Source organism: Lygodium microphyllum, chromosome 10, assembly GCF_053477565.2.
Source record: "Lygodium microphyllum isolate KBCC chromosome 10, Lygodium_microphyllum_v1.1.10, whole genome shotgun sequence".
NCBI lineage: Eukaryota > Viridiplantae > Streptophyta > Polypodiopsida > Schizaeales > Lygodiaceae > Lygodium > Lygodium microphyllum.
In genome coordinates, this window is record NC_141144.1 from 59,264,303 (window position 1) to 59,336,391 (window position 72,089).

Here is a 72,089-nt window from a genome sequence, read left to right on the forward strand (position 1 = left end):
CCAACCACTTGCAAGTTGCTTAAGAGCATTGCAACCACCTCAAACTTCACATACTTTCTGTAGTAAACAATATACATTTAGCAGCCTTCTCAAACTTACCAACAGAAAAACATTAAGATTAGTGAATTACTGGTCTTAAAAGCTTACCACTATATTTGGCTAGACGCAATTCAAAATCGCACTACCTACGAAAATGTATAACATCCACAAGACATATTTAAAAAACCAATAAGATGAAAGGGATGTGAACCAACAGAATGCATGCAGAAAGAACTAAAGGTTGGTGTCAAATTCAATTGTAAGAAGAGATCTACAAACCAAGTTAGAATTTTAAGTGCTAATGACCAAACTATCGGAATTTTTAGGACCACAAAATTCTCTTACTAGTGAAAAAGTATGACCTTCACTTGAAGTTTACTGTTGATGTATCAACCAGGTGAAAAGCTTCATGAAGCAGCTTGCAAGTGTAAAAGCATCAAAGAACCTGCTTTTACATTCTTGAAAGTATGCTCAATAATGTGTTTGCCAAACCAACTCTTACGGTCACTTTAATCTCAACACTTGAGGTCATGGAAGCACCCCCTATTAAGCAAAACATTTACATGAAAGCACTCTCATCCTCACAAACAAAGAATCACATGCATGATGCCATTACGGTTCAATGAACAAGCAGAAGTGCACCCAATTTGGCTACAATTGGGTAGCTTCAATGGGATAGAAAAGGAAAGCACAGAAATCATTTTCACAGAGGAGGAGAGCACAGAAACCATTTCGAGGGAAAAAGACTCCAGCTCAGGGGGTGCAATCACATTATCAGCTGCCTATACTGTCAACCAACTAAGTGGAAAAGGTAGGGATACAGGTGTAATCTTTTGTTAATACCTGTGGAGTTGATTGATCACACCTTCCCTGTATGTATTGTCTGAAATTCTTGTCATTGACATCTTTCAAAATTTTCAACGAGAATGCAATTGCTTTTCACCATAGCTTGATACACATATGGATTTTTCACAGTTCCATGATTTAGTCACCTCTGATAGGAGAGGGAATACACGGGATCATATACACAAGGACACTGCGGCAGAGTGTCAATGCAAGTCTTTGGAATTGCTAACATGGGAAAGCTGATAAAGTAAGATGTATTGATGGATGGCAATTTTTCTTTGTCTTTGAGTTCTTTGGTAACTTTCCAACATGGGCCAGATTCTCATGTTCTCAGAGGGACTGCAGACTCAACAAAGTATGGTTGATGCTAGCCTCACTTGTGAATCATCTTGCGTTTGGACCAAAATTTTACGTGTATTCTATGAGCTTTAGTACCCTCTCCTTGAATACAAACGCATACCTAACTGGATGGAACTTTATGTAAGAATTGAATTAAGTCCCCCTTTGCCATCACTTCACATGATTGGTTGATGACCACTAATAGCCAAGCAACAACAGCCCATAGCAATCATATCAATAAGAAGCGTAGCCCAAGACCTCAAATGTATGGTTTTGCCCTAGCTAATCACTTTCATAGTAATGCCCTATCATTTTTGCTCACATCTAGTAGCATTCAGCGACATACACACCACTACTGAAAACAAAGGTAATGATAGATCAAACCTGTCATTAATAGTGCACTTGAATTTCTTTGATTTCAATATGACAAGGAAAACCATCAAACAGAATCAGGAGCTCCCTGTAACTCAGAGTGCAAAGGGAACAACCTGCTTTAAAGGAATAATAGCTGGGGACCACTAATGAGTATACAATTGACAACAGCCTGTGACATCTGCCCGCTACGAGATCCATAAATTATTGAGCACAAGGAATGGCCCTCCACCACTGTTAACTGGAGGCTGTTACTCAGTTGTATAACATGAAGAAGCAGACAGACATACAGCCCAGCCAAAGCAATGGTAGTATCTGGATTAAGGTTTCCAGAATGTGAACAAAGACTGCAACATCATTACAGCAGTTTGCAAGACTGCAGCCCAACTTTCTTACTAGTAGGCTTTGTGTACATAAACATCTTCCGCCCTATACCTGTACAGAACCACTCTACTCAGGATCATAAAGTGGCATCTGAAGTACAGACTCTGTGTCTCCATAATCATCAAATGAGCAATACATGTTTTTAATGACAGCACAGAACCATCATCGGCCATGCATCAAAATTTGCATTTGATATATTAACAGAATCAATGGTGAGCATGAAACAACAAGCTGAACAAATTCAATCATTCACAGATTTACAGAGGAATTGCATGCTGAAGTAATCAACCACAACCCAACCAATTTCTTAAGCACCATCTCATGGGCATTTAGTCTAAATGAACACTTCGGGAACGCCTAATTCATACCTAAGAATAGTTCATACTTGCATCTACATAATTACTTGGATAGTTAGTTACTGAAGTACACAGTTTTTTGTTCAAGAACACAAAATACATCAAACGTAAGTCTTGATTGGGAGCTTTCAAGACAAGATGTCATGCTTGTTCATTTCATTGGGATGTAATACCTTTGTACATGCACCCGAGGCTCAAAGGGGCCAAGTCAAAGTGTCATGTCTTCAATGGATACAACCAGCATACACGAGGATATCAACAAGCGACAGTTAGAAGAGATATTCTCTTCACAAAGGACTTCATCCCCAAGACTTCTTGATGATGATTCATCGACATCATCTTCACAGAGGACCCTTGGTATGCGATCATGACCCGAAGTGCTGCTAGCTCCCATGCTCGGGGGAGAACCTGTTTGGCCCTATGCCTAGGAGGTGAGTCCTTTTCATCATGAGTTTGGCTTGTGCAAAGTCTCGTGTGCAAGTTTGATCCTAGGGGGGGCGTAGCTGAGAGGTGAGTCTAACATCCAATCCCTTTTATTGTGAGTTTCGTTTGCATCGAGCCTCAAGTGCAAGTTGGATCCTAGGGGAACGTTTCAATGCTGGTGATTTGTACATACTACAAGCTTTAACAATATTCTTTCCGAGTGCCACAGTGGTTCAAGACTCTCCCAAGGGAGTTGGGGTTTCACTCTTTCTAGAGCCTCAAAAGTATGGTCTTTGGATGTCTCCAACATCACAAGGAGAGCAATATGTTGATTCACTTAGTGTGAAGAATGCCCATTGATGCATACCCCCTTGGTGGTATATGTAGCAATGTTCAGCTTCAAAAAGTTAGGTCAATATTAATCGTCCTTTATTAGCCAATTTGTTGGACTCTTGTACAGTCCTACAAAGAAATTTCAATTAAGTTCAAATTAGAAACTAAAACTCAAGAAGTTTTAGTAGGACAATTAACTCAAAAAGTTCTATAAAAGAGGACCAAAGGTGTATCCACTTTTTGTCCTACGAAAGCAAACATTCATTTGAGATTGCCAAATTATTACCATCATCTCCCATCACCATCAAGCCCTCATCTACCATCATGCCAAAACTCTATGGCACCCTTGTTGCTGCTACGCCTTCTCCATGTTGGGTGGCAGAGCTCACAAAGTCAACCAGCATTTAAGACAAATAGGCCTCCCTTTTTGTTTTTCTTTCCTTTTTGTGGTTTTGGATTTTTTCTTGTTTTTTTACATGTACACAAAAACTAATACTGAATGAAATGATCAATTGATTGATCAATGAAGGTATAACGGTAGGGCTTTATTATATAGGCCTAAGGATTCACCCCAAACCCTAGCCTTAAAACTTTTCACACTAAGGTGTGTCACACATGGAAGTGGTAGATAACTAACAAACCCCCATTCAAGTCATGGGTGACTAAACCTGTGGCACAAATCATAAGGAAAAAAAGAATGGAACTTGGAATATCATACCTCAAAAGAAGTAGTGTCTAATCCCATATAAAAGATTCTAATTGTTAGAATTTTCCAATTCTATGGACAGTGCCCAATGTTTTAGTTTTTACTTCTTTTTCAGTTCTTAGTGTGAACACAACTGAAGTTATAAGTTGTGTCACCACTCTTCAAGTAGAGTCAGTGTTAGTTAACTCTAGTTGAGTTAGAGCTAGGTCTATCTTAAACCTATCTTGTACCTTTCATTCTGGTTCTTTCAGTTTAGCAAGTGCACTCTACTCTTTTGCTTCAACGCACTCTCATTGTCTCTCTTTTCTCTCCTTCATAACTGGCTGTCATTTTCCAATATTTGGTATTAGAGCAAGGTTCTTCGTACGGATTTAGTTCAGCCACCATCAGCCAGTGCTGCCCCGCCTAAGGTCTAGTTGCTGTCAGCCAGCTCTCTGCCTGAGGAAGAGAATGACAAGCTACTGTTGTTTTCAACCCTACACACAGTCCCATACGCAGCCCAAGGAGCTACTATTTTGGACGAGCTGCTGCTGAGCCCTAAAAGGTATAGAAACCCTAATTTTCAAATTTGGGGATTTTTGAAATTTTTGCAATTTCCCATCCATTTTGGCCATCTCTTTCCGAATCTCAGCTTGTGCTGCCCAAAATTTGGGGCTTTGATCAATTTTCACTATCGGAGTTCAAATTGACAACCAATCCAAAGAAATTTCACAATTTCTCTGATATTCTTGTCAAAAATTTTGGGGCTTTTGCCCGAATGGCATTCCCACATGCAAATCTTCATTGGAAGTGCCAACATCGACATTTGTGCAAGAAATTTGGGGCTTTTTGTCCTAGAGGCTCCGACATGCATCACAAGGCAGATTCCAACACCTATTTGCTATCGACATGCACCCAGAGGTGACGTTAGTGCACATGTTCAAGCTGTAAGGTACAAATTTCTTCAATTTCTTTGAAACTTAAGAAAGAAATTTGAGGCTTTTGCCCGACACGCGTTCCAAGGCAACAAACAAGCGGCAAAACAACATTTAATTGCTGCTACAATCAGATTGAGCAAAAACTTTTGGAAAAATTCAGTGAATTTTGGTAAGAATCGGCATTAAGTTGCTGTAATTTGTACTTTTAAGCACATTACGAGGTAGGTGTGGTACAGCAGTGCGTTGTTGTTACTTCTTGGCTAAGTGCTAATTTGGGTCAAATTGGACACACTTTGACATTTGTGTGACAATTTGGTACTTGTTGCATAATCCTGAGGGGATTTTTGGTACTCTAAGGAGTACAATCTATACTTCAACGGAGAAGTATTTGGCTGCAGATTTTTGTCCATTATTGATAGCATGGCACATCAAGGGACTAATGATCATAGCAACATCCTTGGTGCCCTCACTCAGGAGAACAAACTTGATGGATCAAACTACCCACTGTGGAGTTGTATGGTCCACAACCTTCTTGTAGTGAAGGACTTGTGGGACTATGTTACAGGTGATTTGCAACAACCAAGAGGTCTTGCACCTCAAACACCTCAACGTAACACTAGAAGACAGGCTGTTGGTGCTGCTGCCCTTCCTACCGAGGATCAGAGGAGATGGGGCTCAAAAGATGCAAGTGTAGTTTCTTTGATTACCTTGTTAGTAAAAAGATCGATCATTCCACAATCCAGTCTTGTAAGACCTCAAAATCAGCATGGGATATACTTGAGCGTATGTTTGCAGCACATAACGAGGCTAGAATATCTTATCTTCATAGAGAGTTGGCCGATGTGAACATGGATGAGAGTGATAGCATGACAAATCACCTTACTCACAAACAGGATTTGCGCAAGCAACTGCTCGATGTGCAATGAAATCATTCAAGATGCTGAATTGGTAAACATCACATGAACTCTCTTCTATAGTCATATCTTGGTTTCCACACCTCTTTGATGTTGTCTTTGAGGGGAAGGGGGCAACAGCCCCTTACATTTGTGGAGTTGAAAGGCGTCTTGTTGCAAGAGGAACAAACTTGGAAGAATGTTACATTGTGTTTAGGAGATATGGCTATGCTTTCCATGTTCAAAAGCAAAGGAAAAGTCAAGCAAAATGCAAAAAATCAGCAAAAGGATGATGTTAAATAGCCATCAAATAAGGCTGTCCAAGACATAGAGAAGTCTAAAAAGAAGAGGACATGTCATTATTGCAAGAAGCCAGGTCACTATATTGATGAATGCCGAAGACATTAGCCAAGAGAAAAAAAAGGACTCTAGTTTGGTTGTTCAAGAGATATCAGCCCCACCAAATCTATTGATGGTGATGCTTCAGTCAACTTCGTGGAGGAGGACTATGCATTTCTAACTTGCAGTTATGATTCTTCAATAGCTGATTCAGCATATAATGCTCCTGAAACACAGCAAACATAGTATTTTGACAGTGGAGCTTCAAAGCACATCACTTCTCGGAAGACTTTGTTTTTCTCTTTACATTCAACCCTTGTTGGGAAGCGTGTTACATGTGTGAACAACAACAATTATGATGTCTGAGGCATTGGGACAATCACTATTACTGTTGCAGATGGTTCTGACTTCATGCTTCTAGATGTCTTGTTTGTGCCTAGCTTTACAAAGAACTTGTTGTTTATCTCTACTTTTAACAAGCATGGCTTTCACGTCATCTTTGTGGATGACAAATGCATTGTTAGAGACAGGGAGATGGATTATGCACTTAGACTGTCTGAGACCTTGTGTAAGAGTTTGTTTGTTTTTATTGAATATCTATGACGCACAGTCTCATGATGCTCTAGCAGCCACTACTCTATCGCCGCCTGCTATGTAGAATACAGAGCTATGGCATGCCCGCTATGAACATATGAGTTTTGGGAGTTTGATGACCCTTCACATATGTCATATGGTAGATGCATTGCCTCCACTGGAGACTCCACCTCCTTATGCATGTGAGGGATGTATTTTGGGCAAGATGCACAGATTTGCCTTCAAAAAGGATGGTGTAGTGTGTATTGTCCAAAAATTGCAGCTTAGTCACTCTGACTTGTGGTGCCATGAGGACATGTATTTTTGAAACCTCACTTAACATGTGGATTAATTTTTAATCACATGATTAAGTAAATGTTGCACATGTGAGGTGCACCTGGGATTAAAGTAAATTTACGAGCTCGGGACCCGAAGAAATCACGAAATGTCAAAGGCAAAAGTTGCTATAAGTTATGCCGCACAGGTACTTGGTGGTATCTGGTGCCAGTTGTTGGCCTAGGTCATTCATTTGGCCATAAGTGTCAGTTGGTGACACTAGAGAAATGACGTTTAATGGTACCTAACGCCAATCTGATGGTCAAAAATGGAGCAGAGACACTCGAGATTTAAGTGGATATAGAGTATGTTGCAGAAGTTGTGGACAGCTATGGTAGCTTAATATCACTTTTCATTTTAGATATAAATTTTGCAAATGATATCAGATTGAATCTATAGCTAAAAACAAAGAGTGTGATGAGAGCTCTAGATTTAACTACTCATAAAGTTGATTCTATGTAGCGTTCAATTCTCTATTTTACATAGAACACAACAGTTGTGGTTTGGATAGTAAGCATTTGATTGGTTTATGCTCTATTGATGCTTATAGGAAATGTTTGCAATGCCTAGATGATGGATTGATACTTCGAAAAGGCTTTTAGACTTATTAGAGCTTGATTAGCTTAGTCATTGAAGTGTTTATTGCTATAATAATAGTTGGCCAATCGAATTATTTTTTAGGGCACCGAAATAATTATTAGATTAATTTTCAGTATTTAAAGACTGAAAATTAATTAAAAGTGCTGGAAAACCATTTGGAAAGGCTGCCACTTGTCAAAAATGCCCATGCAAGATTGAAAAACGTCTTTAGAGGCTGGAGAAATGCATTTTTATAAATTCAGCTTGCAAGAGAGAGAGAAGGAGAGATTGTTGGTCTGATTTGCAGCCATGGGAAAATCCCATTGTAAATCAACTTCTTTTTCTAGGTAAAGCTAAAGAAATACCGAAAGGGGCACCAATTTTGGGGCCAATCGAGTGTGCATTTCCAAGATCAGTAGGTAAATTTGTACTTTCAGATTTGCATTAATTGTTTGCTGCTGTAATTAAGTTGTAATCTCGGATTTACCACCCATCCACGGAAGGAAGACTGATTACAACATGTGCACTTGGAGATCATATTTACTTTGTTACATTTATTGATGACTACTCTCGGTATACATGGGTGTATGGGCTGAAAGCTATATCTGATGTGTTTATGCATTTTAAACATCTTGTTGCAAAGCTTGAGGCTAAAACTGGCTTGAGAGTATAGACACTTCACACGCATAGAGGGGGGGGAGTACATGTCTCGTGCTTTTGAGACATATTTACTTGATTATGGCAATGCGCATCAAGCCACTATTAGAATGGCTCCTCAACAAAATGGTGTTGCTGAAAGGAAGAATTGCGCTCTTATGGATATGACTTGTTGTATACTCAAAAGCAAGGGGTTGCCTCATAAATTTTGGTCAGAAGGCCTTCAGTGTACAAATCATGTGTTGAATTGTGCACCTACTAAGGCACTAAAGACAATCACCCCGTTTGAAGCTTAGCATGGCAAGAAACCTAAAGTTGACTACTTTTGAGTGTTTTGTTGCATAGCCTATGCACATGTTCTGAAAGAGCTTCGTAGGAAGCTAGATGGACAAGGCTATAAAATGCATATTTACTAGCTATAGTTCGGAAAGTAAGAACTATCGTCTGTATGACCCACGCACAAAGAAAGTTTTGGTTAGTAGGGATGTCATATTTCCTAAAAATGTTGTATTTTCACATGATCAGTTTCAAATGCCAACCACACATGACATTGGTGATGTCTTTGAGGGTCTCTTGCCACTTTCTTTGGAGTCCGTACCTGTTGTAAATGGCCAGACAGACATAATACAACAAGCTGGCTGCACCATATGCGCCTGAACAACAGGGTTTTGACGATGGTTTACCACATGTAGTGGAAGATGCAGTACAACATGAAAGGTCTGTTGTAAATACAGTAAAAATAGTCTTGAGATGCCTGTTACAAACTCTCTAAGAGAGTATTGAAACCAGCCTTCCTTTCGTGGATGGGTGGTAAATCCCTGATTACAACTTAATTACATCAACAAACAATAAATGCAAATCTGAAAATACAAATTTACCTACGGATCTTGGACAATGCGCACCCGATTGGCCCCAAAATTGGTGCCCCTTTCAGTATCTCTTTAGCTTTATTGAAGAAGTTGATTTACAATGGGATTCTCCCAATCCCCTTCGTAATCCAAACTCCCCTTACTGTCCAAAGTGAGCAGCAAGTCTTCAATCTGATTTGCCCCTTGATTCGGGCACTTAATTGGCCTTCACCCACTTCATAGACGATGGAAATTCCCCGAATTCCATGACTGGCTAGTCCTCCACCTGAATTTAGCTGAATTTCACCTTCAAACCTAAAAAATCCAAGTTTTGGAGCTTCCAATTTTTGGCACGCTTCTCGAGGCTGCTGCTAAACCCTAATTTTTGCTGTAAATTAGGGTTTATAGCAGAGAAGTTTGCAATTTCTCGGCCTCCAAGGATCCAAATGCTGAGATCTTCGGAGCAAGGCTATGAAATGGCTGGAGATGAGAGAGAAAGCTGTAAAGAGAGAGAATTCAAAGTTTTGTTGCGAAGAATGACTGAAAATCAGTCAAATGCAGCCGCTGCCCTACCACAACAGCATTAAATATTGTCACCTACAGCTGAGACATCCAAATCAGCTGTCACCTTATACCTAGATGCAATCGCCTCCTCAAAACTCACTCGTGGCGGACTGCAATCACTGAATATAGGCTGGCCATGGCTGGTCATAGCTCTCCCACATTCGCTACAACAAGAATGATCTTGTTTTTCCTCTTCTTCAATCTTTTACCAGCTTGTATGGGCAAGTTTGCCAAGTGACAGCCTTCCCAAATGGTTTTTCCAACATTATCCATCCTTAAATATTAATTTGCATCCTTTAATTACTAAAAATTAATCTAATAATTACTTTAGTGCCTAAAAATATATATGACTGGCCAATAATTAAATCGGCAAGGCATCTTCCACTCCCGAGTTTCTCTGTGCCATCTTAGATCGACGTTAGGTACCATTAAAAGCCACATCTCTAGTGTCACCCACCTCACATGTGCAACATTTACTTAATCTTGATAGTAAAAATTAATCCATTGTGATGAGCATGCATTTATGAGCTCATTGTTGGATGCTGATAAGCCTACTCCCTTGGATGAAGCTCAGCAAGATATACATTGGATACAAGCCATGCAGGATGAGTTAGACTCTATTGCCACTAACTCTACATGGGATCTTGTGGATTTACTACTTGGCAAGAAGACCATTGGCACAAAACGGGTTTTTAAACTCAAATGCAAGACTGATGGTACCATTCACAGGTACAAAGCGTGGTTGGTAGCAAAAGGCTATCCACAAAAGAAGGGCATAGATTATGAAGAGACTTTTGCTCCTACATCCCGTATGAGTACGGTGAGATATGTGCTTGCTATGGCTGCAAATTATGGTTGGAAGGTACATTAGTTGGACATTAAGACAACATTCTTGAATGGGAATTTTCATGAGGTTGTTTATGTGTCACAACCTCCAAGGTTTGTGGTTAAGAATAAAGAGCACATGATATGCAAGCTAAACAAAGCTCTTTATAGTCTCAAACAGGCTCGTCGTGCAATAGTACTCTAAAATTGATGTATATTTGGCCAGCAAAGGGTTCAAAGACAGTCCAACTACTCCCACTCTATAGATTAAGAATGAAGGGGGGGACTTGCTATTAAAAGTAGATGAAGTGATGGAAGCATGGAAAACTGCTATAATAAACTGCTAAATATAAGAGAGAAAGGAAAGAGAAAAGGAAACACTACAAAAGAAAAGAACTCGGAAGCAAAGAGATACTCATGAAATGGAATCCATATATCAAGATATGAGACAATAGAGAACCAATATGAGTCACTCGCTATGAAGACACTCGCACCTGCTCCTCTCCCTCCACTAGAACCAGGTAGGTGATGACTGATCATAATAATGAATGTGGGAAAGAAGCTTGAACAAATAGGGAAAAATAATGCCAAAAATCATGTCAGGTTGGCCAGCAGTAAAATCCTAAAATGACCATCACAAAATGCCAAGAAAATTACCTAAATAATAGGATAATATCCTCATGCCCCAGCCCATTGACATGCACTAACTCGATTGTGAACAAATATATCTGCTAACATCCTCTCTCAAATCATGGGTGATCTAATACAATACAATATACAATGATAATGTGACATGTCCATCATAGTACATACAACAAGGATACCAGAGTAGAACCATGGATACCAAGGTACAGGATGCACAAGCCATCACCAAGGTGCCTCGAAGAGAACCTAATGTCAATGTCGATCATACTAGCACCTTAAAAGAGAGAAGAATCATAGCAGCTCTCAATATCTATCAATAATGTCTCGCAGTAGCATACAAGACCATCCTGTCAAAATGCCTCTAAACATATGTAACCATGGATTTCCCGCCTTTGGCCAAACCGCCACCAAAGTGTCTCCTCATGTGAGCTCAAACTAGGAGCCAAGACTGCTCACTCTCAAAGAAGCAACTCATCATGAACTTGGATGTCAATCCCAACTCTAGGATTTAAACCTACCAAACTTCGATCAGTGCATCAAGGAAACCCCTCTCTAAAACCTATGCACTTATATACCTATATAGGAGTGACCTAAGGGATATGTGACGACAATTCATAAGCAAAGGATGGATATCCGTGCATCTGAAAGGTTGTGTGTGTGAGTGAAGAGGGGAGGGGGGAGGGGGGTTTTGTGGTGTTTGGGGGTAGTGAGGAGAATGCCCATCACAGCCCTCCCAAAGTGTAAGGACGTGGTAAAGTGGAGCCATGTGGAAGGTACAATGTTAAAGGGTGGCATTCCCCCTAACAATGCACCAAGAGGTGGTGTAAATGGAGGATAGGTAGATGGTGGGATGGGAAATGAGAAAGTGCTAGGAGCTGAGATGGAAGATCCTACCCCTAGTGCGGTTTGAGCACAAGTCAAGTGTAGTCCCAGGTTTTGGAATGAAGATGTGAGTAGATCAAAATGTGGAGAAGATAGTGCTGGGATGGGAGGGAGTTGAGAAGTGTGATTTACTTGCTCAAATGAAACAGATGGTAGAGATATACCTGATGAAGGATATCCAATTCAAGAGCCTCCTCTAAAAAGTTAACATGCTGAAAATCATCTGGATCCTACACAACAAAAGAAGAAACTAGAGAGAGTTTTGACTCATACGACTCAAAAGGGTTATACAAATCTAACATGAGGCCTGGCTGAGGTGAAGGAGATGGATCACCACACATGCCGAATGTCATGGTCCCTTCAAGATTAGAGAGATGGCCAATCTCACCAATCAGTCCAGGAGGAGTAGCAACACTCATTGGAGGAGTGTAAATCGAACTATATGTAATGTGTAAGTACTCTTCAAACTCTTCCTCTGTTAGATGACCAAAACGTGAAGAAGAAGATGTTAAAGGTGAAGGTGTGTCTATCGCTGAATTCCACTCTCACTTATAGTATTTTCCCCTCACAACTAAGCATTGGATTCATCTCATTGACCACTATGTGAATCGAGATCACACTCAAAGTATTAATTATGACTTTATGCTTCAAGAGTTTTCCATTAAGGAATGGATGATCTGAAAGTCAAGTTGGTCGAACATCAACGGTTACATGCTGAATGTGCCACTATTGGCTCCCTAAAGTCAAATCACGATCAAGTCACATTCTTCTTAGACAAGTTGCCCTACAAATACTTCCATTTTATCCACCATATTATCTCCGTATCTAGATTACCAACCTTCTACGAGTTTGAGTGTCACTTCTTGCATTACACGAGGCTACACGATCGAGTCCACAAGAAGTCCTCCATACATATCCATTCAAAGAGGCAAGGATTGGTTGCCTCTTCTTTGGAACGGAAAACCACCAGTGGCAAGAACTCACAAGATGCAAAGGCAAGCCAAAACAAGGATAACACTTATTTCTCCGATGGAACCAAAGAAACACAACCCCTTTTGTAGCAAATTCCTAAGAAAAATAGGTTTTATATGCACTGCCAGAGATTGTGCCATGTGAATGATGAGTGCTGTACCAAGGCCTAGGCTCTTCCACCTAGAAATCCATAGCAAACTACTACAACTGCATCCACTTTAGTTGGTCAATCCGGTGGGGCTATGCCTCCCGCTGCTGCACCATCCGTCCCAATGGCTATTGGACATGTAGCACATGAATAGTCTCAACAACCTATATCCTTCACTACTACTGAAGACTTAGCTGATTGGTCTACTAGTGACTCACCTATTGCACTTCATGCATTCATTCCTAAGGCATTCATTACATCTTCTAGGACCACTTTCCCACCTTGACGTATACAATGGTGGCCACACACAACCTTTTCCTTTCTAGACTTCCGCTACATACTTCCATACTCATTGCATTGAGCTTGGCTTTGTTTTTCTATATTTTCAGTTTTGCTTTTGGAAGCATCTCACTACTCACCTCTGTGCTTGCAGATTTTGATCTCTTTTACAAGGTTTTGTATTTCAATGTAGAGCTAACGTGCATGTTTGCACCAATCCTTTCTAAGTTGGAGACAAGAGTCGCGCGCCATTCCTTTCATGATTCCATCTACTTGGAGTTTGGCTCTTCTACCAGCATGGCGGCTTTTCCTCCGGTGGTGGATTGTGCAATATCTCTCTTGATCCTGTCATGGCGGTGTCTTCTATCCTTGCTCTTCCAAGAGGGATACTCCATTATCTTCATACACTTGGTTCTTGACACCACATGAAGACCAACATCATCATACTCCTCATTCAGCATTGACATCTAGGTTGAGAGAGGGTTTCTACCCTTCTCAATATTTTGCATGTTTCAACATTTATCTTCAATATCAATCCTCCCTCCCTATTGATGAAGCTTGACTGAGCTAAGAGTGAATGCGACGGATAACACGCACAAAGAGTAGAGAGCAGTTGAAAAGAGAGTGAGCACAACACCTTTGATATTCAGTACAATGACTAGTGTATCTCTTTAGGTTTTAGATAGATATATATGAAAGTACAAATGTCCTAAGGGTGTGTTCACACCCATGCACATATAAAAGACACGATGGCCAACACACTTTTGTAGCCTGGAGATCCAAGAGACTGCTCCTCTTGTGAAGGTAAACACATATCCACAAGTGGACTTTCTGTAGTCCGCATTACCAGCGTAGTCTGCATCCGTAAAGCCAACAATAGATGCCTTCTGCTTTCCAAAGCAAATGCACAAATCCTTTGTGCCTTTGAGGTATCTCATAACCTTTCACTACTTCCCAATGCTTTTTACCAGTGTTTTTCATGTATCTGCTAACCACTTCCATTGCAAAGGCAATGTTAGGACGTGTAGTAACCATAGCATACATCAAACTGCCAACAGCTGAAGCATATAGTATCTTGGCCATTTCAGCCTTCTCATCATCAGATGTAGGGCTGCCCTCTGCACTGAGTTTCACATATGGAGGCAATGGAACCCCAATTGTTTTCCCTCCCTCCATATTGAAACGTTGCAAAACCTTGGAGATATACTCCTACTAAGATAGATAGAGTAATCCTTTTGACCTATCTCTGAGTATTCGCATGCCAAGAATGTGATTTGCATCGCCAAGATCCTTCATGTGACATGTCAAAGCTGCCATGAAGACTTTGCTTCAGTGAGTCCAAGACATGAGTATCCTTGCCAGCAATCAGCATGTCATCAACATACAGAACCAAGATAATCAAGCTACCATCTCTAGACTTCTTGGTGTATAAGCAGTGATCCACTTGACTTCTATGAAAACCTTGAGACTGCATAAATGTATCAAACTTATGATACCATTCTCTTGGTGCTTCTTCCAGCCCATACAAACTCCTTTTGAGTTTACATACCATCTTCTCTTTCCCTTTTGCCACAAACTCTTCAGGCTGCTACACATATATGTCTTCAAGCAAATCACCATGTAAAAATGCAGTCTTTACATCCATCTATATGAGATCCATATCTTCAGCTGCAACCAAGCCCAAAATGGTTCTCAATGTAGTCATCTTGACTACAAGAGAGAAGATCTCATCAAAGTCAACTCCATGTTCTTGCTTGTACTCCTTTGCAACCAATCGTGCTTTGCACTTTGGCGAGGAACCAAAAGTGACCATCTTGTAAATCCATTTGCATGGAAGGGTTTTCTGCCCTTTAGACAACTGCACCAAGTCCCAAGTGTCATTTTTCTCAAGAGAGTCCATCTTTGACAACATTGCTTTATACCATTTCTTGTTGTCCTGTCTGTCCATTGCTTCCTTGAAGCAAGACGGTTCACCACAGTCTGTCAACATGATATAATCAGCCACATTGATTGCACCAGAAACGAATATATCCACTTTTCTGGTAGCCCTAGACGATCTCCTAACCCAATGATCATTGTTTGCTAGTTGTTGAGCCTGCAAATTTCCATTTTCAGCTTGCTGTCCTGGCATTTCAGCCTGCAAATCAGTATTAACAGCTTGTTGTCCTAGCTGTTCCTGCACATCCAGTGGCTCATCATTATGAACAATGTCTAGCTGATCATTTCCAGCATTATTTTCTGCATTTGCAGGTTCATTTACAACAAGTATTTGCTGCTGTACAGTGGGCACATTTTGCTGTCCAAAAGGTATTTCTTCCCGGAATACAACCCTACGAACTTCCTCTGTTCTTTCAAGTTGTTTGTGCATGTGATCTTCCCGAAAGATAACATCATTGCTGCGTACTACTTTTCTTTTCTCAGGATCCCATAATCTATACCCCATTTCACCTTCATCACCATATCCTAGAAAAATACATTTACAAGACTTTGGCTCAAGTTTGCTGCGTTCTTCCTTACGTATGTGCACAAATGCTTCGTACCCAAACACTTTCAAGTGTGCATACGAAGGTGGCTTGCCCGACCACGCTTCTTGGGGAACTCCCCCGCCCCCCCTCCCCCCAAAAGACCTGTTTGGTGACCGATCAAGTGTACGGCTGTCATAACAGCCTCTGCCCAAATACCATGAGATACAGCAGCATGTGACAGCATTGTACACACCTTATCCTGTATGATCCAATTCATACGCTCTGCAACTCCATTTTGGGGTGGATTACGAGGAGCAATGCGCTCCCTCTTTATCCCTTTGCTGTCACAAAATGCCTAAAAGGCCTTGGACACATATTCCCCACCATTGTCAGAGCGAAGACACTTAAGTGTCTTATCAATTCGATTCTCAACCAATGCCAAGAATTTTTTAAACTTGTCAAGCACTTCATCCTTGCTATGAATAGGATAAACCTATACCTTCCGTATAGCATCATCGACAAAGGTGACAAAGTATTTAATCCCCCCCCTAAGGATAACCCTGGCATCTGACATACATCAGAATATTAAATCTAGAGAAGAATTCGGCGAAAGAGACTTCTTATGAGACGTCTGTGCATATTTACCATAAACACAATAATCACAATGCTCAAAATCAGCATAATGAAGACAAGGCAAGTAAACCCAAACGAGAAAGCACTTTCATTCCACTTTGACGCATGTGTCCCAACTGGCCATGCCACAAAGAAACACTTGGCTACTCAATCACGGCAACAACATGGTCACGCACACTAGATACATGGAGAGGATACAAGGTATCACTTTTACAACCTCTGGCAATCACTCTAGATCCCTCACAGATCTTCCATTTTCTATCACCAAAGGTGGTATGAAATCCATCGTCATCTAGCTACCCTGTGCTAATCAAGCTCTTCTTGAGCTGAGATACATGCCGTACATGCTGAAACTGCAACTGCACACTGTCAATACCTGCAATGTCACATGCATAGTTATCCCCAAGATGGACAACACCATGTCAACCCCCTTATAGTCAGAAAACCACTCACGATGAGGGGTGACATGAAAGGAAACACCTGAATCTAGAATCCAAGTGTGTATGTCATCATCCGTATCTACAAGTAAAGCATGTGTACTAAAGTGTGAAGAGACAAAGAGTACATCATTCCCACTGTCACTGTCATGAGTGACTACATTAACCTCTTCAATTTTGACACTACTCTTCTTAGGTCGACTCTCTTTCTTCTCTTCCTTGCTATCATCTGTCTTCTTGCCCTTTCCTTTCTCTTTCTTCCATTTGTAGCAGTCCCGTTTAAAGTGACCCGTCTTGCCACAATGATGACATTCAACATCCTTACCACGTGATTTATTGCGTCCCTTACTATCAGATTTGCCTTTCTGCTATGATTTGCCTCTAGTATGCAAAGCACTGGAAGACTTACTAGATGCATTGTTCTATCGATTCATTTCTTCCATGAGTAGCACACTCTCTACATCAGCATACAAAAGTATTGCATTAGAATTGCTCATAGCAGTCCTGAATGTATCCCAACTCTCTAGCAAAGTGTAAAGCAAGAACGTAGCCTTAAATTCTTCATCAATCATGAACTTCAAGACAACCAACTAGCTGAAAATTGAGTTAAACTCACTCAAGTGAGTAGACATTGTTGTACCCTCTTTCATATGCAAATCCATAAGCTTTTTCAGCTAGTAAACTTTACTTGTGGCACTCTTTTGGGCATACAGTTCTTCCAGTCGAGTCCAAATAGCATAGGCAGAATCCAAACCTTCAATGTTAAATAGCAAGGCATCAAAAATCGATAGCTCGATGGTTGAGCGTGCAAGCTCATTTAACTCATTCCAGTCTTCCTATTTCATATCTGCGGGCTTTGCCCCTTTGGTCTTAATCGGCCTTGCCTGCTCCTTCTGCAACAGAATATCATGGCACTGTTTTTGCCAGACTGCAAAGTTATGTGCTCCTTCAAGCTTATTAATGTGCATAAGATGACTACTGTCACTGCTGCCAGCCATGATTTTCAGCCCAAATGTGACCAAAAATTTCAGCAAATGCAGGCCCAAACTATCACACAAGTGACCAAGGTACAAACAAGTACCAACCAGCAATAAATAACCACAATGCAGAAATTTCAGATCTGCAAATAAATTTTCAGAAGCACTAAACCTTGTGCTACAGCACTCCACAACTGATTACAGCTGTTCCAAGGACAAATACATCACATCACATGACAAGTCCTAAATTTTAGCTGCAATTTCTGTTGTTCATATACCCATGGGCACAAAATTTGACATGCACAATCAAAAGCCCCAAAATTTTCGTGCTCAAAGCATCAACCATACATCTGCACTATCTCTGACATGCAGAGAATAGGCCAATTTTGCCAAAATAGAGCAATTTCAGCAAAACCCCCACATTTTTCCGAGTGCTAGATGTCCAAATTGCATGGAATTAAACCTGTATGTACATAAAATGACCAAATGGTGCACAAATTTCGCCCAAATAGCAAAAGCCCCAAATTGCACGGGGTCCAATGTGCATCAATGTCGAGAAATTGGGTAAATTTCAGCCCAATTCTTGCATGTACATGAAAAGCCCCAAATGTCCAAGGCAAAATGTCACAAATTCCTGCAACTTCTGAGACAAATATCACTATTGTGTTGACCAAAGACAATCCCATCAAGTTTCCAACTCGAGTCTATGCAACTAGTGCTGGAAAATCCATGTCTTACTTTGTTTTTGTTATTTGTAACAAAATTGGGTAGGATTTAAATATTTATTTTTGGGATAGTAATATGAAGATTGCACAAGGTACGGATCCAAGAACCCAAGTCATGCACTATCCAACACACCCCTGCTCTCAATGTCCACAGAGCATGCCCTTGCCCAATCCATGACAATCTCGATCAATCTTTGCTTGGTCTCATGCACCAATGAAACTCCAATCCATGCTCATCAAACCTCTCACTACCTTCTCACATTCGCAATCTCAACCAATGACTCGCCAACAAGATCTTACCAAGAGAAGAGAAGACTCGATGTTGACAATACTCATTCCTCAATAGATGACCAAGAGTTAGTTTAAACTGCCCAAACACTGGAAATCAATTACAAAGTACGCCAAACTCTTAAAATAATAACAAATCGGCCTAATCATTGAATCGTGCTTTTTGACAATCAAGACGATCGTGTAGGTACATTTTAAACTTTAGAGCTATGACCAATTATGTATTTATGGTCTTGGAATATTTTTGACAAAATTTGAACATTTTGTTGTCCAAAACTGTCTATCTTGCCAAGGAAATGCTGCCATGTCACAAGTGCACTACAATCATGATGAGAAAATTGTGAGAAAATGAACTCTAAGACTCTCTACTCACACCCCATGAGTGAGAACCTTGGGACTAATGAAACAACACAACTAACAAAAGAATGCTCAAAGAACGCAATAAAATGAGTATGAGCCAAATGAATGTATGAATGATGCAATGCTCAATCAACTAGAATGAAGCTAGAACTAGAGCAAAGAATTGAAGCAAAGACCATAGAAATCGCACAAGCCTCTATGACTCAAGGTCAAAGGATATTGGGTGCTGAAGGAGTTATCCATGATGCCAAATTAAGGGCAAATTAGAATACATCTAGTCAAGTGTAAATGAGCCAAAAAAGTGGCATGGCAACTGTGAAAAGTCACTAGGACAGTACAGGATGCACAGCGGCGGCAGATAACAACATTTTGGACCTGGGCAACTCGTGGCAGCAGGCACTCATTGAAGGCTGATGATGGCAATAGGTTGGCTAATCCCTCAAGGTACAAGAGGTTTGTTAGGTCACTGAAAGACGGATCTGGAGATCCACTACCAGTTATGCTTTACCTTGGAGAAGGTGCCATGTCACAGGTGCAACAACAACAGCCTTGTGTTGCTCTTTCTTATTCAGAAGCAAACTATAGGCTGTATCTACAGCAGCCAACAAAGCTATATGTTGAAGAGATTACTTGTTCTTCGGCCTGACAATCAAAGCTGCTTGGCTATGGCCAAGAATTAAGTGTTCCAACATGCATGAAGTAGTCAAGAACCAAGTGTTCCAACATGCATGAAGCCCATTGATGTCCAATACTGTTTTATTCAAGAGAGGGTCTGGGATTGGGATCTAGAGCTTCTACATTTTCCTATGTGGGACGATATGGCTGATATCTCAAAGGCTCTTCCATTGCATTCTTCCTCATTTGCAATTTGATCATATGCATACACATCCAAGAACTAAGAAGGGCTATTCCTGGCCATATACACTAGTTTAGGTCACTGATTTGTGTATCTGCTCTATCAAGTTTATCTGCAGATTCTTGAAACATAACCCGTGCCACATGGGCAACAATTTAAAGTTGGATCAGAGCCAGCTTTCAGTGTTACACCCCTGTCCTCAATATTTCCCGACCTCCCAGATCTGTGGAAGCAGGCCAGAGAGGGCAGTGCCTGTAATGCAGCAGTTACTGCCTGTGTTTCAGTCCAAAAGGGTGCAAATTTTGCAGTCTCGACTCTGGCCAACGACTCTGGCCAAACCCAGTGGCATAACTGCAATCAGCCAGCCCCACATTTTAGTTCAGGTCAACCACAAAATTGCCCAAAGCAGACTTGCTTCGCTGCATTCTTGTTCCAACCCAGCAGTTGGCTTCAACAAATCCATACAGAATTTTGTCCAGAGTCCAACTGGTATAGACCTTTGTTTTGAACAGTCTCTACTCACAAAGGAGCCTCTTGTTGCTTCTGTGGAGACTTCCACCCATTGCATCCAGTGAGCTCCTCAAAATGTCAGACAATTTGTCATACTGAATCACTGTATGTCAAGAAGGAGAAAGCATTCACACAAAGAAAATGCTGTGCCGTCGAATAGGAAAATTTGGATGCCAGTTATGACTATTTACACTTCCTCCAGTCATGCATAACATGACTTGACATTTGACTGGGACAACTGTCCAGCCTGACTCATATCACGATAATGTCTCATTGGGCCATTCCACATGAAAGATAATTACAAATTTAACACTTTCTACTGTATTCTGGTTAGCAAACTGAGCAGAAAGACACAAACTTAACACAAATCCCAAGAACAGGATGTAACAGGACTTAATACTGCACACCGTGTTCAAAGGCTAATGTTAGGATAGTTCTTTAAATGTAAAACTGCTGTTCTGCAGGCACTACCACAAATTTCTTTTAAACATCACAACCTGACCACACAAACCACCCGCATAAAGCCACAAAAAATGGCACCATTTAAGCATCTGATTCTTCTCTTCTGGTAAATCATGCTACAAGGACAAATGATCTAACTGATCATCTAAATGTCTCTTCTAATGACTCATGCTAAAAAGCCAGATTACTCCAATGATTCTAAGTGATCTGAATTCCAAATACAGAGATTCAGGTGACTCATGCTACAAGCCAAATTACTCCAATGATTTAGATGATCTGAAAGTTTCAAGTGGTCGTTACATTCGGATTTGGTTTACATAAGAGGCTTTGACAGAAAAAGAAAAACACCAAGCTAGATAATTTTTGAAATCTATTTTTTGGAAGCCTTGGATGCCTTTCTGGAGGCAGTATGGGGCTTTGCCTGAGGTACCTCGGAGGCAGAGATGGCGCTCGGGTCAAGGAATTTCAAGGGATGACGGTTGAAGAAGCCCCAGTTAGGCACGACGCAAAGAAGGATGGCGAGCACAAAGACGCCGTAGATCACGAGCATGAGCTTGATGGAGCTCATAAGGAAACCTGCAAGGAGGGATACGATCATGGCCGCGAGGAATCCGAACTCCATGATCTGTTCTGCGAGCTTCTGCCCCTGCCAATCCATGGCGGCTCTTGCTGCTGCTGCGACGATGGGTAAGCTGCTCTCGGACTCGCACTTACAGAGGACTTTGAACAGACTAACGAGGCAGGCTAACTAATAATAACAATAACCATAATATCAATCAATAAATCCGCTTTATGTAAGTAGTAGCAAAACGCAATCTGCCGGCCACTTATCCCTAACCTCCCTCTCTTGTCAATCCTGCCCAAAAGTTTTTTTCCTTTTTCATTATTCATTTTAACATAATAGTATACCCAATCAGCAATTATCAATCATAAATTCCCAGCTCAAGAAATTCCCCACGTAATAATACCATAAACAATAATCGGAAGACACCATCCTAAAAGTGGCTAATACTCTCTTGCCTATAGAGTCCAACCTCCCCATCACCCCTTCTTGACCCAATTGTTGTTAAGATGAATGCTTACACGGTCGATTGCTGTGTAAGTAATCAATAGCATTAGTTTGCTTATCAAGGTCTCCTATACTGAATGCTTTTCATTAGCATTTGCTAGAGAAGTCTCATGCTTTTGAGTAAAGTTGATTTTTCCGTATTTGCTTGGGGAGAGAAAAAGTAGCCCTTACTCTTCAGGATTGAAATAGTCTTTGTTTCAGGGGAGCCAAGAAAAACGATAGGGCAATGCCCTAATGCCTCGAAAATTGAGAGAACTTAACAAGGTCAAGCCCATTTGGGTTGAATAGTTCGAGCATCTCTGGCTGGGGGTTCATGCCCTCGACTCAAGATGTAAAGAAGAAGTAAGCTAGCAATCAATAGCTCCTCGGATAAAGACACCTGCACTAGAAGAGGATGCGATGGCCACGAACCAATTGCCACCCCCCAAAAGAAAAATCAAGTTAAAAAGAGGAAGCTATGGAGGCATTAGGACCAAGTAAGGCAATGCAAAACAACAATATGGCAAAGAAGACAAAGATGGCATGCCTAGTTAGGAACACATAAGGAAAGATTGAGCCTATAAAGGGAAAGGAAAATGTTGAACCCAAACAAGGCATAGAGAGAGTAGAAGGGAGAAAGGGAAGGCCAAGATGTCCATTAAGTACATGGCAAGTATTTTTTTGGCGATTTGGAATTTTTGCACCTCCCTTGATGGAGTTGATGATTCATTCGAGGATGATGATGCATGACACTAGCACCCCAATGGGAATCTATGAAAGTAACTCTAGACTTTGGATTTGAGAAAAGGAAGGGTGTTTGCTACAAGCCCATCAAGAAATGCAAGCCAAATATATTGGCGTTGTAAGAAGTGAAGTTAGATGAGGTTGAAGCTAAGGCTGCTTTAGACCCATCTAGATGGGTTTGATGCCTCCTTATAAATTAGCCGCTAAGTTTTCAGACTTAAGTGGACAATATTTAAAATGCAATTAAACACCTCTACAAATGTTGAATACTTATTGGCATCTTGGAAAGAAGCTTGCTTACTATTTGTTAGGTCATTGGTTCAAAATTCATCCTAATGCAAATTGGAAATGGACAAGCTTTGAGCATTGGAGCCACACTTGTCAAGATTTTGCATGGTGGACATTTCTCTTGTTTTCCTACATCTGACACATGATATGATGCTTTTGTGACCCCAAAGCAGCATCGAATGCATTTGAAATGGGCCTAAGAAAGTCTCCATCCCATGTTATAAGGTGCACCATGATACATGTAGGTGACGCAAAGGGGGATCACTCCTCGTGATCAAGGAAACCATGAAAGCAATCCTTCTAAGTAAGATGGGGGATAGTGGTGGGGTAGCTACCAATATCAAGCTAGGAGAGGCTAAGGTTGTCGTAACCTCAATCTAAATGGTTTGAGCAATGGTTAAGTTGAACGAGAAAATTGACCCTCATAGTACGCTTGTATTTCACCACTAGAACATGACTGCCGTTCTAGAGTGTGACAAGTCACATGGGGGTGGGTCCATGTTAGTGGATGAGAGCTATACATGGGACAATGAGGTTTGTGCCCATTCCTTGCATGATTTAGCACTCACCAGAGCATATGGAATTGATATCTTTTACACATGGCATAACAAAGCACTTGGGAAACTTGGAAGGCATTCTAGCTTGATGCTCATGCAATTATTGAATTTGGTGGCTTAGTGGTAGATTCAAGATTAGAGTCATGCAAGAGATGATTTGATTGGATCATATATTGATTGTGTGTATGTTTAGGGTTTTGTTAAATGGGGTTTCATGCAATGGCCCCCTCTATTACTTTTTAAGATCTCCTTTCTTTGTGATGAATGATTTATAGAAAGTCTACGGATTACCTTTGAGTACCACTAGTTGAGATGCTCTAAGAGCATCACTACTCATGCAAATTCTCATGGCAAGTATCTATCTGTCTTTCAAGAGACAAATAAATATAATGATAATATTATTATATGCAAAAGTTATTTGCTTTTTATTGTTTTTCTTTGTCCTCATGATCTCACCTTCACAAGCTATTATAGGAAGTTGAAGCTTACATTCAAGTTTAAGATAATATGTGAGTTCAAGCTATAAAATCCAACTGATTATTTTTCAATGCCCTCAAAGTAAAACTCTAAAGAGAAAAAATTACAACTATAGAGAGTGAAGCGGGTGTGTTGGTCAAAGAGGATGCTAAAATTCTTGATATCTTTAAGGGACATCTCACTTTTCTAGATGGCTCTGAGCACCTTGAGGTTTTGTACTATGAGAAGAAACTTGCCTTATTTTTGAGAATGTGGCCTCTACTCTATATTATTAAGTGGCTACCTCTTTGCAGAGACTATTCACTAAGGAAGAAGTAAAGTACACCTTAGAGCACATGAAACAAGGGAAGTCCTTAGGGCTGGATGGATTACCAATGACCTTGTGGCTTGGACATGCTTAGTTACAATAGGAAGAATAGTTTCATGCTTGAGGAGTTCCAACAAAGGGCTTATTAAGTTAGTCCACAAAGCTCTTAAAAGCAACAAACATGTTTGTTGGAGACCACTTTCAAAGTTGCTTCTCTCCTACAAGATTATGAAAAAAGCCTTGGCACTTAGGGTGAAGCAAGTATTTGTAAGCCTCATCCAATGCCATCAATATGGCTTTGTCTATGGGTGGTGCATCCAAGATGCAATCATGAACAATATCCTTTCTATGGACTTTGTTGTAAGCTAGCAAGTTGATTTTATGTTAATTTTGGACTTTGAAAAGGCCTATGGTAGTGTAAGTTAGTGTAACTTAGGCCTTCATCATAGTCAAACTCAAAGCTCTTAGCTTTGGACCCATATTCATCAAAATGGCTTTTACACTCTTTTAGCAATCTTATTACATGTTTGGTGGCCAATGGAATCGTTTCTAAACCCTTTCCTCTTAGGAGGTCCATGTAGCAAGGGCACCCCTTTGTCCCTCTCATGTTTGTGCTAATCATTGGAGTCCTTCTCAAGAAGATTGATATGTGGATGTGGGATGGTGTTATCACAAGTCTTAAATTCCCTAGCAGTTAGTCCTTTATGATGCACTTCTTTGCACATGAGAATTCTAGAATGGTATTGGTTGAGAAGGAATCAGTGCACTTTGTTCTTCAAGTTTATCAAGATATTGTTGAACTTTTTGACTTGTTAACTATTAGCCATCCCAAAATTGAGCTTGTTCCAATGAGCTAGAGGGACCCCGAGTGACAGATTTTTTAGTATGGCTTTAAAGTGCTAAAGCATGTAGAAATCTTCAAGTATCTTGGATGTCCTCCTATGCGTGGGATAATGTCTCACAAACTAGTGTAGTTTCAGGATAGAATTACATTTAATCTTGGGAAGTGGTGGCAACTCCCACTAACCTTTGATGTCAATAAGTTTGTGGTTCTTAAAACAATTCTCACCTCTATGGGCATGATCATGTGCTTTGATCAAGCTAGATGGGAAAAGCAAGGGGGGGGGGGGGGGGGGGGGGGGGGTTGCAATGCACTTGTATTGAAAGCTTGTGGGGAACCCCATGTTGCTTTATTGCTCCTTATTCAAAATATCAATAGAAGGACAACCATGGGCCACTATCCTCCAATTCTGGATCGTTCCTATCCCCATGGGCCACTATCCTCCAATTCTGGATCGTTCCTATCCCCATGGGCCACAATTCTCCAATTCTAGATTGTTACTACCCCCCAGGGGAAGTGGCTCAAATTGTGATGGGAAGATTTGATTGGTTATGGGCACACTTGTGTCAAGATCTCCTATTCTAAGGTGGCACAATCTTTGCTTAAGATGTGTGGTTCCACCATTAGAGAAATAAAGTGGGACGGTGATTGAACTTATAAGGGGGATCCTCCTTACTATTGAGCATATGGATAGCCCCCCTTGCTTTCAATCCATCCTATGTCTTGATAAACATTAATAGCATGTTGTCTTATTCCATGCATATCAAAGGGTTGAATGCCTAATAGGATGTCTTGCCCTAGGCTCAAGGTCTTTATGATACCCAATGACATTGTGTGTAGGCAAGGCCTCAATTAATAGGCGTTAAAGTGGCTTGGGGGAGTTCTAAACTTGAATAGGCCACATCTTTGAGTGTGGATAATACCAAAGTACCTTCATGCTTCTACGTGCAAGTCTCCTTGGTCATGTAAGAAAATGAAGGACTTCTTGTTGCCTTCAAGCAAACACTTCTTGTCGACTTGGATTTCATGGAAATTGATATTCCCACACTCTAAGATGATATCACAAAAGAGGAGGATAAAAGGAGTCTAAATAGTAGCCAAGTCTACTAGGCTAAATGTGTTCACGTGGAAATTCCTGAGATGAGGATGCTATTGACTAAGGATTGGGTCTCCAAGAGGATATATATCTCACGTCTACATGTGCTATAAATAAGGCATGAAGAAATGCTCGTACATCTATTCTAGACTCAAGCCAATGTGGTGGACTATTTGCAATTGGTTAAAGGGCTTTGGATTTAAAAGTGATCTCTCCCTCAAGATTATATTGTTGGGAGTTAGGAGCCCTCTTCATGAAGAAACCATGAAGACTATGAAACTTTTGAGAGTGGTAGTAGTCAAACTTATTTAGAACTTTAGGATCAATTCCTTTTTGGTAGAACTAAGAGTAGAGCATTGATAAATGGTAAATGCCTATAAGGGGACCAAACGGAATACTTGTGCTTTCAGAGTCTTATATAGGAAGTTTAGATTTTTGGACATTAGGCCTTGATACACTTGAGTGCATGCAAGAACCGAGCTTTTTTTGGCAACCTCAAGTTTTATTCCACATAGTCCACTTGGTCCTCTTTTTCTTTTGGTCATATATCAAGCACCACCACCACCATGACATCTTAGTCTCCTCCATTGCCACCACCACCACTAGCACCACAACCACCATGACATCTTAGTCTCCCTCTCCTCATTAGAACCACAACCCATTCTCCTCTCTCTCTCTCTCTCTCTCATATGTTGGGGACCAACCAGTGACATCTCATTCCCCTCAATAACATTACCATCACTAGCACCACCACTACATCACTACATCTTACTCTCCTCCTCACTAGAACCACAAATTGATTATCCTCACACACACACACACACACAAAAATCTTGGAGACCCACAGCACGCATCTCCCTCTCCTCCTCCCCCTCAATAACCCTCTCTATCTCTCTCTCTCTCTCTCAACACATTAATAGTTTTCTCTCCTTAATTGCTTTACATCACTACATTAAGCTTATGTGATTATTTTTTATAATATTATCACAATGTTTGTGGTTGAATTACACATACACAAGAGATATCACACTCTGTATACATTCATATTCCCCTCTCTCAAATATTTACATATATGTTATAATTACATTATAATATATTAGTACTTTAATTGTGTACACTTGAGCACAACCAGATACACTTACACTTACACATTCCTCTCTCTCTCTCTCTCTCTCTCTCTCTCTCTCTCATATGTTTGGGATCCATGACATGCATCTCCCTCTCTTCCTTTTGAATAACAACCTCTTTCTCTCTCTCTCTCTCTCTCTCTCACACACACACACACACACACACACACACACACACACACACACACACAAATTGGATTGCTAGTTCTCTCTCCTTAACTTATTTACATAACTAGATTAAGCTTATGTGCTCATCTTTGATAATATTATCACAATGTTAATGGTTCAATTCTGCATACATATGAGATATCACACTACATATACATTCGCATCCTCCCCCCTCTCTCATCTTTATATGTATTTTATAATTACATCCTGATGTGTTAGTACTTTAATTATGCACACACTAGTAAACTATAGACACATCCACTTATACTTGCATACTGCTCTCTCTCTTCCTCATTTGATTAGCCTTACATATGGATTGAAGTTATGCATTCATTTACAATAGACTCTTGCAAGCAATTGCTTTACAATCTCTGTAAAATATAGCTCCACATTGCTGCATTACTTGTAGCTGTTATTCCTTTCAAGAAATTTTCATTTTAAACTCCAAACTTCAATAATTAAATATTTTAATATACTAATATATTTTGCATTGTATTGCATGAACTTACTACAAAAACTACAAAAAAATACTAAATCCACAAATGCATTTGCAAGTTAGTGAACTATTATGTGCAAATTAAAAGAACATATTTATTACAAACATTAAATATTGATCCAGCTATCCATTGCTGGAGGGTGAAATGGGTATTCTTTAACAAACTCCTAAACTTCCCTGTGAAAACTTGCTAGCTCAGTCAAACATGGAAGCATATATTCCAAGAGGATAGTATTGAAGGGATTTTCCTCAATCAAATAGGGAGCATGCGTTTGAAGGGAATGGTATCCATGGGATTTTCTTGAAATGTAAATGGATATGTAAAGGAGTTAGGTGGCTTACATTGCATCTTCTTTATGCTATAATCCACAAATAGTATCATTATAGGGCTAAAGTGTGGCCAATCAATATCATTAAAACATTTTAGAAATTATTGCTTCACCTTGACTCCTTACCGAAGAATGAGTTACAAGAACAAATGCATTGGATGTATCACTTTCCTATGATCAACCTTATTCTCTTTAGAAGAAGACATAAAAGTGTGACATATGCTAAAGAATACATATGGAATTACTTAGGAATCTAGATCCTTATGTCTCTTGCACCTTTTTTTCTTTGAGTATTTTTGGTATAATGCCTTCTCGTTGGAGGGGAATTCACTTTTAGGTAGTCAAGGAATATAGGTTATCTTCGGTACACCTCCTCATTCAACTGTTGCTCAATCTAGTAATCCTCATATATGAGCTACTCCTCCAAGTGCACCTAATCTGTGCATTTCCCCGGCAAAGTTTGTAACATCCCCTTCTCCAACTGCCCACATATGAACCTACTATCATTCACAGTTCTATTACATATAGAGTACACATTGACAAGATATCATTACAAATATAATTCTATAGAAGGATAGCAAGTTATACTTGTAAAAAAGTCTCCATATTGCTATATATATATATATATATATAGAGAGAGAGAGAGAGAGAGAGAGAGCGTGCTTTGAATCATAACCCCCCTCCATCATCTCCCTAAGGGGATGAAAAATATTTTGTCGCTAGACAAGGGTTGCTAGTAAACCCTTCTTGGTGAAAAAATTCACAAGTTACCTCCATCTCTTTGAGGGGATTCGTGAAATTTTTTTGGGTTGGGAAGGGGTTGCTAATAGCTCCATGTTCAGTTAAATTTTTTTAAAGAGAGGACTTGTGAATTTTTTTTTCAGCAAGAAAGGATTGTCAACAAACCCATGTTCAACGAAAATTTTTTTCACAAATCCCCTCAAAGAAATGATAGAGGAGACTTGTGAAAATTTTTATCATCTCGAGAAGGGGTTGCAAGTAATCCTCTTCTCGACCCCCTTGTCGACAAAAAAAAAAAGTCAAAGCAAGTCACATAATCTCTCTCTCTTGTTTATCTCACTTTCTCCTTCTCTCATTCGTCTATGTCTCTCTCTCCCCCCTCTCTTTATATATCTATTTAGTAATTAACTAAAAAGTAATTAAGTTATTAACTAAGCAATAAATTAAGTAGTGCATGTGTGTATGCGCCTCTCTCTCTATGTACATGTGTGTGTATGTGTATGTGTTTGTGCATGGCCCTTATATTCATTTCTCATTATGTCTATCTCTTGCAACTTTGTGTGTGTGTCTAGAGTCATCAGGACTCGATAGAGTCAATAGAGAAATAATGTGTGTGTGTGTGTGTGCGTATGTGTATGAGAGAAGATATACAAAATTAGTTACTAGCTAGGAAGGTTAAATTATGTGTATATTTATGATGTGTTTTAATATGAGATATAGTAGATTGAGACTTTTTGAATAAACTATATTGAAATATTTAGACCTTATAAACAAAAAGTAGTTCTCTCTTTTGGGACATTTTCTTCTCCTAACATAGAAAACTAATAATTATAACGTATAATGGCTATTGTCTTTTGCATTTTGCATTTGAAAAAATAAAGACCTTATCAAAGATTTTAAAAAGTTTTATACTATTGAATTTACAATCAAAATGTAACTTTTTAGTCTAATTGTACTTGGGTCAAAACCTTTTAAATAGAGGAATTTGATCTCAAGGGGGAGAGAGAGAGAGAGAGAGAGAGAGAGAGAGAGAGAGAGAGAGAGAGAGAGAGAGAGAGAGAGAGAGAGAGAGAGAGAGAGAGAGAGAGAGAGAGAGAGAGAGAGAGAGTGTGTGTGTGTGTGTGTGTTTTAATAAAGGTCCAAAGTTATTAATGTAAGAGAAGCCCAAAGGTAGTATTGTAATATTATAAGAGAGAGTTGCTATAATTGTTTTAAGCCATATATATATATATATATATATATATATATATATATATATATATATATATATATATATAGAGAGAGAGAGAGAGAGAGAGAGAGAGAGAGAGAGTGGATAAAGATCCAAAGCTATTAATATGTAGAAAATGTCCAAATGTAGTATTGCAAGAGAAAGTTAAAAGAAAATTTTAAAGCCACACACATACACATACATGTACACACACACTGTGTGTTGATAAATGTCCAAAGCTATTAATATAGAAGAAGTCCAAAGGTAGTCTTATGGTATTATAGGAGAGAGTTGCTAGAAAATTTTAAAGCCAGAGAGAGAGAGAGAGAGAGTATGTCTATGAGCCAGAGAGAGAGAGAGAGTGAGTGAGCGTGTGTATAAAAATCCAAGGCTATTAATGTAGGAGAGGGTCTAATGTAGTATTATAGGAGAGAGTGCTAGAAAATTTTGAAGCCAAAAAAGGGGGCGCCAACACCCCTTTCTTTGGCTTCAAATTTTTTTACCACTCTCTCTTATAATACTATAACTAGCCTTCCATGTGCGCTTTGCGTGCGTGGAACACTAGGCCGCTTTGCGATATGTGAAGTAGCACGGAAACTTCACTGAATAATCTATTTCTCCTCTTTCTCCCTCCTACCTCCCCTCTCCATTTCCAATATGTTCTATTTCTCTCACTCTCGCTCTCTCTCTCTTTCTCTCCCTCTCTCTCTCTTTCCCCCCAGTTCTCTCTATAAATCATCTTTCTCCCTCTCTCTATAAATCATCTATGCCTTTTGTTTTATTTTATTTTCGCTCATCTCCTCACCCTCTCTCTCTCTCTCTCATCAAGCTTAACACTAAAAGTAGTGTATAAAATTTGTAATACAGAACGCCAAACATAAAAACAATTTCTCCTACGCACCATACTTACAAACTTTCCTCTCTACACGAATGTAAGGAATCATATGCTTGTTTTGCATGATATTTAGAAACAACAATGTTATACTAAAATGGGTCATAATTGAAACAAAGACCAACACCACAAAAAGAATTTCCCTAAGAGATGTTTTATTTCTCTTGCTCTCTCTCTCTCTCTCTCTCTCTCTCTCCATTTTCCCCCAATTCTTTCTATAGATCCTCTTTCTTCCTCTCTCCATCTTTGCCTTTTGTTTTATTTTATTTTCTCTCATCTTCTCATCCCCCCCCTCTCTCTCATTATAAAATACCAATTGATTAAAACTTAGTGTTGGTGTGCCAAATGTGCTTCACTAATGCAATATGCTTATGTGCTTCAATAAGAGAAACTATAAATTATACACAAATTCTCACTTATGACATGTTCAATCATGGAACTTCAAACCCTCTCATCTATACCCCCCATTTCTTTAGGAAAACTACCATCAAAGGAGTCCCTCTCTTTTGATGAACTAAAAAAAGTTAGTAGTTAGAGCCCTCTCTCTATAGGTAGTCAACTAAGGAGAACTGGGGTTTTACATTAGCTAAAAGAGACTTTTCAAGGTTTGTCTAACTACTCCACAAATTATCATAAGGGAAAACATGAGACTATATACAATCTCACATATGCATGACCATAAGAAGACCTATGCTTGCTCTCTCCCCTCCGCCCTCTCTCTCTCTCTCTCTCTCTCTCTCTCTCTCTCTCTCTCTCTCTCTCTCTCTCTCTCTCTCTCTCTCTCTCTCTCTCTTACCAAACTTAAAACTAAAAGTAGTTTATAAAATTTGTAACACAGAATGCCAAACATAGAAACAATCTCTTCTATACACTATACTTACAAACTTTCCTCTTGACATGAATATAAGGAATCACATGCTTGCTTCGCGCAATACTTAGAAACAACAACGTTATGCTGAAATGGGTCATAATTGAGACAAAGACCAAGAACCACAAAAAGAATTGTTAAAAGAGACCTAGTAAAAATGAAGCTCTCTCCTTTTTTGAGGAATCATTCTTATCTCCAAGCAAGACATTCATAGGTAAAGTAGAGCCAGGCTCTAGTATATTTGGCCTCTTTCCACCAATCATGATATGATGGCCATGTATAAGACATCCTACCTTCCATTAGCAAGCCACAAAGGCCAAGTATAAGGCACTCGACTGTTTCCAAGCACCATAGGCAAATGGCCGATGCCAACAAAAAAAGACAATGTCTCCAAGATGCCTAATAGAAAGAAAGCTTCCTCTTATTTGAGGAATCATTAGCAAAATCTTCCTCCTTGAGCAAAACATGCAAAGGCGAAGCAGGGAATGATTCCATAGTTTCTGTTGGTAATCGCATGGGTGATGCGATAGTCCTACCTCTCTTTTTACCACCTACATTGGAATAAATATCACAATATAAGTACGTGGAACAACTAATAAAGACCATTTCATTCCAACAATAATAATACCTGGTCGAATATTTGTGTACCATTCAGTATGTTGACAAACGCTGCTGCAACGTCACAAAACAACCCAAATCCTTGAACCTATACTTAAACCAATGCCTTGGTATCTTATTAGTATGAGAGTGTTGAAATCTCTTCTTATGGTCAACCTCGTACATATGCACTCGAAAACATTGTGTGTATCCACAATGTACAACTTCAATAAAAATTGGGAGCTTGATGTCAATATTAACATCATCATATAAATGCTCGATGACCCTTGCAAGTGTCCATATTATGATATCATCACTCGTTACTGTGCGCAATGTGCACTATAGCTCCTTTTGATAGTCAGAAGCTGGGTAATAGTGCTACTCTAGTGTAGGCATATGTAAAAGTTAAATAAATAGTGAAATATGAAAAATAATTTACTTCCAAGAGAGTATATGCCAACCAAATATGGCATAGAGAGCAATTCACATAGATGCAAAACCAGTGTCCCTACATGGTTGTCAATAACTACATCTCTGCAAAGAAAGCAATGCACATTATTGCACATTTCGAAGTACATCCTTGTATACAATGTTTGTGGTCATATCCCCATCCTTTTTACTCAATAGGACTTTCATACCATGAGAAGATTTTACCTTTTAAAATGCAACATATAGCTGACCATGCGTAAATATTGGTACCTTTAGATAAAGCCCAACAATGGACTGAGTTTGTCCATGTGACTTGTTGATTGTCGTAGCAAATTCCAACCGGGTAGGAAACTGCCTTCATTTCATAGTAAATGGCAATTGTGTAGCATTGGAAATAAAGGTAATATGGGGAATAAAAACTCATTTGCTCACATTTGCCCTTGTTATTATCTCAGTATCTATTACTTTCCTATTGAAAGCCATACATATCAACCACATACCATTACACATACCCCTTCTCGGGTTTAGGTTTCTAAGAAGAATAATAAGTGCATTTATCTTCAGCAATAATAAATGAGGAGGAAATCCACCTCTAAGGTCCAATGTTTTTAAATACTCAATAGAGTACAAAAACAAGTCCTCTGTCTCTGCAATCGAATTTGCACTATAATATAGCCTAACCTCCCCTGGCATCAATTGCAATGCATGATCATTCAAGGTAGCCACCTTTGAATTCTGCGAGGCAAGTATAGCTTGCTCACTAAAATACATTGTATAGCCACCCACATTGGACACGTCATTGCAGACACTACCAATCAAGGTTTCAATAGACTGCCCTTTCAACACCATCTAGGTGAAATACACAACTTATCATAGTTTTTGATAATACCCACTCCATCCCTTATTCCTTGAATCCAACAAATAAACCTATTGTCCACTACACTACCACTTGTTGACACTCGCACATTCCCAGATAGCCTTAGCACTCTTATGTAATGCCACAAATCAGAGTAACACAATGCATCATTAACAATATTCTCATGTGTTCCTTTACCACAATTGGCAAGACTTGCCTAAAATCCCCTCCAAATAAAACAACCTTTCTGCCAAATGGCTTATCACAACTCATATCATCTCTTAGAGTTCTATCAACCGCTTCAAAGGCATATCAATGGGTCATAAGAGCCTCATCCCACAAAAAAAGGCTCAACTGTCTCAATAACCGAGCAAGGTCACTTTGAACAGGAATGTTGTAGGTGGATTGATTATTTAATTATATTGGGATTTTAAATTGTGAGTGAGTTGTACGACCACCTAGTTAAAGTAAGGCAACAATGCCACAAGATGTTGTTGCCAGTGCTATAAAGCCACCATTGTGCACCTTTGCAAGTAAACATTTATACAGAAAAGTCTTCCCGACCCACCAAGACCATCCAAAAAGGATATATCCCCAGTATTTGTGCCAACAGGATCCATAATTGCACTAAAGGCAATTCTTTATCCCTAATTCAACATTCCCTCCATGGATTTAGAAATGCTACGTTGTTCCGATGTGTTGTATGTATATTCATCTTGCAAAAGGGGGTTAGCATGTAGTTGTGAGTTTGGTTGATGAGGTTCAGGCAACCCATAAAAATTAGAGAATCTTCACTCTACACGGCATGCAAAAGGTCTTGCAGATGTAACAAAGTCATGTTAGATGCCTCATGTTGTAGAACACCAAGAGAGGTGTGTATGTGTTGTAGCTGCAATCTATACATGATATCCTCTACCATTGGTACCAAAAATCTTTCCCATAGATAGATAGGCCGAGATAGCTCACAAAAGATCAAAATTACAATAAACAAAGTACAGATTTGAGCACCGGTTTGTAGAGAGGTAGCTTCTTCCAAGCACACAACATACTCATCATCATTGTCTAACATGCCTCTTGCAATGCAAGAATCCCTAAAAGTATCATATATCACATTATCAACAGTACACAGATCTTCAAAAGAAGTACATCCCCAACACTTTGTTAAAAGCATCTGTAAATAGTAGAGCTCACCACAGGTAGGTGCCACAAAGTACATTTGACCACATGTATTCCCACACTTTCTCCTAGTCCACATCTTACCTCGTGCATTCCACACCCAATACACTAGAAAGTCCCGATAACGAATAGTCCTAGTCTCCGCTTTAAAATTAGCAAAGTATGAGAATGTGGTAGCCCCCTCTTTTGGAATTCAATCATAGTAACATAGCCTGCAACCTTTCCAAAGAGGTCCTTCCACAACAATGTGTACATTAAATGAGCAAGTTTTTTATGAAACACACGAGCAGTCAAATTCGGATGGTCATAAGCACTTTGCCCAAGCAACAAAGCATTAGTTATCTCCAACCACTTTGGATTGCATGTTATTGTTATAAAAACAGTCAAGTTTCCCCTTGCATCACACTATAGCCATGCCATCTTGATATAATTGATACATGTGCCTTGGTTTGCACGTGAATGACGATGGTAAAACTATCCTCTTGCCAATAGAGGCACCAACAATTTACATTGGCCCATTATTGTTTGTCCCCACCATGTCTGCCAAGCCTTTGTAGGCCTACGATCACAACACTAGACTGATTCTGGCGACACCAAGTTAACATGCACTATATACTACAATAAGCATCAACAATAAACTGTTGCAATAGTTGACCACCCCATGTAGTGGGAGCTAACGCTCAACCGGCAAGATCCATGGATCACTTATTCTTTCAAGGGTTTCGAGCGAGCACACATGGCTATCTCTCACCTAGCCAATGCGCCTTCGATCCTACAATGATGTAGTGAGCTTACCTTAATGCCCGAACGAGTAGCCTTCTCCCTCAAGCAACCCGATAGCTCCACGATTCGTGATGCAAGCTCAAGCATCCTCAAGTCTCCACCTTCAAGCTCCATCCTCCATAGCCGTTTTGAGCGAGCACAAATGGCTATCTCTCACCTAGCCAAAGCGCCTTCGATCCTACGATGATGTAGTGAGCTTACCTTGATGCCCAAACGAGTAGCCTCCTCCCTCAAGCAACCTGATAGCTCCACGATTCGTGATGCAAGCTCAAGCATCCTCAAGTCTCCACCTTCAAGCTCCATCCTCCATAGCCGCGAGCGAGACAAGAGAAGAGAAGAAGAGAGGAGATGATGGAGAGCTTTTTCTCCTTGATCCCTTACCCTCACACACTCACTCCCTCACACTCTCACACTCCCTCTCTCAAGCCCACACAAGCAAGCAAGAAGGAGAGAAGAAGAGAAGAAGAGAAGAAGAAGAGATCGCTTTTTGCCACACACCAAAGAATGAGCTTCTCATTCACTTTTTGAGTTTATATACCAAACCTTAATCCCTTTTGGGTGGTCATCCCCTTTTTTACATGGCCAGCCTAGGCCCTCTTTCGTATTGTCCTCCTATCTTCCTAGCTTCCTTTCTACCACCCATCAATCCTTACAATCTGCATGGGAGGGAGCCTGGTGCTCTTTTACAAAAGTTTTAGGGGGACCTTGCATTTAAAAATGCACTTTTGTCTTTGACTTAGCTTTTGAGGCCACCCTTGTGCATTTGGCCATTTTTGGGTAGAAATGACTCAATGGATTTTCTCAATGCACCTTGGACTCCCCACATTTTAAGCCAAAGTGTAGGTGGGGGCATCCCTGTGAATAAATTTTTGGCCTGCCCTCCTTTGATCACCCCTTGTCTCCTTGCAATTTTCACCACTCTAGTATCCAAGATAGGTGTAGAAGCAACCATAAGCATGCACAACAATGCAATTCTATGTCCAATACCATATATGATTAGCATGGCCCTTCATAAACATGTCATGCCTCTCCTCTACAAGGATCACAAGCAACAAGTTCTTGTGATTCAACCCAAGATGCACGTCTTTGAAGGGAGTGAGCCCTGAAGTGGAAGCATGGAGCAGAAGCAATAGCTATGTGGAATGAGTAAGGCGAGAGAGAGAGAGAGAGAGAGAGAGAGAGAGAGAGAGAGAGAGAGAGAGAGAGAGAGAGAGAGAGAGAGAGAGAGAGAGAGAGAGAGAGAGAGAGAGAGATGTGGAAACTCCAATAGTCACAATGTGTGACAGATCTTCTCTTTATTTAAATGTCACCGAAAGAATAAAGAATGAAGTGATAGTGATGGGTGCCCACCACCTACAATGTATAGATGTGTGAATATGCAGTTACTGTTAGTGTAACTAATACATGGGCGGATAGGCACAGGTGTCTTTATCCCCAACAACCTCCCACTTAAAGGTGAATGTGCCCCTAGTTAGAAGAGAATAAGAAAATAGTGACAAAGTACAAATGTATATAAGTATAGTAAGATGAGGAAAGACGTCATCTCATCCAACGCCCACCAACTTTCTAAGGAAGGAAAATGCTTTACTGAGAGACTTTTGGTGAGCAAATCTACAAGATTTGGTAAGTTGAGATCTTGACAAGCTCAATGGACTTGTCTCCAATGACATCTCAAATAAAGTGGTAACACACCTCAATGTGCTTTGTCTTCACATGGAAGGCCAACACTCATGGAATTTGAATACAGTGTAAAGACCACATCAGTAATGGCAAGGTCTATCACTAGAAGACATAACTAGAGAGTCTCCCTGCAAGCCTTAATGGCTACAATACACTTTGCCTCTATAGTAGATAGGGCCATGCATTTATGTACTATGGACATCCAAGAAACAACACCTTTAGCACAGGTGAAGACATAGCCAAAGGTGGACTTCCTACTGCCTGCATGCCCTGTATAATTAGAGTCAGTGTATCCCATGAGTCCTGTATCCTAGTCACCATAATAGATGCACATAGCTACTGTGCCCTTTAGGTACCTCATAATACCCTTGATGACATCCTAATGCCGTCTACTAGGTGTAGTCATATAGCGTGCAACAACTCCCACTACAAATGTTATGTTAGGATGATTGCTATCATGGTATATATCAAACTACCCATTGTGTATGCATAAGGGATCTTGTCCATTTTGGCCTTTTTCTCATTATACTATAGATAATTGACTTGACTAACCTTCATGTGAGAAGTTAAAGGACAACCAATAGGCTTAACATCCTACAGATGAAATCACTCAAGGATATTTTGGATGTACTCCTTCTAGGATAAGTAGAGGAGCCCCTTAGAACAAACACGCGTAATGCGCATCCTAAGAATATGTGAGGCGTGTCCCATGTCCTTCATCTCAAAGCTCTTCTTGAGCAGACCTTTCAAGGCATCCAACTCATCATGAGCATTTTCATCAATCAACATATCATTCACATAGAGGACCAAAATCATAAAGTTGCCATCACAAGCCTTCTTTATGTATAAAATTGTAGGAATATCCTTGTGAATGCATAAAGGCATCAAACTTGTGATACCATTCCCTAGCTATTAACCCTAGCTCGAGACAGAAGAAAACGAAGTAAAATGTAGAGGAAATGGAAGAAGCAGGACAGAGAACAAGCAAGGGTGCAAGGATGGCCTCTAAAATCAAGCTAAAGGCAAAAGTGTATTTTTAAGTGAAAGGTGCCCCAATTTTTTTGTAAAAGAGCGCTAGGCTCCCTCCTGTGCAAATTGTAAAAGGGTAGATGGGCATAAACTAAAGAAATAGGCCAAGTAGAAGGGAATGGAAGAAATGACCTTGCCACAATGGCCGGTCATATTAAAAAGGGAATGGGTGTCCATGGGATTTTAGGGCATGTATATAAAGTTCAAAAAGTGAATGAGAGCTCATTCTTTGGTGTGTGGCAAAGTGGACTGTTCTTCTTCTCTCCTTCTCTTCTCTTGCTTAGTTGCTTGTGAGTGCTTGAGGGAGGGAGTGTGAGTGATCTTGGAGGTAAAGCCCTCCACCATCTCCTCTCTTCTCTTCTCTCGTCTCGCGCGTGGCTATGGAGGATGCAGCTTGGAGGAAGAGGTTCAAGGATGCTTTCACTTGCATCACGAATCGTGGAGCTATCAGAGTACTTGAGAGAGGAAGCAACTCAATTGGGCATCAAGGTAAGCTCACTACACTCGTAGAGAGGGATATCGCGTCGACTATGTGAGAGGTAGCCATTAGTGCTTGCTTGAAACGCTTGAACAATAAGCAGTCTGTGGGACTTGGTGGTTGAGCGTGAGCTCCCAACATTTTAGTTCCATTTTCGGGACCAATGGATTCAAGATCGAGTGCTAAATCGAGCATCGAAGTAAGGGTTTCATCCCCGAATCGGAGCTTGAGATAGGTTGGAAGTTTGGGGTTTTTAATCTTCACAACAAGTAAGTATTTTGGCTATTTTGATGGTTGGATGAATAGGAGAGTAGGAGAAATCAGTTCACTACTTTGCTTTTGATTATTGTTACATTTAGAGTAGGTTAAAGTTAAGAGATTAGTTGAAAAAGTGTAGGGTTTGCTGCTATAAAACAGGCCCAAACAGGGCACAAATCAAGAAAAAAAAGAAGAAAGAGTACTCAAGGGAATTAAGGTCCATGAGTGAGGGAGTGGGAGTGGCAAGAACTTTGCTGGGAAGGGGTTTAATAGCCAAGAGGCCAAGGGGGAGCTCAATTGAAACCTTGGTTAGAGAGAGAGAGAGAGAGAGAGAGAGAGAGAGAGAGAGAGAGAGAGAGAGAGAGAGAGAGAGAGAGAGAGAGAGAGAGAGAGAGAGAGCTCCATTGCGTGGATCCACTTTGATCTTGTTGCCGACAAGTTTGTTGCCCACTATAGGTATACCCACATCTTCTCCTTCATACATAAATAGGATTTGGAAGTGCTTGGCAGGTGTGGAGCTCAGAATCACTCGACACAACAAAATTTTACATCATTTCGAAAAAAACGCACCATGTTTAACCTGTTCGAGCTACTCGACCCTAGGCCAAGTCCCAGAATCGGCCCTCGGCCCACTTGTCCTCAGCCGTTTGGCATGTCTGAGTCATCCTGGTACATTCGGATATGTAATCACTCGGCCCACCTAGACTTGGCTCGCGTTTGAGTCATCCACTCGACCAATTGGCCCTCGTCCATTCGGCCCATCTAAACCTCAGATTCGGCCTCAGTCCACTCGTGCCTCGTATCATTTTGCCCTTCCAATTTGGCCTTGGACTGCTCGACTCGGCCAGCCATTCAGCCCTTGGACTCGGGCGCCACAGCCACTCAGCCCTCAGCCACTCGGACCATCCCAATTTGGCCCAGTTTCACTCGGCCCTCAACCACTCGGACCATCCCAATTTGGCCCAGTTTCACTCGGCCTCGACCATTCGGCCCGTCCGAGTATTTCACTCGGCCCCTACAATTCGGACCTATTGGGACAAATTTGTATTTTTCCAAATTTTTTAGATCGTGGACCAGACTCACCTAGATGTCGGCTGTATGAACCCCCCAAGACCATATAGACACTTGAAACGCCTTTTTGGCGCAAGGAATAGAAGAATCATTGAGACACAGACATAGAGGCGATGCTAGTCGACCATCTAGTGATCTGACCCATTAGTGACACCAAGTGAAGTCGTAGACCCCCAAACGAGGCTTGATTGAGCAGAAGGCGCAATGGGAAACCTTATAAACTAGTGAGAACAACCAAAAACCAAACATAAAGCCTATCATGCAAAACCCATAAACTAGAGTGCAAGAGCCATTTGGACACTTTGTTTTCTCACTCACTCAGATTTCTTGCACTCAAAACACACTTAAGAAAAGCTAAAAGTCTGATTGCACACAGTGCATAGAAAAGAGAGCACACACACACACACACACACACACACACACAGAGTGAGGGTAAGTTGAGGATTGTTTGTAATTAACAAGGAACTCACTCAAATGTAAAAACTTGAAGAAACCCACCAGTAAGAGAAGATCCTAAGACATAGACAGGTGATCGAATCCCCAAAGATAGGACCAAGCTAAGAACACGACTAGAAAGCCTAATGCAAGGATTGACACCATTGATGAGGTGGATCTACCTGACCTCATCAACTTGATCAACAACTTGGTAGAACAAGAACTCTTAAGCATCGAAGAGGGCAGCTCGAGCCGTAGAGAAGCAACAAAGAACTTGATCTAGGAGACTTTCTTGAGGTGATCTAGTAGATGGTAAGTAAATATGACATTCAAACCTGATTGGAACACCATGGCAAACTTGCGGAAGACATCATAGTAGATCTTAAGGAGGAGAGGAAGCTAGCACATAAGGCTTTGCAAGGCATAGTCGCATACAACCAGGATCAACAAACTAGAATCTTATGCTGTAGCATGAAAATGCAAGAAATCCCGAGAGTGCTAGCCCTAGCAAGAAAAAATTGAATAGAGAGCGAGAGAGTGCTAGAAGGAGACCTTACGCTAAGCGAGCTTCTGACGAAGCACCTGCTAGATAACACGATAGCGGAGCAGAGTACGGCAGCGTTAGCAACATCGCTACTAGTAAGGTTAGGAGTCAACCCAGGCTCTAAGACCCAATAAAAATTTTCCATGGTAGCGAAGCAGCTAGACAAATACCAAGCCGACTCATACAGCTTTGTGGAGCAGTGTGGGAGCTTTCGCTCAATCGCCAAGACCCACGGACTGCTTATTGTTTCAAGCGTTCCAAGTGAGCTCTAATGGCTATCTCTCACCTAGCTGACTCGCCGTCGATCCTACGAGTGTAGTGAGCTTACCTTGATGCTTGATCGAGTACCCTCCTCTCTCTTGCACTCCGGTAGCTCCACGATTCTTGATGCTAGCTCAAGCATTCTCAAGCCTCCTCCATCTCCAAGCTCCATCCTCCATAGCCACGCGCGCAAGAGAAGAGAAGAGAAGAGAAGAGAAGAAGAGAAGAGAAGAGGAGATGGTGAAGAGCTTCACCCTCTTGATCCCTCACTCCCACACACACTCACTCCCTCACACCCTCACACTCCCTCTCTCAAGAGCACACACAAGCAAGAAGGAAAGAGGAAGAGAGGAAGAAGAAGACTCTTTTTGCCACACACCAAAGAATGAGCTTCTCATTCACTTTTCAACTTTATATACAAAGCTCTAAATCCTTTTTGGGCGGTCATCCCCTTTTCCCTTTTTTACATGGCCGGTCGTAGCCTAGGCCCTTTTTTTCATTTCCCACCATTCTAATTTATCCTATTCCCAACTAATGCGTACACTTTGCATAGGAGAGAGCCTGGCGCTCTTTTACAAGTATTCGGGGGTGCTTCCACATTTTAATGGTGCGCCCTTTTACTCTTTTGTTGTCTCGGGGTGACACTGAGACTTTCTGAGGGTCGTACCCAAACATTTAAATTTTTCAGGGTCTGGTTATTGGTTAAGGCGCCTTTTTCTGCTTTTATCCTGCGCCTTTTTTGCTATTTCCTTAGTTTTTCCATTTTCTGCTCCTCTATGCTGCGGGAAACTCGGTAACATTACCCCCCTCCTAGCCAAGTGCCAGTCCCATGGCACTGCGGTGGGATGTAGTGGCTAGTTAGGTCGGCTGCTAGGCGGAACAGGTAGGTGGATGACACTGCTTCCAAGGTGGTTGTGTGAATGACATGTGATGGAGTTTAATGACGATGACCAGGAGAGATTCCGGCATGCTTTAGGCTCCATGAAGATGCTCGACATCATTCACACAGTTGTGGCGTCCGTTATGTAGCCGGTCATCCCTCGAGCATCAGAAACGCTTGAAGCAATAAGCAATCCCTTAGGAGGATGGTATTGGAGGGATTTATTCTAGAGAAGCCTCCCCGAACTCTGTCTTGACAAAGATATGGTTTGTTGTTGCATGGAAAATCTGTGTCTTTGATTTGAAGATCTTTGCCTTTGAGTTGAAGGTTTTCATCTTTGAGTTGAAGGTCTTTAGCACTGTATTGAAAATCTTCAACTTTGCATTGAAATTCTTCAGTCTTGTGGAATCAATAAGCGATCCATAGATCTTGAGGCGTTGGGCATGCATCTTTGGAAGATGAGGTTCCAAGATCTATGCCAATGGCAGATCTATCGTGACTTGGTTCAATCATGGTAGCCATCAGCAAGCAGATGGTTGGACACCAGCACATGGAAAAATTTTGGTCATTAAAGGATGCCATGGGTGATCCTCTTCAGCGGAGTAGCCATTTCTTGAAACTTAAATATAACCTGCAAGAAAAGTTGTGCACTCCCTAAGGGGTATGTCTGCCTCTCCGTGTAGTGTGTGGTGCCTGTGGCAATGGGACTGGGAGATGGGTCTAACCTTGGGTAAGCCCTTGGTAATGTCCCACACTTGAGGACCCAGTTAGTGTGTCGTTGGAGGTGCGGTGTAGGTCTTAGGGTGACAGGTTTGAAAGTCCTGTCCTTGATGTGCCCTAAGCGTGAAGTGGGGAAGGGGCTAGGGAGAACCCTAGGTGCAATGACGACAGTGCATGACAAGGCGAAGGGGAGTTGCAAGCAGATCTTGTGAAGGTCTCACTACTTATCTTTGCTTAATGGTAGATGCATCCCTTGGCTTTGCTATGCTTTGTTGTCGTCTCTTCTTTCCAGTTCACCCTTTTTTTGTTGTCTTGTGGCTTGCTTCTTCTTCTTCTTCTTCTCTTAAAAAATAAATAAATAAATAAATAAAGAGGCTTATACATGGATACATGTGATACAAGGGCATGACGGGAGTTTACTCCTCGTCATCCGAATGGCGAGTAGGGGATGGTGGAGGGCGGGGGGCCTTGTTAAGGAATCTGTGACTCAACAAGTAGCCCTTGAGGTTGAGGCGGGTTTTGAGAGTGGTGGTGGAAAGGAAGGGGTGGTTGCACTGGGTGAATTTGCTATCGCTCATATCTTCGAGCAGTGCAACACAGAAGGATGGCAAAAGAGTAGCGCGCATCATGAGGCGAGTCATTGTGTTGCTATCTATAGCGTTGGGGTCAAAGTAGAGGGGTGGGAGGTGGCATTCTTGAGGTGCAGGCTCTTGGTGGACTAGGACCCTAATTAGTCTAAGATAATTACAAGTGGTTATGAAGGCGAGGTCAGGACAGGAGGTAAACTCACTAAGAAATCTATCTATAGAGCTGTACAAATCAGGGAGGGTAAAGAGAAGGGCGTCCTTATGGGAGATGCTATTGGCATTATAGATAATGGGAAAGTCAAACTTGCCATGGATGGACGGATTAAAGTCGACCCCTACCCTTTGAGGATACGGCATGAAAGTGGGGTCATTTCTCTTAGAAGGGAGGGTGTTACAAAACGCCATACACGTGTCAAGGTTGATGTAAAAAATGCATCGTCTCCAGGTGGGTTGGCAATTATAGCCTTCCACCGATCTAGGCACCTGGAGGACTTTATCCTGCCAAAATTCGTGGTCCTCGGCTCCCCAAGCAGTTGGGTTGGCCTCTCGCTCTGCTATCCACTTGGCCTTGAGCCTTGCACCCATGGCAATTACGTCATTTACCAGTTGAATGGGCATTACTTTGTTTAATGTAGTGGGAAACTCAAAGCTCAAGTCGAAGGGATCGTGGGTACACTCTTGCTGTTCCCAGATAATTAACTCTACATTAGCAGGGTGATTCTTAGGGCGCGGTAGGAGAGGGGCAGGTTGTCTTGGAATAGGTCTAACATTCAGCTTTTTCCTTGCCTTCTCTACTATCTCTCTCCTGCGGTTAGCCTGGGCTGCTTTCCTCTCAGCAGATGTGTCAGGGGGCTGCACTTCCTCTTGTTGTGGAGAAGGGGGTGGTGGGACGTAGTCCTCCTCCTGAGGTCCTAGATCAAACTTTGATTCACCCCCTTCTGCTTGCAAGTCTTCTTGCGCCTTCGCCTCTGTGAAGCTGAGTTCATCTATTTCCTGTGCCGTCAGGCCTACCTGTGCAAGATATCTTCTTTGCTCCTCCAGGCTCTGCGGCGGGCCTCCTAGCTGCAGTGGCACATGCAGGCCTGCTGTTAGGGCTTTGCATGCAATGGCTAGCTTCTTCTGCACAGTTGATCATTGGCTTTGTTTCCTTCCGGTTTGGTGGAGTGGAGCAGTGTATTGAGGAAGGTGTGGTGCTGGGCTATCATGGAGAGTTGGGCCGCCTCTGCGTGATTCTCAGCCAGCACCCTATCTCCTTCGGCTTTGGCCAGCCGGCGTGCCAAGTCTTGTATTCTCCCCTCATTGTGATCAGTCCATTCTTTTGCTCTTTTTTCCATATCTTCCAGGCTCTCCTCTTGATGGAGGGTCATAGCCATGAGTTGTTGCTGATGGTCCTCGAGCTCGTGGTGCAGGCGGGACTACTCCTGGCGTTCATCAGCGATCTGTGCATTGAGCTGGTCCAGCTTCACCTGCATCCTTCGCACCTGCTCTTCTCTTAACTGGTCCAGCTCTACAGCCTCCTGTCTGATCTTGTCAAACTGGTTTTGTGCTTCCAGGTTGACTGCAGAGAGCTGGTCGTTCTTGGCTCGTAGGTGAGCATTGGTCTCCCTTTCTCCATTGAGGCGCTCCATCAAGATTTTTCTCCTTCCTTCCCAAGTAGCGTCATGTTCCTTTAGGGCTTTTGATTCCTCTGCATCCTTATTGCTGGCTTCCTCCCTAAGTGCAGCGATCTCCCTTTGGTATTTTGTTATCTGCTTTGTTTTCTCCAGCTGGAGAGCGGCTCGTGATTCTCGTTCTGTTGCCAACTCCTCAACGGCTGCTCTCCTTTCTTCCTTGGCCCTTTTTAGCTGCGAGAGTAGCTCCTTAACATATTCGTCGTATTGGTCTGCTGGAGGTGGGGGATGGGACATGGTAGCGGTGGTGACAGCGGCTTCTGTTTTCTGCCTCTTTAGCTCCGGCCTTGGCTCCATATCAGCCATGGCTGCCCTTTTGACTCCTGATGCTGGGGTGGCCACGCCCGCTTCTCTTGCCAACTCCCGTTCCACCAGGAATTGCAGCCAAGTGACCACGTTGCTCTCATCGACTTTTGGGATGGAGCCTTGGGTGGCAGTGGTAGTGGGTGTTGTCATGATAAGAGTGGTTGGCGTGGAAGGTATGAAGAGGGGGGGAGTTGGCATCATCGGTTCTTTACCTTTTTTCTCTACCGGGGGCGGGGGTGTGATTTCCGGCACACTGGTATTGGAACCATGTGCCTTTGTTTGGTGTGGGCTTTCTGCGCCTTCCTCGTTTCTTTTGTGCTGCTCCTCAATGGAGCGACGGGTGGCTAGAGCTATTTCTTCCTCTTCCTTCCTTCTCAGCTCCTCTTCAGTCTTCTTTTTTCTCTCCTCCTCATCCCTGACCGACTCCCTTCGAGCCCTCTCCAGATCTTCCTTTTCTTTTTTCTTGCACTCCTCTTCCCTCTTTCCATGCAGGGCTTTTGTTTGTTGTTCTGCGTGCCTCTGTGGGCTGCCCTGGGACTCTCCCTCTTCATCTTCGTCAGTCTCCATTTCGTCTGAAGACCTACGCTGCTCTTCTATGAGAGGTGGGGATTGTGATGGTGACTCGTCACTTCCTTCATAGCCTCCCTTCTTGTCTTCTTCTTCTCGTCCTTGCCCTAGCGCTTCTTGGATGATGGCTGTAAGGACATCTCCAAACCCTATGGTTGCAGCTTTGGAGGATGATGCCTTGCGGATTGATCGGGACGATGGGGATTCCCCTCCAACGGCTCTTCCTCCTGTTGCTAGGGCCTTAGCCAAAGCCTCTATGGTTCTCCTCACAAACCCATTAAGGTTCACCTCGTCTAGCGATTGTGCCACAATGTTGTCGAGCAGAGGTACATTGATCCGACTCATTATGCTGTTGTACCTCTGGCTTGAGAACAAAGCGTGCACCATTTTTGCTTGCAGTTGGATTTCTGGGTTTGGGATGTCTGCCAGGCTAATCCCATCATTGGTATGGACCCTCACCTTGTCCATTCCCAACATGGCATAGACGTCCCTCTTCGGCTTTCTTTCCACCTTATTCGGCAGCCCTAGTGCCCTTTCCACCAACTACGGGGTCAGATCGATCTATACTTGCCTGGTGGCTTCATTCTCGTGCATCGTGATGGTGCCTCTATTCTTGTTAAAGGTGCGCAAGAAGTCGGCGCACTGGGTGTAGTCCATTCTCTGGCCCACTGTGTCTAGGTATTTCTGCAGATGGCACTAATCTATGATTTGGTGCACTGCTGACTCTTCGATGGCCACGTCTTCAAGGTTGAAGATGTGATGGAACTTCAACTGGTTGAAGGCGCTCGTCTCCATCGTGAGGCCGTACTTCGCTTGCTCCTCCTTCGAGAAGGGGAGCTTGCCCACTTTGTCCTGGCTTGCCATGATCGCTACCTGCAAGTTCAGTCGTTTCCACTATTAGTGCTTTTGACAAATAACTTGCTGAAAGAAGAAAAGCGTAGCAGATTTTATTGAGTATAGCCTTAACTTTTCTTTTCAGACTTTTACCATTACATCTTACCATTGCATTTCAAATTTTATTGACATTTCATACTTGGTTTACTTTTTAGATTCCACCTTACCCTCTCCCCCTTTGGAACGAAAAGAATCCATCCCAGGATTGGAGGTTGAGAGGCCAAGGGCATTCAGTATAACGGGCGTGGGTCTATTTGTGCAGGAGCCAAGCATAGAAGTTGGGGTTATACTCTAGCTGAGCTTCCCTATCTAATTCGAATGGGCGGACACCGACGTGCGTGATGTATGTCAGAACATCGGTTAGGAGATCGCCAAAATTGACCCGACTTGCAATGTGAAGCTCTTCCTCTGTTAAGAGGCGATCAAGGTAGGGATACCCCTTGATGTGCTCTTACATGGGTTGGCCACGAAGAGTGGTTAATACTCGATACGAGGTTGGCGCGACGTAGGTGGGGTCATACTCTGCTGTTTTGATTGCGCGGTGCTGCTCAGCGTTGGTCATTATGCGGCACCCCTCAACTTCCCATTGCAGCCTAAGAGTGTACCAACGCTTCAAAAACATGGAGTCTGTATCGGCGAGCTTGGATAACTTGGTGATTTCTTGATCAGTGATAACAGAAGTGTTTTGCTGATCGTAGGATGTGATGAGACGTTGTTTAATGGCTTGCTCTTTGGAGATCTTGCTGCTGAGCAACTCAGCAGCAGAGCGAGGAGCTTTTGCAAATGTGAATTCAAAAGTCTCCCAAGGCAAGGCATATTGCGCACTTCCGTTGTAAAGGGTTCTTCTAATAGACCCAAGTCCAAGCGGTCATAGCTGAGGGCTAGCGATAGGAAGGTGGCATCGAGTCATTTAATGCAGTCCACCACATCATCACCGGTGTCCTCAGCAAGGTCACTGGCTAGCGCTAGAAATGATTTTCATTCATAGGAGTGCGTAAGGCCGACGGGCGGTCGAGGTTTTCTAGAACTAGAGGCCTTGACAATACATAGTTGCAGTTGGGAGTTTCCTTGAGCCTGCAGTTGGGTTGTTTGGAATATGGGTAGATTAGGGCCAGCCACAACGGATGGGCTACTACAGTTAGCTTTTCCTTGGGAAGTCTCGGCTTAACTTGGTCGGGTGATGCCGCCTGTGACGGTGGCTATTGCTTGGGCCGATAGGTTTGTGCAACTCTCTTGGCCCGAAGCGTAGATGAGCCGGATGGCGGGGGCTCTGGAGAGCACTGTGGCCTAGGGTTTTGAGGCGTTGGGGGACGTGGGCTGATCAAGCTTGAGGGTGGCATATGAATAGTGCCCTTGGCCGTGGGGACCTTTGGGATCCACAGCCAGGTATTTCCCTCGTAGTATCCTTGCGCATGCAAGAGTGCTTTAGGGACCCATCTTTGCTTGATCACACGGTGCTCCCTGCGATTGCATCTTGGCCTCTTAGGTTTAGAGTTCTGGGTCTTATGAGGTTAGGCGCGTCGACTCCTAGGCGGTTGTTGCAGCTGTTTAGGCACCCATTGGAAGCGAGCCTGTTGGGCCTTCGCTTGGGTTGCTGTGGGCTGCAGTGTATGGAAGTCGGGGAGTGGCAGCCGCACACTACCCCCCTCCTTAGTCTTGCCTACGGATGTTTCTACCGGTGGCTTTGCAAACAGTGATGGTGTTGTGCAGCCCTTGGTGAAAGCTGTGATGGTGCATATGTTGCCAATTGCTAGGTGGATGCATTGCGATTCATAATCAACATTGCAGTGAGTCTGCTTTTTGAAGGTTCGCCCCAGCAGTGACTCCGTGTCTGCATTTGTAGCACTTGGCAATACGTAAAAAAGCATTGGAACAGTCTCAAACTTGATAGAAACGACGACTCTGCACTTGCTGAGAAGTGCGTATGATTGAGCCCCATATGGGTTTAACTTGGGAGTTGTGGGTTGAAGTAATGGTTTGCCAAGTTGGATCCAATGATTGTGGGTTAAGACATTGAAGTCTGCTCCCTTGTCGATCAAGGCGTTGAAAGCGCATGTTTGCTTGGCAGTGACCGTGACACGGAGGTAAGTGGGTTCTATAGCTTTCTCATCATCTTCGTTGATTTCAATGATTGTAGCTACTCGTACTTTGACTGGCGGTTCTAACATTAGTGGCTCATGCAAAGGATGAGTGGGAGGGAAGTACTTCTTGACACGATTGCCATTGAAGAAGCCTATTCCTTCACCGTCTAGGGTCTCAAGCTCGACATTGCCAGTTCGGCTGATTGCACGAACCTTAAAGGGTCCGAGACCTCTGAATTTCATTTTTTGCTTATGCCCTTTAACTGAGTAAAGGAGCACTAAGTCACCCTGTTCAAACTCGCGCTGTTTGACATGCTTGTCAAACGAGCTCTTGCGTTGGGCTTTCTCACAGATAAGTGCGTGGGTGGCTAAAATACGAGTTTTTGATAGGCATTCTAGCTCGACCAGGCATTGCATCCATGCCTCCTTCCCTTCCCATCGTTCTTGAAGTGCTATTTTTAGGCTAGGAACGAAGAATTCTAATGGTAGAATTGCCTCAGTTCCATAGGTCAGCCTAAAGGGGGTTTGGCCGACAGCCGTTTTATAAGCTGTGCGGTAGGCCCATAAGGCTGCCATTAGCTTGTTGTCCCAGTCGCTTCGTGAGGCTGAGACTACTTTAGTCAAGATGTTGATAAGAATCTTGTTAGTTGATTCTGCTTGGCCATTAGCCTGAGGGTAGTATGGTGAGGATTTGTGATGGATGATGAGGAAGGTGGATAGGAGATGTATTATCACTTCGTTGATGAAGTGTGTGCCTTGGTCACTAACCAGTTCGATGGGGCAACCGAAGTGCGAGATCACTTGCTCCCATAAGAACTTAGCAGTCGACATAGCATCGTTTTTTCGTGTGGCTCTTGCCTCTACCCATTTCATGAGGTAATCTGTGGCCACTACGATGTACTTGGCTTGTGAGTACTGCGCCGCAGGACTGATGGGTCCTATGAAGTCAATTCCCTATTTTTCGAAGGGTTGACAAGCAATAATTGGGGTCAACTCCATTTGATCTTTACGAATCGGGACTTTTGTCCGTTGGCACTCGTCACAATGCTTGACGAATTGCTTGGCGTCATGGAAAAGTGTGGGCCACCATAGTTGAGACTGTAGCACCTTTCGTGCTGTCGTGTCTCCACTAAAATGTCCTCCCGCAATGCCACTGTGAGCCTCCGAGAGCACATCGTGCATCTCATGCTCACACATGCACCTACGCAGCAATCCATCTTGCCCCAACCTATAGAGTTGGCCTGCAATCAGCTGGTAGGGCTGGATCTTCAGGATCAAGCGCCTAAGTCGTGCCTTTTCTATTGGTCGCTCAGGTAGTCCGTGCTCGAGCACTTGGACTATATCGTTTGCCCAATATGGCGTTAGATCAACCTTAAATAAATCTCTCTCGCTGGACAGGTGGAATAAGTGGGCGTTAGGTAACTCGTCAACGATGCCTTGTCCAGCGGCTTCTCCTGTGGGGATGCATGACATGTGATTAGCCATGTAATGCTGTTTTCCTCTTCGTACTACCACGGAGAAATCGAACTCTGGAAGTAGGAGGAGCTATCGAGCTATGCGCCCTGTAGCACAAGGTTTGTTTACTAAATAGAGCAGGGCTTGATGGTCCACGAAAAAGATGAAGGGTGTGGCCAATAGATAATGCCGGAATTTCTTCACAGCGAACACCATGGCTAATCCCTCCCTTTCTGTTGTTGAGTAATTCATCTCCGTCTCAGTAAGTTGTCTACTAGCAAAGCTCATTGGGTAATCTAAGTTGTGCTCACCAGGTTGGCACAACACTGCCCCCACGGCAAACTTAGAAGCATCGATGTGCACGTGGAAGGTAATGGTCCAATCTGGGGCTTATAGAATTGGTGTTGTTGTTAGAGCCTTTTTCAATTCTTCCTATGCTTGTTGGCATGCCTCAATCCACTCGAAGACAATCAGCAACTTGTACAATGGTCTGGCGATCAGTGCGTAGTTCAGTACAAACCACCGATAGTATCCTATATGGCCTAAGAAGCATTGAACTCCCTTGTAATTAATTGGGGGTGGAAGGTCAACAATAACCTTGACCTTTGAGAAGTCAGTGGCAATGTCGTTCTTCGACACCACGTGTCCTAAGATGCATCTGTGCTTTACCCAAAACTGACACTTCAAGGGGTTCAAGGAGAGACGATATAAGCGACACCGTTCAAAGACTGCACGGAGTTTGTCTAAGTGCTCGATCCAGGTCGAATGGACACACAGGTCGTCGACAAAGACCTCTAACTCCTTGCGAAGCATGTCCTTAAAGATAGTGCACATGAGACGTTGAAAAGTGGCGGGGGCATTGGTCAACCCGAAGGGCATGATATGTATGCGAAGATGTCCCACTCCAGTGGCAAAGGCGGTCTTGTGCCTGTCTGCAGGCTGCACTTGCACCTGGTTGTACCCTGAGAAGCCATCCAAAAAATTGTAGGCTTCCTTGCCTGCCACTCTCTCAAGCATGTGCTTAGTGTACGGCAATGGATAGTTGTCTCTCTTCGTAGCAGCGTTCACTTTCTTGTAATTGACACACACTCGGATTTTTCCGTTCTTCTTCATCACGATGACTATGGGTGATACCCAGTCTGTGTGCTCAATTTTGTAAACGAATCCAGCTCTCATCAGCTTGTCAATTTTCTCTTTGACAGCATGAGCGTGTTTTGGATTCATAGGGTACGGTCGCTGCTTGACTGGCGTAGTGTCCGACGTCATGGGTATGTTGTGAGTCACAACACTCAGATCTACCCCCTGTAGCTCTTCCAAGGACCAGGCAAACACGTCTATATAATCTCGCAAGAGAGCGACAATACTTGTTTCTTCTTCACTAGTCAAGTCGTTGGCAATGAATACTGGTCGAGGTGTTTTCCCTTCCTGGGCTAGGTCGATCTCCTTGACCTTGGTTGGTCCTTCGATTGGTTCCTCGTTTGCCCTTGACATTTGGCACCTAACAGAACTACTACCCTATCCCCTTTTTTGAATTTCGTGAAGCGTTTAGGGAGGTCCTGTGGCTTTCGTTGTTCTTCCGATCGTGTATCCCTGGGTTACTTTGCCTTTTCCTACCTTAAAAGTCTGTGCCTCAGGTGGACGGGTAGGTCCCCCTTGGTGCGTCTGGTCATGGGCAGCCTAGGGATCTCTGGATCACTATCCGAAGTAACTTCCGATTCAGAGTCAAACCCTCCATCTTCGCTAGAAGAGGTGGTCTCCCCTGGTGGTCGCAGTTCAGATGGCGAATCAGTCCTAAGTATTGATGTCGTTCCTGGCTGGGCTAGGCCTGCTTGCTCAAGGTCTATGGCTCCTATGCATTCCAACCAAGCGCGATCACATTCCATGCGCATGACTCCTCGCTCTACTCTAAGGGCCTGCCTTCCCTGCGGCTTGGTGTCTGCTTGTATCTGCTCAATTTCTCATCCTTCAGTGTCGTATTCTATGGTATCTACTTCACCCTCGCTCTCATCACTGAAGGATTGGCAGTCTTCATATTTGTCATTGGAATCTTTGTCATCTGACTGCTCGTCGTCTCCTAGGGCTTGGTATGCCTCGTGTCGTTGGTCAGGAACTAGGGCCTAGTTATACATGAGGTTCAAATCGTGCACCTTGGTCCATTGCCACTTGGATTCCTCTAAGAGATCCTGGAGTGGTTAGAAATTTGCACAGCTGGGTTGCCAGCTAGGTGGTTCGTTAGGTATTCCAGTATCCCCTGGAGTTCCCTTTTGTTGGAAGGTATGTGAAAGGTGACAGGCTTAGGCTTTCCATGGAGGCTTCCTGCCATCATGCAGACTGGTATAGAGAGTGCTTCGTTGGACTTGCCGATCGTTTTGACGGCCTGCTCATATGCCTCATGATCTGAGAATAGCAGGTCGATTGTAGCAAGAACGTGCATCCAATCCCGCTCATCCTCTGGGCATAGGATATACTTGGTCAAGGCCCCATAGGGCTTCCTGACCTGAGTATTCCCCTTGAGCATAGTAGAGATGGCGTCTAGGTCGACTGGTGAGGTCTTCCAAGTGTCCATCTCTATTCTTACGGCGTCCATTCTATTGCCAAGGAAGATCAAGCCGTTACCCCAATCTTCGATGACTCTAGCGTTGCGCATCCAGGGTCAGCCTAATAGGACATCATAGTCCACTCCCTTGATGACTATAAAGTCGACAGAGAACTGAACACCTGTGATCTTCACTGGCCAATTCTTCAGTACCCCGAATGGCTTCACTCTCATACCGTTTGTTAGCGTGACATTAAACCTAGCAGCTTCGACAGGCGAGTTTCCCCAAGTCTGAAGCACTGTGTGGCTAAGCACACTAACCCCAGCTCCCGTGTCTACGATTCCCTTTCTTGTTGTGTCACCCAGGGCTAGGACTGGCAAGATTGCGTGCATCTCAGAGCCTTCCCAAAAGGCATTGACGTGCAAAGATTTAGGCACGGAGTGCAGCGTCAAACTTGGCAATTGTGTTTCTACATCATGGCCTTGAGGGTCTGCCGTGACCTGCTCTTGTGACCCTTCGACCCACTGCTTAAGATCTTGCCATAGGGTAGGATGCTACTTAAGCAGACCTCCTAGTCTAAGTGTTACAGGGGCGGTCACTAGCGTGGTCAGGAGATCGTTAGATTGTCGTCCTTCCCCTAACCTAGATTGTCCGTGCCAATAGCTGTGGCGGCTGATCTGTGGCTTTGTCGTGTCTAGGCTTGGTCTTAGCGGCACTACTTGTGGCGCGGTTTCCTCTGCTGACTTAGGTTGAGGTGGTGATATCGGCATGCTTACACATGAGAGGTCATCGATTTCATCCTCTATGATGGGCTCAACGTCTTTGAGGTGCTATTGAGCTTCCTTCACCCATTCCTTCACCTTTTCTATGGCCTCTAACTGTCGCTTCGGATGCAGGTATTCCCCTACCTTAGCGCTTCCCTTTTCGGTCGTCTTAGGGACTGAAGTCTCTGCCTCTGCGTCTGAAACTTTCTTTCTCGCGGGCAGAGTCGTACACTCTCAGTTTTTAGTGTGACTTTAGCTTCCGATCTATTCTTTTTCCGCATGCGGCTTTTCTTCCCTATGGAGGTTGCATCAAGATTGCTAGGTCCTGGCAGAGAGATGCCAGCCTGCTTCGTTTGGGCTTAGGTCATAACCCGCAATGGGATAGGTGTGGCCTCCCCATCGAGGTTTTCGATGCCAAACAGCCCCAATGGGATAGATGGCATGTTGGCTGAGCTAGAGGATGGCTTTCGCTTTGGACAATCTACAAAGAGATGGGTGATCTCGCACTCTGCGCATCTTTGGTCAGCCTTGTCTCTGTTTTGCTGCTCTCTTTCAGGGCAGCGTGATGAGACGTGGCCCGGGTGACCGCAAGTCCAACAGGTGACTGGATCCTGTGGTGGCTGCGCTCCTAGGCCTCTACCTCGTCCTCGTCCTAACGCCATCACCGACACGGGTCGATAATCCATGAGGACCGTGTTGCCCTCGTCGTCGTGCGAGACGTAAGGGTATATGTAGGTCTCTTCATCATTCGGCTCCTCCACGTAGTGTACTGGAGTGTTGCTCGGTGGGTGGGTCACATAAGGACCAGGCGGTCTAGGAATGCCTGTAGGATTTATGTCCGTTTTAGAGACGGTTGGTTTCATTTCGTTAGGCGCGGGAAGAGCCAATGGGGCTCCCCTTCTGAAGAATGGCTGCTGCCTGTTTGCTAGATAAGGCTAGCCGTAGGGTTGCGAGTATGGAAGTCTTCTTGGTAATCTACAATACGCGACATCATGGCTAAACCTACCGCAGTTAGCGCAAGGTCTTGACCTAGGGTCTTGACACTCGGCCGGCAAGTGGTTTTCGCCATAGTACACGCATTGGACGTGTAGGCGCGTTGGTCTTCTCAACATGTCTTGTAACTTGGCTAGTTCCATCTTGACCTCAACCAAGCCCTGGTTTGTCTCGGTGGCCTTCCCCTTATCTTGGGATGATGAGATTGACCGCTCACTAGAGGTTGATGTTCTCGCTGAGCTTCACGAGTTGGTCTCCTCAATATTTGAGCTCCTGGAGCCCCGCTCTTTCAGCTGATCATCAACTTTGATGGCTTCCTCAAACACCCTAGCTACCGCGTCCCGTTGTAAGCTTGAATTGCCTGCCAAAGCCTTATACAACTCCTCGTCTCGAATTCCGCTGATGAATATAGTTGAAACTGCTCTGTCAGTTGGTTGCTCGCCTAGAGGGATTCTCTTAAAGAGACTTCTCACATGGGTCACGTAGTCGCGGATGTCCTCCTTCTCTTTCTGCTTGGCGTTCATCAAGCGTACCAACAGGTTATCGGAGTATTCGGGCTCGGCGAATCTCTTGACGAAGAGATCCTTGAGATTATTGAAGTTGGCTTGCTCTATGGCATCCAGGCTTGTATACCACGTCCTACCCTTATCGCCTAGGCAAAGCCCGAATGCTTGCGAACGTTGAGTTTGGTCATTGAGGCTGTTGGCTTCGCAGACTTGCTCAAATTGCTCACAAAGCTGTATGGGTCGTCATGAGGTTGGTACTTATCGAGTTGCTTGGCAACAATGGGTATTTTGGCTTGGCTCTTTGAGTCTTGGTTCGCCCCTAATCCTGCAAGCAATGACGTCGCTAGTGCGGTGGCACTCTGCTCTATTGCTGTATTATAGAGCAGCCATTTCATGAGAAGGTCGCTCAACATCAAGTCTCCCTCTAGTGCTTTATCATGGTCTGTTCGGTTTTGGCCAGCCAAGTTTAGCACTCGCTGCACCTCATGCAGCTCCATGCTTTGCCTTTGGCTCCTAGCCTGCTGATCCCTATTGTACTCGGCTATGCCCTGTAATGCCTTGCGGGCTAGCCTTCTCTCCTCCTTTAGATCTGCAATGATTGCGTCTGCTATTCTGCCGCGGTGCTCGTACCGGGCATGCACGTCGTAACTGCTCACCAGTTGCTGAATAGTATTTGGGAATATGTTCAAATCAAGCTCCTCACTAGACCGATGGTCGAAGCTCTCTTCCATCATGGTTGAGTTCTTGCGCTCCACTACGCTGTCGATCAAGGTGAATAGACTTGATAGATCCTCGTCGTTGGCGCTCCTTGCTTGGTCCTACCCTGCGCTTCGATGGTTTGTCTATGTCTTGGGTCCTCTCCTATTGGTGGGTTCCTTGAGTGGTTTATCTGAGCGAGTTCCTTTGGTTATTGAATACAAACCTCAATTTATGGTCACTCGGTGAGTGTGTCGTTTCTCGTGCACTTGTGCCCAATCAGGCTTTCAGCTTTCTTAAGTGTACTTAAAGTGCGAAAATTCAATGTGAGTGCCGCAAGCAATTCTTCAGCGTCTTACACACTCTCGCTTGTTTCGGGCCTGATAAGCTTCGTTGCTCAAGTCCTGGCCGTTCTAGCGGGTTCTAGGGTCTGTGCTCCTTCTTGTCGTTCACTAGGGGGTCGATCACAGGTCCTCCAATTGGATTTCCGTTCTCAATGCGTTAGGTCGCTGGGGAGTGCTCCAGCACTATCCGCCTGTCCCTTGGTCTTGACTCCTATGTCGAGAACTGCCTACAGGGCGTTCGCCATGTTATCTTGGAGTGGGTTGCGCTTCCAGTCGATTGTGGGGGTCAATTTTTGATGTTTTTTCCTTAAAAAAAGAAAAACCCTAAGGGTGTGTCTGACTCTGAGAATCGGACATCCAATTTACCAGTGGTCCGATTCTAGTGGTCCGATTTATCAGTGTCCGATTCTAGGAATCGGACCAGGTGGGTCCGAGTTTGAGCTGTTCGAGTCTCAGAATTAGACGGGGGTTAAGTGTCTGATTTTCGAAAATTGGACAAGTGGTCCGATCGAACCAGGCGTGTGGTCCGATTGCTGACGTGTTCTAATTTGTGAGTCCGATTTTCTCGATTGGACGATCGGGCTAAGCGTCTAATCGGACGCGGTTGGTCCGAGTGGTCTGAGTCCCCAAATCGGACGGGTTGGTCCGATCGGACGGTTGTCCGAACGTCCGATTCTGAGAATCAGACACTGAATCGGGTGTCCGATTCCGCCGACCCGAATGCACTTTCGAGCATAAATTCATCCAAGATCTTAAGATATCGATTATTATAGACTACAAGATTCACCAGGAATTATGTTGGAGTGATGGGGGAGAGATCTATATACCTGGGGATCGCCGATAGCAACGTCACTCCTTGCCCTGATCGATCGAATGAGTCGCCCAAGCTCTCTCTTTCTCTCTCTCTCTCTCTCTCTCTCTCTCTCTCACTCTCAGCTGGTTGCAAATGAGGATTCCCTTGCCCTTCAAGAACTTATAACCCTACTGGACATTACCCGGATGTTACCGATCACTCTCCTTGCGAATCCTACACATTCAAATGCGCATTTCCTCCATTTTTTCCCTGTTTTCCCTGATTTTCTACCTGTTTTACAGCAGCAAACCCTATGCCTCTCGGGTGCGATTTCCTACTGTTAACCTACTCTAAACGCAGCACAGAAAGCAAAAAACTAAACTACTTTCTCCATGTTTTCCAATCATCAAACAACCAGAATATCCCAAAATACTTACCTGTTTTGAAGATTAAAAACACCCAAAATTCCTACCTATCTCAAGCTCCATTTCGGGGATGAATACCCTACTTCGATGCTCGATATGAGGCGCCAAGTGCTCAAGCTTAAATCCATTTGTCCCGGCAACAGAACCAAAATGTGGGAGCTTTCGCTCAACCGCCAAGACCCACGGACCGCTTATTGTTTCAAGCATTCCAAGCGAGCTCTAATGGCTATCTCTCACGTAGCCGACGCGCCGTCAATCCTATGAGTGTAGTGAGCTTACCTTGATACTTGATCGAGTACCCTCCTCTCTCTTGCACTCCGATAGCTCCACGATTCTTGATGCTAGCTCAAGTATCCTCAAGCCTCCTCCATCTCCAAGCTCCATCCTCCATAGCCGCGCACACAAGAGAAGAGAAGAGAAGAGAAGAGAAGAGAAGAGAAGAAGAGAAGAGGAGATGGTGAAGAGCTTCACCCTCTTGATCCCTCACTCCCATACACACTCACTCCCTCACACGCTCACACTCCCTCTCTCAAGAGCACACACAAGCAAGAAGGAAAGAGGAAGAGAGGAAGAAGAAGACTCTTTTTGCCACACACCAAAGAATGAGCTTCTCATTCACTTTTCAACTTTATATACAAAGCCCTAAATCCTTTTTGGGCGGTCATCCCTTTTTCCCTTTTTTACATAGCCGGCCGTAGCCTAGGTCCTTTTTTTCATTTCCCACCATTCTAATTTATCCTATTCCCAACTAATGTGTATACTTTGCACAGGAGCGAGCACGGTGCTCTTTTACAAGGATTCGGGGGCGCTTCCACATTTTAATGGTGCGCCCTTTTACTCTTTTGTTGTCTCGGGGCGACACTGAGACTTTCTGAGGGTCGTGCCCGAACATTTAAATTTTTTAGGGTCTGGTTACCGGTCAAGGCACCTTTTTCTGCTTTTATCATGCGCCTTTTTTGCTATTTACTTAGTTTTTCCATTTTCCGCTCCTCTGTGCTGCGGGAAACCCGATAACAAGCAGTTTGAGCATGTCTGCGAGGCCAATAGCCTCACTGATCCCACTCAACACTCACAAGCTTTTGGTCTATGCTTAGGTGATAAGGGTCAGGACCTAGTACACGAGTTTGGATGCTGCGGAGTATACCGGTTTCAATGGTGTGAAAAATCTCTTCATTAAGAGATTTTTCGGACCTGGATACTCTGATAACCTACTAGTGTCACTTATGAATGCCAAGTAGAGAGAGAAAGAGGACATCAGAGATTACATGACCCATGTGAGGAGCCTCTTCAAGAGAATCCCTATAGGGCAAGAGACCACCAACCAAAAGAGTGGTGTCTACGGTATTCATTAACAGAATATGAAGTGAAGAGCTCTACAAAGCCTTGGCCGGTACCTCGAGCTTACAGTGAGATGCACTGACAAGTGTCTTTGAAGAATCTATTAGAGTGGACAACCAACTCAAGGAGGAGAGAAGCTCTAGGATCTCAAGTTGAGAAGAGTCCAACGCTAAGAATACCGAGAGGGTCTCAATGCCGAGTGAGAGATCAGGCCCAAGCGCTCAGTATAAAGGGAAGGGCACTGATTCAGAACAAGAGCTAGCAGAGATTAAGATGGACATAGCCAAACTGCAGGAGATGATGAGATGACCAACATGTCCACACATCCAATGTGTGCATTGTGGTAGAAACCACCTGCTAGTCGAGTGTCAGGACCCTAGGTCATGACCTTGCATTATTTGCGGTAGGTTCGGCTATGACACCATGCATTGTCGACTACCTTGGAGACTCCCATACTCACAGCCTTACGATCAACCCTACCTTGCGAATAGGCCATCGAACTTCTTTGGAAGGGGAGCCCCATTGGCCCTCCCGACACCTAATGATGCTAAGCCGACCATTCCTAGGATGGAGATAAATCCTATAGGTATCCCTAGACCACTTGGATCCTAGTAACCCATCCATCGAGTGATACTCCAATCCACTACGTGGAGAAGCCAAATGACGATGAGCCTTATGTAAACCCTTATGTATCATACGATGAAGAAGGCAATGCAGTCCTTATGGACTACCGACTAGTACCAGTGATGGTGTTAGGTAGAGGGAGAGGCAGAGGCCTAGGAGGGTAGAAACAAGAGCCAATTGTGTGTTGCTAGACTTGTGGTCACCCAATACATGTTTCTTTGCATTGCCCCAAGAGGGAGCAAGCTAATAGAGACAAAGCTGACCTAAGATGCGTTGAGTATGGAATCATTCATCTGTTTGTCGATTGCCCTAGATGGGAACCATCCTCTAGCTAAGCAAATGAGCCATCAGTTACATTAGGGTTGTTCATTGTCAAGACACTTAATGGGGAGGCCATGCCTGTCCCATTGCATGTCATGACCTGCACGCAGACAAAGCATGCTGGCATATCATTGGCAGGGCCTAGCAACCTCAAAACAACTTGAATCGAAAGGAAGAGTTGGAGACGGAGGAAGAAAAGTCCAAACGCTAAGGTCATGCTCAAAACCAAAGGTACCATGACACTGCCTGCTGGATAGAAGGTCACTGATATAGAGGTAGAAATGTCAGCTCCAAAGACAACTGCGATGGGAAGTGCTAGGGTCAGGGAGTACCCCAACCTGAAGCGCTAGCTCAAAGCCATTGAGAAGGTGAAGGAGTGGGTGAAAGAAGCCCAAGAGCACCTCAAAGATGCTGAGCCCATACTGGAAGATGAGATCGATGATCTCTCAAGCATAAGCATGCCAATCTCACCCCCATGAATAAAATTGAGGGATGCAACTACACCACAAACAATGCCGCTTAGTCAAAGTCTAAATGCTACGAGCCAGCGAATTAGTCAAGGCCATTGGCCAGACACTGCAGGGTTAGGAGAGAGGCAAGCAGCTAGCAACCTTCTAAATACATTGGTGACCACCCCTGTGACTCTAAGCATAGGAGACCTGCTTAGGCAACATCCAACACTATGGTAACAGCTGAAACAATGGGTTGAAGAATCAAATGAATAAGCTTCTGTAGACTTGCACGAGCACGACACGGAAACACAAATACCTAGCCTAACGCTGCACTCCATACCTAAGTCTTTGCACATGAATGCCTTTTGGGAAGGCATAGAGATGCATGCAGTCCTACCAATCTTAGCTCTTGGAGATGTCACAAGAAAGGGAATTGTGGACACAGGAGTGGGAGTTAGTGTGCTAAGCCATGAGATGCTCCAAACTTGGGGTAACCCCCGCCGATCAAGGCTACTAGGTTCACTGGCTAATGGAATGAAGTTAAAACCATTTGGCATGTTAAAGAATTGGCAAGTAAAGATCATAAGAGTCCAATTCTCTGTTGAATTTATAGTCATGAAGGGAGTGGACTACGAAATCTTGCTAGGCCGGCCCTGGATGCGCAACGCGAGAGTCATATAAGACTTGGACAATGGTCTCATCTTCTTAGGCAATCGAATGGAGGCTGTAAGAGTAGAGATACACTTGGAAGACTATGCCGGTTGACCTAGATGCCATCTCCACCATGCTGAAGGGTGACAACCAGATTAGGAAATCCTTTGGTCCAAGTATATCCCGTGCCTTGAGAACGACCAAGAGTGGATGCATGTTCTTGCTACCATCGACTTGCTATCATCGACTTGCCGTTCTCAGACAATGAGGAGTATGAACAAGCCATCAAGATGATTGGCAAGCCCAAGGAAACACCTTCAGTACCAGTCTACATGATGCCTAGAAGCCTACATGGAAGGCCCAACCTTGTTACATTCCAAGTCTTGAACAATATGCGAGAGCTCATGGAGATCCTAGGATATCTGATCGAAAAGTTGGCTGGCAATCTAGCAACGAATCTCAAGCCACTCCAAGATCTCTTGGACAAGCCTGAATGGTGATGGTCCAAGGTGCACGATTTAAACTTGAGGTACAATTGGGTTTTAGTCCCCAACCAACCAGAAGAGACATATTAGGACTTGGGAAATGGGAAGCAATCGGATAATGACATCTCTGATGACGAATATGAAGATTGGTGCTCCTTCAGTGTTGAGAGTGAAGGGGAAACAGATACTATAGAATATGACACTAGGGGATGCGTAATTGAACAAATACAAGTTGACTCTAGACCACGCAAGCAAAACACCTTTAGGGAAGGGAGAGGAGTCATGCGCATGGACTATGACCGAACTTGGTTGGAGCACATAGGCACAATTGACTATGAGTAGGTAGACCTAACCAACCAAGCGACACACCATTGCTAAGAATGGACTCACCTTTCGAGAGCTCATGGAGCTCCTAGGATATCTGATCGAAAAGTTGGCTGGCAATCTAGCAACGAATCTCAAGCCACTCCAAGATCTCTTGGACAAGCCTGAATGGTGATGGTCCAAGGTGCACGATTTAAACTTGAGGTACAATTGGGCTTTAGTCCCCAACCAACCAGAAGAGACATATTAGGACTTGGGAAATGGGAAGCAATCGGATAATGACATCTCTGATGACGAATATGAAGATTGGTGCTCCTTCAGTGTTGAGAGTGAAGGGGAAATAGATACTATAGAATATGACACTGGGGAATGTGTAATTGAACAAATACAAGTTGACTCCAGACCACGCAAGCAAAACACCTTTAGGGAAGGGAGAGGAGTCATGCGCATGGACTATGACTGAACTTGGTTGGAGCACATAGGCACAATTGACTATGAGTAGGTAGACCTAACCAACCAAGCGACACACCATTGCTAAGAACGGACTCACCTTTCGAGCTATGACCACCATGAGAGAGTTCGTCTTCTAGCGAATATAGGGAGTTTGATTCTGAGTCAGAAATTAGGTTAGAGAGCGATCCTGAGATACCTCAACCTCCCAATACTAGACACACCAAGGGGGACCTACCTGTCCACCTAAGACATCGATGGTTAAGGGAGGAACAACATAAGCTACCTAAGGAAACACAGACAGAAGAGCAGTGGAAACCGCAAGACCTACCAAAGCGATTCATGAAATTCAAAAAAGGAGATATGATAGTGATCTTGCTGGGAGCCAAATGACAGGGGCAAGCAAGTGAACCAATCAAAGGACCCGCCGAGGTCAAGGTGGTTAATTTAGCCAGAGAAGGGGAGACATCTCGACCTATCTTTACAGTCGATGACTTGACTGAGGAAGAGGAAGGAAGTCTCACTGCTCTCTTACGAGAGTATATAGATGCCCTTGCTTGGTTACTAGAGGAGCTCAAAGGGGTAGACTCGAGAGTAGTGACTCACAACATACCCATGACACCAGATGCAATGTTGGTCAAGCAACGATTGTATCCCATGAATCCAAAGAACACTTGCACCGTTAAGGAAGAAATTAACAAGCTAATGAGAGCAAGATTCATCTATGAAATTGAACACATGGACTGGGTTTCGCCCATTGTCATCGTATTAAAGAAAAATGGAAAGATTAGAGTGTGTGTCAATTACAAGAAGGTAAATGTTGCTATGAAGAGAGATAACTATCCATTGCCATACACTTAGCACATCATTAGGGGAGTTTTGAGGTCTCGAAAATGCCTTTTAGGATGTGGAGAGAGAGTGCTCTAGACCAATAAGAGCAAAGCCTCCGTAACGGAACTTCTAATTAAAAAAATTAAAAAAATTATTTTACAAAAATATATAAATATGATAATATTACGAATTTGTATTTTTATTATGTATTTTTAGTCTCTTATATTCGTGATTATGACATATTTTGCATTAATGGCATAGAGTCTCGGCTACTTTTATTTAATGATGTTTCTAGATTAATGATAATGACTGATGTAATCAAAATTTAAATTGGTGAAAAGCATGGCGCTCAGTTATTTCCCTCGTTTCTTTTATTCCTCTATTGTTTTTCCCTCCGTTATGATAGCCTAGTCCTCTCTCTCTCTCTCTCTCTCTCTCTCTCTCTCTGTGCATGTATCTCTCTCTTCTACCATGGATACAGAAATTCGACCTTCAACAAGGCGTCCAAGCTCCCAAATCACATCCATATCAGTGTTTAACTCATTCCAAACTGATGGAAGATGGATTCCTACTATCATTAGCAAAGGTAGTTGGATCACCATGCAACAAGCAAAACGTGGAAAAAGGCAAAGACATGAGAGCTCGTTTATCTCTGCTTGGAAGGGCAGAATTCGAGATTTTAAGCTTGGAGCAAATAAGAATAGTATCAAAGAGGTACTAGTGCAACATGTGTTCATGCATAGAGAGCTGTGTTTGAAACCTGGATCTTCAAAGCTTCCAATGCATAGACCAAATTGTAAGAATTTGATTCTTAAAGTTTTTCCTTTCTTAAACATGGTTTAGGTTTTTCCATTATAATATTTGTTTGTCTTGTAGATGTCTATCCCTCTAATCTTGAGGAATGGCAACCAGTGGAATCTATTATTGATGTTATTGATGTTATACATGGTTCAATTGGAGAAGAAATGTATAGAGGTAGAAAGAAGACAGAGCTTGCAGAGAATGGAATATTCTTTTATGACCATTCTTATGTTATTCCTATGCGGTGTTGCCAATGGGGATCAATAAAACTCCTTCCTTTGCCAGATTTTTCAAGCTTTGAGTGGCCTTTGCCAAGTCCAGCTACTAGTGAGGGCTATAGATGTAAGATATTTTCTGAGATCCAGAAAGCACTAAAATCTAATATCTCAAGTAGGCTAAGCAAAGTTACTTTATTTATGCCTATTAATATATTTATTGATTTCTTCTCTAATATGGAGATAAGAATAACAAAAACCATGCTTTCAGTGAAGAGACTAACATATGATCATATCATACAATTTGTTGATGAAGGATGGGATACAAGGACAGAAGGAAAAATTATATGTAAGATAGATCAAGACTCTATAGCTTGTAAATATATGATTGCTACTCAAAATTTTATCCTTAGCTTTTACTATAGTCGATGGCATTTTGTTGGTAGTAGTCTAGTTGCTTTAGACCAGAATCTTAATGATTTCAGCAAGGATCCTATTGTGGATCTTGATATTTGGTTCAACGAGGATATTATTGCAATCTTAAAGATCAGAAAATCATGTACGCTACATCAAGTGAGGATGGATTTACAAAATGAAGACATTGAACTACCATGCTCCTTTGTATTCCAACTTGACAAGAAACGAGTAAGTTTTCACATCATATTATATCTACTTAGATGTATATCAAGATCTCACTTTCTAACTAACAAACATTTGTAATTTATTTTTTGCAGATATCGAAAAGGAGAGAAAATAAAATACACTGCAATGACATTCAAGAAAAGATATCTTTACTATCAATATAAAATACATGTACAAATTTTATAGCAGATGTCTATCTGCCATCTCTATGAGATATACAAGGGCTGAAGGGCAAATTTCTATATATGAAGGCTTACAAGGCGATATGGCAAAGCTATTTCTTTTTTGGAGAACTATCCTTTCTAGGAGTCCTTTTGCCTTTCTTTGATGTCTTGGGTATAGAAGGTGTTGAAGCTGTGGATTTGCCTTCCGTGGTTATAGGCACCGCATCTCCTTCATGGTGCAAATCCCCACCAATCTCTGTTGTTGGTTGTATACAATTGACCATCATATACTTCAAGAGCTTTGCTCTGATGTACCAAATATGCTCAGATGTATAGCAATCCTTCGAAAACTGTCACACATTTATAGAAAAAAGAGTTTTAGTTCATTATTGTTTTTACAATAGACTATATTTTTATCATCAATGGACTATTTGCAATTAATATCTATCTTAAAGTTTAGCATCTTTCATATTACCTTTACATGTTTATCATCATTAAGATAAACAAAGTTAACCATTCTTCTAGCATTTGCAATCACCCTCCAGCCACAAGAATGGCTATCATCCTGATGGGGACACTGCAACCACCAACACAAAGTAAAACTATAAAGAGGACGAATGGTAGTTCATAGAACAAACTCATGTTTCAATTATTTTAATGAATAACTTACTGCAACTTGTCTATATTGCATTGTTGCAAGCAAATTAGATGGCATAGGGGGTCTTTTCTCTAGCTCTTCAATTAATCTTTTGGCACCTCTGTATATAAAATATGTTGAAATTTAGAGTACTTACAAAAAAAAGAATTGAAATATCAAGGAGCCCTTGGATAATATAACTTACAATTTAGCATTTCCATGGCTTCCTTTCATAGAGTTGATTAAAAAGCATTGCTTATCCACAAGGTCTATTGCAATCAAGCTCCAATGAGAACTAAAAGCAATCATATCTCAACAAATTAGTAGGATAAAATCTCAAAAACTCTAATAGAATATTGAATCACTTACTTTTCATTATATGGAATTATAAGCAGCTCCAAAGTATCGAAGTCAATCAAATTGAGCCAGTGCTCAATAAAACTTGCATCAAGCTCATTCCTCATAAAGAATGAGATAGATGGATCAAAAACCTCAATTTTTGTTGTATATCCAAAGGAAACTCATGCATTATACACCTAGAAAAGGCATAGAAATAGTGAGTATAAACAAGAAAAATCTTATTGCTAAAAAAATATAAAAAAGTATAAGTAATTATGGATGGACATACCTTAGGCCAGTAAGAATAAGACTGCCATTTACTTCTCTTCTTTTATCCTTAAGAATCTAAACACATGCAGCATCAAAGGAGATAACCTCAGTTCTTTTGCCTAAGTCACCAGGTAAGAAACAAAACACACTGAATCCTTTTGGATTAGTTGCTTCAAGAAGGGTGGCTAGCTCATTTTCAAAGGACTCTAGTTGCTCTATTTCCCTTTCTTCAACCCTTTGCCTCCTATACTCTCTCCATTTATCTGCTTGTTCCTCTTTAGCCTTCTCCTCTTTTTCATGTTGCCTTGTATCCTTCTCATGCGTGACATCCTCAACCCTGACACCAGAATCATCTTTCTTTCTTCTAGCTGGGGGCACATTAAGGATATTAAATGTCTTCATATCAGTGAGGGGAATTGGCTCAAGGACCTTTGAAAATCTATATCTTAGCCTCCTAAGAATTACCATGTCCTTGTCCATGAGTGTGAGCCTATGAGCATGAGCAGCACAAATGTAGGCATCTTGGAAAAACTCAATTAGAAAATCCTCTGTGGCTTCTTGTATACAATTAAGAGCTGTTCTTGTCCATCTGAAACTATCCAAACTATATCTGTCACAAATTTCCCTGACAAGCCTCTGAAAAGACAACTTTGGAATTGCATTGTCAAGAGCATTTACTGCCTTCCTAATCTCCCTTAGACACCTGACATTTTGAGAAAACCTTCTCCTTGGCTTTGACTTTCTGGAGAGCTTCTGAGGCTTTGAAGACTGATGAATCTTTGATGCTAAATCCCTAGGATCAATCTTCTCTTTTCTTGCTGTTGCCTTAGTCCTAGCCATCTGCCAAAAAAACATATGTTACTTCTTCTCCAGCATGTAAAGCAAAACGCGAGTCCCAGACATGGTGTTTTCTCGTATCAGCTGAATTTTTCTCGAGCTGTCTAGTGAAACGCGAGTGTCAAGCAAGGCGCCTCCTTGCAGTTGCTTCTTTTCGCGTTTCACCGGACTTGTTGTCCATTGTGTCCAGTGAAACGCGAATTTAAGCCAGGAAACCTGCTTGAAGTACCTTATTTTCGCGTTTCACCGGACAGCTCATGAATAGCATAAAAATTGACAAAACCAAGAAAAAAGAGCTTTGATCCAAGGAAAGATTTTAAGATTACTTAAAATATCCATAGAATTAGGGAGGAAAGAAACATGCACCGAGAGCATGGAATGCTCAGATAAGTAATTATTTACAGTAGCATGGATTTCAGATAGCTCATGCAGATCACAGTAAGATTTTCTTAAATATCCACAATATTAAGGAATGCTTTCACTGTGGAAAAAATTCTTTTGTAGTGGTCATGAGCTAATAATAACATAAAGGATTAAGGAAAAATATCAAAACAATGCATTGAATGGAGCTTGAAAAGCAAGATGCAGAAACCATACCTTCTTCTTAGCTTGTTCTTCACAATTTCAGCCTAAAGATGACAATATGCTTGAAGGTTTGCTTTGTTGGGGAAGCAGTGAAATGCTTGGAGATTGGAAGGAAATGCGTGGAGACTAGAAGGAACACCAAAAACAAAGATGGAGTAGCGATGAAATGCGATGAAAGCTGAAGGCGGTGAATTTGCATGGACTCAACGTTCTTCGCAAAGTGTTAATAACACACGTGTGACGTACTCTCGCTTATCGGAATTTTTTATTTACTTGGAAAAGGGTTATTTAACACACGTAAAACGTATTTTTGGAAAAAGAGAATGCGCACGTCTTCTGAGGAGTTTATTACGCTGTGTTAAGTCACACACGTGTACACGTATTTTTCCATTATTACACAAACTTTTTCGTTGGAACTATCACCACATGCTTAATGGTCGATATAAAAGCATTTCAAACCCATTTCTCCGACATTGTCTTCTTCTCTGCCAAAATTTCGTCTCGACTTCCCTTCAAGGTCCTTGCATCCTGTGTGGAGAGCAGTTCAACAATCTTTGATAGGTAACAATTTTTTTTATTACAAGCATTTTAACAAAATAAATTTGATTAATATAGAAAGAATGTTTTATAACACTTAAACAATTAAAGATGTTATGTGCTTTCTATCTTTAAAATGCAGCATATCTTTTCCAAAAATGATTATATCATCAATTTGTGTGTTTCCATAGAATTTATTTATTGTTCATGTTTCTTTTCTTCATTTGCAATTTTTGACAAGTAAAACGCGAGACAATGTCTCTGTTAATGATATTTTGCTTAGTATCGCGTTTCACCGGCCACATTTTAGAATAATTTTTGTCTTCAAGCTAGTGTCCGATGAAACACGATTCCTTCACAGGCATTTGCCTTACACACTTGAATTTTCGCGTTTCACCGGTCAACTAAAAAAATTCTCCTGTTTTGATTTTTTTGTCTTGGAAAATCAATGTTAGGGGCCTCTTTCCATGATATCATCTTGTTTTATTGGATATTGGTTCTTTTCTGCTTTTTTTTTCAGGGATAAATATTTTTCTGGTCAAAATGATAAAGAGGAAGCTATCTCTGGAAGGAATGGATGAGGAGGAGATAATTGAGACATCTGATGATAGGCTCTTTGATTTTTTACACATCACTGGAAATTCTTCCAAGTTTTAGTATATCAGGGAAATTTTCAATGTTCCTTTTGATTTGAAGGAGTTATTAGAGGATCTTGATGATAAACTTAAGGAGTACAGATGTTTTTATGATAGACATGTGCAAGGTTTGGAAGTCAATGGATTTGTTCATTATAGTGATGTCATGGGAGCCACCAATACATCTAGGTCAACTTTGCTCGACAGGTTCAACCTCATTGATGAGGAATTCAGAAAGAAAGAAACATGTTGCCCTTTCCACAGGTACCAACACCAATGCCTTCTAATCCACAAGGACGTTGGATTTATTGTGTATCTTCAGTACATGGAAAATTCTTCTCCAGATATAGACCAACAGAGAAAGCTAGAGGATATTGCAAGTATGGATAAGGAGGTCGAAGAGAAGGAGGAGATGTTCCAAGAAGATGTTGAGAATCAACTTGTCCAAGGTTTTGATGTAGGTTTATTCAAGAGTGACAATATCACAATGGTGGAAGAAAAGGAGATTGAGCCAAGTGCACAGGTTGATGAAGAAGGTCCTCTTGCCTGTGTTCCAACATTTCCCACTTATCTTATCAACAAGAAGAGATATGTGTTGCTAAATGATATTCAACATCTTTTTGATCTTAGAGAAGATTATTGCTTAGCAATTCTTGCAGGTTGGGGCAAAAATGACATGAATTTTATAGGTTATGAACAAGAACCACTAGCAAGTCTTGATGTTGAGGGAGAGAATTTCCAAGATAGCTCTATAGCCTTACATACATGTATTAATCAGATCATAGAATACGAAAAGGGGGGGCTACCTACAGAAGAAGAGTTCTTGCAAGTCCAGAAGAAACTTCATATTGATGATGTAGGGTATGAAGAGAGATTGAAGTCTCCATCAGATGAGAAGCCCAAGAGTTCAATAAATCTTTATGATGATAGTCTTCTTGAAGAAGATGAACACCCTAAGGTATGAAATATAATTCGAAGTTACCCATTGAGTTTATGTTAGACTTTATTATGCATTATAGATAAATATCTTATATCTTGTACTGTTGTGGTTTGTTCTATAGATTGAGATTGAAGATCTGGACAACTTTCTTGGAAGGGCCAAGGGCTCTAGGCCAATGAAGCTTGGAAAAAATCAAAGCCTTGGCCATTATATTGGAAACTTAAACAATCAAACAATTGTAATATATCATAGTAGATTGTCAAGCTCTCCAAGTCTACCAATGATGGCTTTGAGAGCTATCTCAAAGGTTATTGGATCTCAAGTTTTCAGCAGAGGTTTGGACAAGATCATTTTGGTGGAGAAGGAAGAAGCCATAAGAGTTTTTGGCTTTATGCCTGGATACAGTGGATCTAGAGCTGGATATTTTGGAGTTCTTGGCTCCTATTTGCTCTCTTATGTAGGAGATAGTAAGAATTTGAAGCTTCTTCCAGGCTATCGGAAACAAGAGTTTTTGAAATACAGAGGTCTTATTGAGTGGGATGAAACAAAAGATTCCTCTAGAGGCCCTGTCGAGCTACCTGAAACCAAGGACTCCACTGAAGGCCTTGTTGAGGTGCCTGAAACTAAGGACTGTTCTGCAACACAATCAGACTAGAAGATGCCAAAGATTAAGGGTTTCTTGAAACCCATCTTTTCCCAACTCTTTGTTTGGTTTGTAACCATTCTGTAAATCTTTTCTTTGCACAAGAATTTAAATATCTATCTTTTCTTCTTTGGGTAACAATTTGTATAGTCCTTGCTAAAGATGATGTATTACTTGATGTGGTTGTATCTTTAAGCTTGAATTTATGCCAAATTTGTCGATAGAACCATTGAAAGACCTCTAATAAACTGTTGGCTTTGTGTCTTCCACCTCCATGTCTTGTATGTCTGAAATATTTTGTTCTTGCTTGATAATGTGATTTTTCCACACCTTGGGTTGACCAGATAGATAGAGATCCATATTGTTTAATAAAGTATGGAGCATGGTTGTATAGAATATGCTGCATAGTCAACAAATAAGGAAAGTTATTAAAAAACATTATATGAGTTCGACAATGAAGAAACAAACATATACAAACTTCTTACCATATAGTGAGTAAAGTGTTGATCACCCCAAGCTTTTGTCATCGCCTTTTTGAAAAGGTTCAATTGGTTTTTAAAGTCTTTGAGATCATCGTCATTCCATTCAGTCTTATCATAATAAAAAAACACTTTGTCTAATGTTTCCCAAACTTTAGCTTTTCTATTTCGAGCTTGTCCATTATCAGTGTGATCCTTAACTGCATTATGTAGGGATTTTCACTGATTAAATTTAATAGTTGAGCCACCATTTCTTGAGTTTATCTTGCCAAGTCTCCCATGAAAGCCTAGAAACCTTCCAGCCTTCACTCCACCAATAGATGGTTTTTTTGGGACACAATTACCATCCTTAGACTTTTGAAGATCTGGTTCAATAACAACATTGCCACCATGCAAACCAATTGCAGAGAGAACTTTTTCAACCTTTGTTATAGCATCTGTTCTAGTTGATAATGGCTTCAACTTCCATGCAAATCCTATATCGAGATGAACAAGCTTTTCGATTATCCTGCAAAGTGCATGAAGTGTACAAATATGGGCATTCGCTAAAGGAATGTCCAACACTGGTTTAAATTGTGGATCCTTATTGTGCCTAGAGGGAGCTCTATTCCAATTGCTTGAGTTTAACACTATAGCTGGTGACATGCAGTATAAGCAAGGAGATCTCGAGTTAGCTCCCTTTGATACATTATACATACATTTGAGTGTCTTTAGGTCACCAGCTATGTGCCACTCAATCCTGTAGTTCCCTAATCCTTCAACAAATAGCTCTTCTCTTGCTTGTTGCCTTTGAATAACATTAGGTATTGATGTTTGATGAAAAACCCAATATAGTATATCGAAATTCTCAGTATCTACCTCAAATGCTCCTAGCCACCAGATGTTATATTCAGATTGAACACTAAATGATGTTGAGT

General features: G+C 42.3%; 1 protein-coding gene across 1 annotated transcript; it reads right to left on the reverse strand.

The window, feature by feature from the left end:
* Window positions 1–1,626: 1,626 nt before the first annotated feature.
* Window positions 1,627–21,726, reverse strand: LOC148030042 (signal peptidase complex subunit 1-like). The gene is made up of 2 exons (XM_087686305.1): window positions 21,399–21,726; window positions 1,627–2,031 (listed from the first exon to the last, which is right to left on the reverse strand). Exons 1-2 carry the CDS (start codon window positions 21,624–21,626, stop codon window positions 2,026–2,028), a joined length of 234 nt encoding a protein of 77 aa, XP_087542431.1. The 5' UTR covers window positions 21,627–21,726; the 3' UTR covers window positions 1,627–2,025.
* Between the last annotated feature and the right edge of the window lie 50,363 nt (window positions 21,727–72,089).

Bases quoted from the DNA above. Each gene is read 5' to 3' on its own strand.
- LOC148030042 (XM_087686305.1), bottom strand. From the start codon at position 21,626: ATGGATTGGCAGGGGCAGAAGCTCGCAGAACAGATCATGGAGTTCGGA.